Source organism: Lissotriton helveticus, chromosome 7 (genome assembly GCF_964261635.1).
Source record: "Lissotriton helveticus chromosome 7, aLisHel1.1, whole genome shotgun sequence".
Classification (NCBI taxonomy): Eukaryota; Metazoa; Chordata; class Amphibia; order Caudata; family Salamandridae; genus Lissotriton; species Lissotriton helveticus.
Window position 1 is genome coordinate 935,414,760 of NC_136068.1, and position 72,089 is coordinate 935,486,848.

A 72,089-nucleotide genomic window follows, 5' to 3' on the forward strand; every position below is an offset into this window, starting at 1 on the left:
GGTCCCGGGCCGACTTCTGCTTTTGGGTCTGCCGCCTCTAACCAGTGAGCCATTGAGAGATGTACCCCAGTCGGAACATGAAAACTGAGAAAACATGAAAACTGAGATTCTAATTTTTAGTAGGGTGTGGATTTTCACAATATCCATAGTACTGATTATCAAGCCTTAGAAAATCTGTTTTTTATTGCTGTGCATTCGTATGAAAATATTCAAGTTCTAATGCACTAACAGTGGACTTTTCCATCTGCAGAATATACTGAATGACCAGAGATGGCAGTGCTGCGGAAGAGAATTTGTCTGCATTGCTGAGACCAAAAAAAAAAACAAGAAGCCATTTCTCAGCACTTTGCCTTCCTTCATCAATTTAAATGGTAAGTCAAACTCGAGTTAGTGGGGTCTTGGCATGATTATCTTTGTCAAGACTCTACCAAAATGGATGACGTTACGGTGATCATCATATTTTATCAGACTTTGTCTCCGAAGCTGAGAAAGCCTGCGTTAGATACCTGTGCTAACAATGTGTCATCAGAGGACATTACTGTCTTTAAGGCTGGAAAGAGTTTCCTTAATTTGGAGCCATCGCCTTACTTTCTCAAGGAGTGAAGCTCATTTGACCTGTTTCCCTGCACTCTGTGTGTGGGTCTCTGATACTCCAGATGGATAGCTGTTAAGGATACTCGGCGGTCTTGCAACTCCATCCAATTTTCAAAAGGAGCCCAATGCTTTCCCAGTATACTGCCTAGCTGCCTTGCAGTCCTAATTACATATAGTTACCTAGTGCATAATTGCTGATGTCTCCTCCTCCTGTGTTTCCTCGTCACCGAGGGCGATTGGTCACGTGCTGTCCTGACATCATAAAGCTAGAGCAGGATGTCATCTGACATGAGGGACAATCAGTTGCCTAGCAAGCACTAAGATACATTTATCATGGTATTGAACTGGGTTGCAGGGTAAACAGGGCGCCCAGCTGAAGACCTAGATGGTGAGATGAATGAAACTGGCGCATTATTTGAGACTTGTGCATCTGTTTGAAGGTGCAGTTAATCACAATGTTCTCGACTTCTCTATAGCTTAACTGATAAGGATGTACTAAGATGAAGATGTTAAGATGTTGTTTATAGTTTTTATTATTCCCACTAACAGTAGCGTAAACCTTCCTCCCTCAACTTATCAGATCACTCAATTGCTATTGGCGTATCATAACCTATAAGAATTGCACTGAGAAGGGGATGCCATCACTTGGCTGGCAATCACATCTTTTTATCTAGGTCCTGATGCAGGTGCTAGTGTTGTGTAGAGAGTGGTAGCAAATGAGGCATAGGATTGATGTAATGTAATGTGTATACTTGTAAAGCACACTGTTGCCAGCTGGCGTCCTGGCGCTGTATACCGCTGGGGAACCAGTCCTGGCTTTCCCTGTGGGATGGTCCCTGCTGGGAATCCCCAAGGTGGAGCCAGGCATCCCCGGCGTTGAGGGGGCCGTTGTGGAGATTAGGCAAGCTAATGCCCAGAGTTGCAGAGTGGGACCCCTGGTTAGAGTAGGCACCCACGTGAGAATTATCGAGTCCGCTGACCCTGGTCCATGACCCTGCCGCGTCGGGAATCAAACCCTGGTCCCGGGCCGACTTCTGCTTTTGGGTCTGCCGCCTCTAACCAGTGAGCCATTGAGAGATGTACCCCAGTCGGAACATGAAAACTGAGAAAACATGAAAACTGAGATTCTAATTTTTAGTAGGGTGTGGATTTTCACAATATCCATAGTACTGATTATCAAGCCTTAGAAAATCTGTTTTTTATTGCTGTGCATTCGTTTGAAAATATTCAAGTTCTAATGCACTAACAGTGGACTTTTCCATCTGCAGAATATACTGAATGACCAGAGATGGCAGTGCTGCGGAAGAGAATTTGTCTGCATTGCTGAGACCAAAAAAAAAAAGAAGCCATTTCTCAGCACTCTGCCTTCCTTCATCAATTTAAATGGTAAGTCAAACTCGAGTTAGTGGGGTCTTGGCATGATTATCTTTGTCAAGACTCTACCAAAATGGATGACGTTACGGTGATCATCATATTTTATCAGACTTTGTCTCCGAAGCTGAGAAAGCCTGCGTTAGATACCTGTGCTAACAATGTGTCATCAGAGGACATTACTGTCTTTAAGGCTGGAAAGAGTTTCCTTAATTTGGAGCCATCGCCTTACTTTCTCAAGGAGTGAAGCTCATTTGACCTGTTTCCCTGCACTCTGTGTGTGGGTCTCTGATACTCCAGATGGATAGCTGTTAAGGATACTCGGCGGTCTTGCAACTCCATCCAATTTTCAAAAGGAGCCCAATGCTTTCCCAGTATACTGCCTAGCTGCCTTGCAGTCCTAATTACATATAGTTACCTAGTGCATAATTGCTGATGTCTCCTCCTCCTGTGTTTCCTCGTCACCGAGGGCGATTGGTCACGTGCTGTCCTGACATAAAGCTAGAGCAGGATGTCATCTGACATGAGGGACAATCAGTTGCCTAGCAAGCACTAAGATACATTTATCATGGTATTGAACTGGGTTGCAGGGTAAACAGGGCGCCCAGCTGAAGACCTAGATGGTGAGATGAATGAAACTGGCGCATTATTTGAGACTTGTGCATCTGTTTGAAGGTGCAGTTAATCACAATGTTCTCGACTTCTCTATAGCTTAACTGATAAGGATGTACTAAGATGAAGATGTTAAGATGTTGTTTATAGTTTTTATTATTCCCACTAACAGTAGCGTAAACCTTCCTCCCTCAACTTATCAGATCACTCAATTGCTATTGGCGTATCATAACCTATAAGAATTGCACTGAGAAGGGGATGCCATCACTTGGCTGGCAATCACATCTTTTTATCTAGGTCTTGATGTAGGTGGTAGTGTTGTTTAGAGAGTGGTAGCAAATGAGGCATAGGATTGATGTAATGTAATGTGTATACTTGTAAAGCGCACTGTTGCCAGCCGGCGTCCTGGCGCTGTATACCGCTGGGGAACCAGTCCTGGCTTTCCCTGTGGGATGGTCCCTGCTGGGAATCCCCAAGGTGGAGCCAGGCATCCCCGGCGTTGAGGGGGCTGTTGTGGAGATTAGGCAAGCTAACGCCCAGAGTTGCAGAGTGGGACCCCTGGTTAGAGTAGGCACTGACGTGAGAATTATCGAGACCGCTGACCCTGGTCCATGACCCTGCCGCGTCTGGAATCAAACCCTGGTCCCGGGCCGACTTCTGCTTTTCGGTCTGCCGCCTCTAACCAGTGAGCCATTGAGAGATGTACCCCAGTCGGAACATGAAAACTGAGAAAACATGAAAACTGAGATTCTAATTTTTAGTAGGGTGTGGATTTTCACAATATCCATAGTACTGATTATCAAGCCTTAGAAAATCTGTTTTTCATTGCTGTGCATTCGTTTGAAAATATTCAAGTTCTAATGCACTAACAGTGGACTTTTCCATCTGCAGAATATACTGAATGACCGGAGATGGCAGTGCTGCGGAAGAGAATTTGTCTGCATTGCTGAGACCAAAAAAAAAAAACAAGAAGCCATTTCTCAGCACTCTGCCTTCCTTCATCAATTTAAATGGTAAGTCAAACTCGAGTTAGTGGGGTCTTGGCATGATTATCTTTGTCAAGACTCTACCAAAATGGATGACGTTACGGTGATCATCATATTTTATCAGACTTTGTCTCCGAAGCTGAGAAAGCCTGCGTTAGATACCTGTGCTAACAATGTGTCATCAGAGGACATTACTGTCTTTAAGGCTGGAAAGAGTTTCCTTAATTTGGAGCGATGGCCTTACTTTCTCAAGGAGTGAAGCTCATTTGACCTGTTTCCCTGCACTCTATGTGTGGGTCTCTGATACTCCAGATGGATAGCTGTTTAGGATACTCTGCGGTCTTGCAACTCCATCCAATTTTCAAAAGGAGCCCAATGCTTTCCCAGTATACTGCCTAGCTGCCTTGCAGTCCTAATTACATATAGTTACCTAGTGCATAATTGCTGATTTCTCCTCCTCCTGTGTTTCCTCGTCACCCAGGGCGATTGGTCACGTGCTGTCCTGACATAAAGCTAGAGCAGGATGTCATCTGACATGAGGGACAATCAGTTGCCTAGCAAGCACTAAGATACATTTATCATGGTATTGAACTGGGTTGCAGGGTAAACAGGGCGCCCAGCTGAAGACCTAGATGGTGAGATGAATGAAACTGGCGCATTATTTGAGACTTGTGCATCTGTTTGAAGGTGCAGTTAATCACAATGTTCTCGACTTCTCTATAGCTTAACTGATAAGGATGTACTAAGATGAAGATGTTAAGATGTTGTTTATAGTTTTTATTATTCCCACTAACAGTAGCGTAAACCTTCCTCCCTCAACTTATCAGATCACTCAATAGCTATTGGCGTATCATAACCTATAAGAATTGCACTGAGAAGGGGATGCCATCACTTGGCTGGCAATCACATCTTTTTATCTAGGTCCTGATGTAGGTGCTAGTGTTGTGTAGAGAGTGGTAGCAAATGAGGCATAGGATTGATGTAATGTAATGTGTATACTTGTAAAGCGCACTGTTGCCTTCCGGCGTCCTGGCGCTGTATACCGCTGGGGAACCAGTCCTGGCTTTCCCTGTGGGATGGTCCCTGCTGGGAATCCCCAAGGTGGAGCCAGGCATCCCCGGCGTTGAGGGGGCCGTTGTGGAGATTAGGCAAGCTAATGCCCATAGTTGCAGAGTGGGACCCCTGGTTAGAGTAGGCACTGACGTGAGAATTATCAAGTCCGCTGACCCTGGTCCATGACCCTGCCGCGTCGGGAATTGAACCCTGGTCCTGGGCCGACTTCTGCTTTTGGGTCTGCCGCCTCTAACCAGTGAGCCATTGAGAGATGTACCCCAGGCTGAACATGAAAACTGAGAAAACATGAAAACTGAGATTCTAATTTTTAGTAGGGTGTGGATTTTCACAATATCCATAGTACTGATTATCAAGCCTTAGAAAATCTGTTTTTTATTGCTGTGCATTCGTTTGAAAATATTCAAGTTCTAATGCACTAACAGTGGACTTTTCCATCTGCAGAATATACTGAATGACCAGAGATGGCAGTGCTGCTGAAGAGAATTTGTCTGCATTGCTGAGACCAAAAAAAAAACCAAGAAGCCATTTCTCAGCACTCTGCCTTCCTTCATCAATTTAAATGGTAAGTCAAACTCGAGTTAGTGGGGTCTTGGCATGATTATCTTTGTCAAGACTCTACCAAAATGGATGACGTTACGGTGATCATCATATTTTATCAGACTTTGTCTCCGAAGCTGAGAAAGCCTGCGTTAGATACCTGTGCTAACAATGTGTCATCAGAGGACATTACTGTCTTTAAGGCTGGAAAGAGTTTCCTTAATTTGGAGCGATGGCCTTACTTTCTCAAGGAGTGAAGCTCATTTGACCTGTTTCCCTGCACTCTGTGTGTGGGTCTCTGATACTCCAGATGGATAGCTGTTTAGGATACTCTGCGGTCTTGCAACTCCATCCAATTTTCAAAAGGATCCCAATGCTTTCCCAGTATACTGCCTAGCTGCCTTGCAGTCCTAATTACATATAGTTACCTAGTGCATAATTGCTGATGTCTCCTCCTCCTGTGTTTCCTCGTCACCCAGGGCGATTGGTCACGTGCTGTCCTGACATCATAAAGCTAGAGCAGGATGTCATCTGACATGAGGGACAATCAGTTGCCTAGCAAGCACTAAGATACATTTATCATGGTATTGAACTGGGTTGCAGGGTAAACAGGGCGCCCAGCTGAAGACCTAGATGGTGAGATGAATGAAACTGGCGCATTATTTGAGACTTGTGCATCTGTTTGAAGGTGCAGTTAATCACAATGTTCTCGACTTCTCTATAGCTTAACTGATAAGGATGTACTAAGATGAAGATGTTAAGATGTTGTTTATAGTTTTTATTATTCCCACTAACAGTAGCGTAAACCTTTCTCCCTCAACTTATCAGATCACTCAATTGCTATTGGCGTATCATAACCTATAAGAATTGCACTGAGAAGGGGATGCCATCACTTGGCTGGCAATCACATCTTTTTATCTAGGTCCTGATGTAGGTGCTAGTGTTGTGTAGAGAGTGGTAGCAAATGAGGCATAGGATTGATGTAATGTAATGTGTATACTTGTAAAGCACACTGTTGCCAGCTGGCGTCCTGGCGCTGTATACCGCTGGGGAACCAGTCCTGGCTTTCCCTGTGGGATGGTCCCTGCTGGGAATCCCCAAGGTGGAGCCAGGCATCCCCGGCGTTGAGGGGGCCGTTGTGGAGATTAGGCAAGCTAATGCCCAGAGTTGCAGAGTGGGACCCCTGGTTAGAGTAGGCACCCACGTGAGAATTATCGAGTCCGCTGACCCTGGTCCATGACCCTGCCGCGTCGGGAATCAAACCCTGGTCCCGGGCCGACTTCTGCTTTTGGGTCTGCCGCCTCTAACCAGTGAGCCATTGAGAGATGTACCCCAGTCGGAACATGAAAACTGAGAAAACATGAAAACTGAGATTCTAATTTTTAGTAGGGTGTGGATTTTCACAATATCCATAGTACTGATTATCAAGCCTTAGAAAATCTGTTTTTCATTGCTGTGCATTCGTTTGAAAATATTCAAGTTCTAATGCACTAACAGTGGACTTTTCCATCTGCAGAATATACTGAATGACCGGAGATGGCAGTGCTGCGGAAGAGAATTTGTCTGCATTGCTGAGACCAAAAAAAAAAAACAAGAAGCCATTTCTCAGCACTCTGCCTTCCTTCATCAATTTAAATGGTAAGTCAAACTCGAGTTAGTGGGGTCTTGGCATGATTATCTTTGTCAAGACTCTACCAAAATGGATGACGTTACGGTGATCATCATATTTTATCAGACTTTGTCTCCGAAGCTGAGAAAGCCTGCGTTAGATACCTGTGCTAACAATGTGTCATCAGAGGACATTACTGTCTTTAAGGCTGGAAAGAGTTTCCTTAATTTGGAGCGATGGCCTTACTTTCTCAAGGAGTGAAGCTCATTTGACCTGTTTCCCTGCACTCTATGTGTGGGTCTCTGATACTCCAGATGGATAGCTGTTTAGGATACTCTGCGGTCTTGCAACTCCATCCAATTTTCAAAAGGAGCCCAATGCTTTCCCAGTATACTGCCTAGCTGCCTTGCAGTCCTAATTACATATAGTTACCTAGTGCATAATTGCTGATTTCTCCTCCTCCTGTGTTTCCTCGTCACCCAGGGCGATTGGTCACGTGCTGTCCTGACATAAAGCTAGAGCAGGATGTCATCTGACATGAGGGACAATCAGTTGCCTAGCAAGCACTAAGATACATTTATCATGGTATTGAACTGGGTTGCAGGGTAAACAGGGCGCCCAGCTGAAGACCTAGATGGTGAGATGAATGAAACTGGCGCATTATTTGAGACTTGTGCATCTGTTTGAAGGTGCAGTTAATCACAATGTTCTCGACTTCTCTATAGCTTAACTGATAAGGATGTACTAAGATGAAGATGTTAAGATGTTGTTTATAGTTTTTATTATTCCCACTAACAGTAGCGTAAACCTTCCTCCCTCAACTTATCAGATCACTCAATTGCTATTGGCGTATCATAACCTATAAGAATTGCACTGAGAAGGGGATGCCATCACTTGGCTGGCAATCACATCTTTTTATCTAGGTCCTGATGTAGGTGCTAGTGTTGTGTAGAGAGTGGTAGCAAATGAGGCATAGGATTGATGTAATGTAATGTGTATACTTGTAAAGCGCACTGTTGCCTTCCGGCGTCCTGGCGCTGTATACCGCTGGGGAACCAGTCCTGGCTTTCCCTGTGGGATGGTCCCTGCTGGGAATCCCCAAGGTGGAGCCAGGCATCCCCGGCGTTGAGGGGGCCGTTGTGGAGATTAGGCAAGCTAATGCCCATAGTTGCAGAGTGGGACCCCTGGTTAGAGTAGGCACTGACGTGAGAATTATCAAGTCCGCTGACCCTGGTCCATGACCCTGCCGCGTCGGGAATTGAACCCTGGTCCTGGGCCGACTTCTGCTTTTGGGTCTGCCGCCTCTAACCAGTGAGCCATTGAGAGATGTACCCCAGGCTGAACATGAAAACTGAGAAAACATGAAAACTGAGATTCTAATTTTTAGTAGGGTGTGGATTTTCACAATATCCATAGTACTGATTATCAAGCCTTAGAAAATCTGTTTTTTATTGCTGTGCATTCGTTTGAAAATATTCAAGTTCTAATGCACTAACAGTGGACTTTTCCATCTGCAGAATATACTGAATGACCAGAGATGGCAGTGCTGCTGAAGAGAATTTGTCTGCATTGCTGAGACCAAAAAAAAAACCAAGAAGCCATTTCTCAGCACTCTGCCTTCCTTCATCAATTTAAATGGTAAGTCAAACTCGAGTTAGTGGGGTCTTGGCATGATTATCTTTGTCAAGACTCTACCAAAATGGATGACGTTACGGTGATCATCATATTTTATCAGACTTTGTCTCCGAAGCTGAGAAAGCCTGCGTTAGATACCTGTGCTAACAATGTGTCATCAGAGGACATTACTGTCTTTAAGGCTGGAAAGAGTTTCCTTAATTTGGAGCGATGGCCTTACTTTCTCAAGGAGTGAAGCTCATTTGACCTGTTTCCCTGCACTCTGTGTGTGGGTCTCTGATACTCCAGATGGATAGCTGTTTAGGATACTCTGCGGTCTTGCAACTCCATCCAATTTTCAAAAGGATCCCAATGCTTTCCCAGTATACTGCCTAGCTGCCTTGCAGTCCTAATTACATATAGTTACCTAGTGCATAATTGCTGATGTCTCCTCCTCCTGTGTTTCCTCGTCACCCAGGGCGATTGGTCACGTGCTGTCCTGACATCATAAAGCTAGAGCAGGATGTCATCTGACATGAGGGACAATCAGTTGCCTAGCAAGCACTAAGATACATTTATCATGGTATTGAACTGGGTTGCAGGGTAAACAGGGCGCCCAGCTGAAGACCTAGATGGTGAGATGAATGAAACTGGCGCATTATTTGAGACTTGTGCATCTGTTTGAAGGTGCAGTTAATCACAATGTTCTCGACTTCTCTATAGCTTAACTGATAAGGATGTACTAAGATGAAGATGTTAAGATGTTGTTTATAGTTTTTATTATTCCCACTAACAGTAGCGTAAACCTTCCTCCCTCAACTTATCAGATCACTCAATTGCTATTGGCGTATCATAACCTATAAGAATTGCACTGAGAAGGGGATGCCATCACTTGGCTGGCAATCACATCTTTTTATCTAGGTCCTGATGTAGGTGCTAGTGTTGTGTAGAGAGTGGTAGCAAATGAGGCATAGGATTGATGTAATGTAATGTGTATACTTGTAAAGCACACTGTTGCCAGCTGGCGTCCTGGCGCTGTATACCGCTGGGGAACCAGTCCTGGCTTTCCCTGTGGGATGGTCCCTGCTGGGAATCCCCAAGGTGGAGCCAGGCATCCCCGGCGTTGAGGGGGCCGTTGTGGAGATTAGGCAAGCTAATGCCCAGAGTTGCAGAGTGGGACCCCTGGTTAGAGTAGGCACCCACGTGAGAATTATCGAGTCCGCTGACCCTGGTCCATGACCCTGCCGCGTCGGGAATCAAACCCTGGTCCCGGGCCGACTTCTGCTTTTGGGTCTGCCGCCTCTAACCAGTGAGCCATTGAGAGATGTACCCCAGTCGGAACATGAAAACTGAGAAAACATGAAAACTGAGATTCTAATTTTTAGTAGGGTGTGGATTTTCACAATATCCATAGTACTGATTATCAAGCCTTAGAAAATCTGTTTTTTATTGCTGTGCATTCGTTTGAAAATATTCAAGTTCTAATGCACTAACAGTGGACTTTTCCATCTGCAGAATATACTGAATGACCAGAGATGGCAGTGCTGCGGAAGAGAATTTGTCTGCATTGCTGAGACCAAAAAAAAAAAGAAGCCATTTCTCAGCACTCTGCCTTCCTTCATCAATTTAAATGGTAAGTCAAACTCGAGTTAGTGGGGTCTTGGCATGATTATCTTTGTCAAGACTCTACCAAAATGGATGACGTTACGGTGATCATCATATTTTATCAGACTTTGTCTCCGAAGCTGAGAAAGCCTGCGTTAGATACCTGTGCTAACAATGTGTCATCAGAGGACATTACTGTCTTTAAGGCTGGAAAGAGTTTCCTTAATTTGGAGCCATCGCCTTACTTTCTCAAGGAGTGAAGCTCATTTGACCTGTTTCCCTGCACTCTGTGTGTGGGTCTCTGATACTCCAGATGGATAGCTGTTAAGGATACTCGGCGGTCTTGCAACTCCATCCAATTTTCAAAAGGAGCCCAATGCTTTCCCAGTATACTGCCTAGCTGCCTTGCAGTCCTAATTACATATAGTTACCTAGTGCATAATTGCTGATGTCTCCTCCTCCTGTGTTTCCTCGTCACCCAGGGCGATTGGTCACGTGCTGTCCTGACATAAAGCTAGAGCAGGATGTCATCTGACATGAGGGACAATCAGTTGCCTAGCAAGCACTAAGATACATTTATCATGGTATTGAACTGGGTTGCAGGGTAAACAGGGCGCCCAGCTGAAGACCTAGATGGTGAGATGAATGAAACTGGCGCATTATTTGAGACTTGTGCATCTGTTTGAAGGTGCAGTTAATCACAATGTTCTCGACTTCTCTATAGCTTAACTGATAAGGATGTACTAAGATGAAGATGTTAAGATGTTGTTTATAGTTTTTATTATTCCCACTAACAGTAGCGTAAACCTTCCTCCCTCAACTTATCAGATCACTCAATTGCTATTGGCGTATCATAACCTATAAGAATTGCACTGAGAAGGGGATGCCATCACTTGGCTGGCAATCACATCTTTTTATCTAGGTCCTGATGTAGGTGCTAGTGTTGTGTAGAGAGTGGTAGCAAATGAGGCATAGGATTGATGTAATGTAATGTGTATACTTGTAAAGCGCACTGTTGCCTTCCGGCGTCCTGGCGCTGTATACCGCTGGGGAACCAGTCCTGGCTTTCCCTGTGGGATGGTCCCTGCTGGGAATCCCCAAGGTGGAGCCAGGCATCCCCGGCGTTGAGGGGGCCGTTGTGGAGATTAGGCAAGCTAATGCCCATAGTTGCAGAGTGGGACCCCTGGTTAGAGTAGGCACTGACGTGAGAATTATCAAGTCCGCTGACCCTGGTCCATGACCCTGCCGCGTCGGGAATTGAACCCTGGTCCTGGGCCGACTTCTGCTTTTGGGTCTGCCGCCTCTAACCAGTGAGCCATTGAGAGATGTACCCCAGGCTGAACATGAAAACTGAGAAAACATGAAAACTGAGATTCTAATTTTTAGTAGGGTGTGGATTTTCACAATATCCATAGTACTGATTATCAAGCCTTAGAAAATCTGTTTTTTATTGCTGTGCATTCGTTTGAAAATATTCAAGTTCTAATGCACTAACAGTGGACTTTTCCATCTGCAGAATATACTGAATGACCAGAGATGGCAGTGCTGCTGAAGAGAATTTGTCTGCATTGCTGAGACCAAAAAAAAAACCAAGAAGCCATTTCTCAGCACTCTGCCTTCCTTCATCAATTTAAATGGTAAGTCAAACTCGAGTTAGTGGGGTCTTGGCATGATTATCTTTGTCAAGACTCTACCAAAATGGATGACGTTACGGTGATCATCATATTTTATCAGACTTTGTCTCCGAAGCTGAGAAAGCCTGCGTTAGATACCTGTGCTAACAATGTGTCATCAGAGGACATTACTGTCTTTAAGGCTGGAAAGAGTTTCCTTAATTTGGAGCGATGGCCTTACTTTCTCAAGGAGTGAAGCTCATTTGACCTGTTTCCCTGCACTCTGTGTGTGGGTCTCTGATACTCCAGATGGATAGCTGTTTAGGATACTCTGCGGTCTTGCAACTCCATCCAATTTTCAAAAGGATCCCAATGCTTTCCCAGTATACTGCCTAGCTGCCTTGCAGTCCTAATTACATATAGTTACCTAGTGCATAATTGCTGATGTCTCCTCCTCCTGTGTTTCCTCGTCACCCAGGGCGATTGGTCACGTGCTGTCCTGACATCATAAAGCTAGAGCAGGATGTCATCTGACATGAGGGACAATCAGTTGCCTAGCAAGCACTAAGATACATTTATCATGGTATTGAACTGGGTTGCAGGGTAAACAGGGCGCCCAGCTGAAGACCTAGATGGTGAGATGAATGAAACTGGCGCATTATTTGAGACTTGTGCATCTGTTTGAAGGTGCAGTTAATCACAATGTTCTCGACTTCTCTATAGCTTAACTGATAAGGATGTACTAAGATGAAGATGTTAAGATGTTGTTTATAGTTTTTATTATTCCCACTAACAGTAGCGTAAACCTTCCTCCCTCAACTTATCAGATCACTCAATTGCTATTGGCGTATCATAACCTATAAGAATTGCACTGAGAAGGGGATGCCATCACTTGGCTGGCAATCACATCTTTTTATCTAGGTCCTGATGTAGGTGCTAGTGTTGTGTAGAGAGTGGTAGCAAATGAGGCATAGGATTGATGTAATGTAATGTGTATACTTGTAAAGCACACTGTTGCCAGCTGGCGTCCTGGCGCTGTATACCGCTGGGGAACCAGTCCTGGCTTTCCCTGTGGGATGGTCCCTGCTGGGAATCCCCAAGGTGGAGCCAGGCATCCCCGGCGTTGAGGGGGCCGTTGTGGAGATTAGGCAAGCTAATGCCCAGAGTTGCAGAGTGGGACCCCTGGTTAGAGTAGGCACCCACGTGAGAATTATCGAGTCCGCTGACCCTGGTCCATGACCCTGCCGCGTCGGGAATCAAACCCTGGTCCCGGGCCGACTTCTGCTTTTGGGTCTGCCGCCTCTAACCAGTGAGCCATTGAGAGATGTACCCCAGTCGGAACATGAAAACTGAGAAAACATGAAAACTGAGATTCTAATTTTTAGTAGGGTGTGGATTTTCACAATATCCATAGTACTGATTATCAAGCCTTAGAAAATCTGTTTTTTATTGCTGTGCATTCGTTTGAAAATATTCAAGTTCTAATGCACTAACAGTGGACTTTTCCATCTGCAGAATATACTGAATGACCAGAGATGGCAGTGCTGCGGAAGAGAATTTGTCTGCATTGCTGAGACCAAAAAAAAAAAGAAGCCATTTCTCAGCACTCTGCCTTCCTTCATCAATTTAAATGGTAAGTCAAACTCGAGTTAGTGGGGTCTTGGCATGATTATCTTTGTCAAGACTCTACCAAAATGGATGACGTTACGGTGATCATCATATTTTATCAGACTTTGTCTCCGAAGCTGAGAAAGCCTGCGTTAGATACCTGTGCTAACAATGTGTCATCAGAGGACATTACTGTCTTTAAGGCTGGAAAGAGTTTCCTTAATTTGGAGCCATCGCCTTACTTTCTCAAGGAGTGAAGCTCATTTGACCTGTTTCCCTGCACTCTGTGTGTGGGTCTCTGATACTCCAGATGGATAGCTGTTAAGGATACTCGGCGGTCTTGCAACTCCATCCAATTTTCAAAAGGAGCCCAATGCTTTCCCAGTATACTGCCTAGCTGCCTTGCAGTCCTAATTACATATAGTTACCTAGTGCATAATTGCTGATGTCTCCTCCTCCTGTGTTTCCTCGTCACCCAGGGCGATTGGTCACGTGCTGTCCTGACATAAAGCTAGAGCAGGATGTCATCTGACATGAGGGACAATCAGTTGCCTAGCAAGCACTAAGATACATTTATCATGGTATTGAACTGGGTTGCAGGGTAAACAGGGCGCCCAGCTGAAGACCTAGATGGTGAGATGAATGAAACTGGCGCATTATTTGAGACTTGTGCATCTGTTTGAAGGTGCAGTTAATCACAATGTTCTCGACTTCTCTATAGCTTAACTGATAAGGATGTACTAAGATGAAGATGTTAAGATGTTGTTTATAGTTTTTATTATTCCCACTAACAGTAGCGTAAACCTTCCTCCCTCAACTTATCAGATCACTCAATTGCTATTGGCGTATCATAACCTATAAGAATTGCACTGAGAAGGGGATGCCATCACTTGGCTGGCAATCACATCTTTTTATCTAGGTCCTGATGTAGGTGCTAGTGTTGTGTAGAGAGTGGTAGCAAATGAGGCATAGGATTGATGTAATGTAATGTGTATACTTGTAAAGCGCACTGTTGCCTTCCGGCGTCCTGGCGCTGTATACCGCTGGGGAACCAGTCCTGGCTTTCCCTGTGGGATGGTCCCTGCTGGGAATCCCCAAGGTGGAGCCAGGCATCCCCGGCGTTGAGGGGGCCGTTGTGGAGATTAGGCAAGCTAATGCCCATAGTTGCAGAGTGGGACCCCTGGTTAGAGTAGGCACTGACGTGAGAATTATCAAGTCCGCTGACCCTGGTCCATGACCCTGCCGCGTCGGGAATTGAACCCTGGTCCTGGGCCGACTTCTGCTTTTGGGTCTGCCGCCTCTAACCAGTGAGCCATTGAGAGATGTACCCCAGGCTGAACATGAAAACTGAGAAAACATGAAAACTGAGATTCTAATTTTTAGTAGGGTGTGGATTTTCACAATATCCATAGTACTGATTATCAAGCCTTAGAAAATCTGTTTTTTATTGCTGTGCATTCGTTTGAAAATATTCAAGTTCTAATGCACTAACAGTGGACTTTTCCATCTGCAGAATATACTGAATGACCAGAGATGGCAGTGCTGCTGAAGAGAATTTGTCTGCATTGCTGAGACCAAAAAAAAAACCAAGAAGCCATTTCTCAGCACTCTGCCTTCCTTCATCAATTTAAATGGTAAGTCAAACTCGAGTTAGTGGGGTCTTGGCATGATTATCTTTGTCAAGACTCTACCAAAATGGATGACGTTACGGTGATCATCATATTTTATCAGACTTTGTCTCCGAAGCTGAGAAAGCCTGCGTTAGATACCTGTGCTAACAATGTGTCATCAGAGGACATTACTGTCTTTAAGGCTGGAAAGAGTTTCCTTAATTTGGAGCGATGGCCTTACTTTCTCAAGGAGTGAAGCTCATTTGACCTGTTTCCCTGCACTCTGTGTGTGGGTCTCTGATACTCCAGATGGATAGCTGTTTAGGATACTCTGCGGTCTTGCAACTCCATCCAATTTTCAAAAGGATCCCAATGCTTTCCCAGTATACTGCCTAGCTGCCTTGCAGTCCTAATTACATATAGTTACCTAGTGCATAATTGCTGATGTCTCCTCCTCCTGTGTTTCCTCGTCACCCAGGGCGATTGGTCACGTGCTGTCCTGACATCATAAAGCTAGAGCAGGATGTCATCTGACATGAGGGACAATCAGTTGCCTAGCAAGCACTAAGATACATTTATCATGGTATTGAACTGGGTTGCAGGGTAAACAGGGCGCCCAGCTGAAGACCTAGATGGTGAGATGAATGAAACTGGCGCATTATTTGAGACTTGTGCATCTGTTTGAAGGTGCAGTTAATCACAATGTTCTCGACTTCTCTATAGCTTAACTGATAAGGATGTACTAAGATGAAGATGTTAAGATGTTGTTTATAGTTTTTATTATTCCCACTAACAGTAGCGTAAACCTTCCTCCCTCAACTTATCAGATCACTCAATTGCTATTGGCGTATCATAACCTATAAGAATTGCACTGAGAAGGGGATGCCATCACTTGGCTGGCAATCACATCTTTTTATCTAGGTCCTGATGTAGGTGCTAGTGTTGTGTAGAGAGTGGTAGCAAATGAGGCATAGGATTGATGTAATGTAATGTGTATACTTGTAAAGCACACTGTTGCCAGCTGGCGTCCTGGCGCTGTATACCGCTGGGGAACCAGTCCTGGCTTTCCCTGTGGGATGGTCCCTGCTGGGAATCCCCAAGGTGGAGCCAGGCATCCCCGGCGTTGAGGGGGCCGTTGTGGAGATTAGGCAAGCTAATGCCCAGAGTTGCAGAGTGGGACCCCTGGTTAGAGTAGGCACCCACGTGAGAATTATCGAGTCCGCTGACCCTGGTCCATGACCCTGCCGCGTCGGGAATCAAACCCTGGTCCCGGGCCGACTTCTGCTTTTGGGTCTGCCGCCTCTAACCAGTGAGCCATTGAGAGATGTACCCCAGTCGGAACATGAAAACTGAGAAAACATGAAAACTGAGATTCTAATTTTTAGTAGGGTGTGGATTTTCACAATATCCATAGTACTGATTATCAAGCCTTAGAAAATCTGTTTTTTATTGCTGTGCATTCGTTTGAAAATATTCAAGTTCTAATGCACTAACAGTGGACTTTTCCATCTGCAGAATATACTGAATGACCAGAGATGGCAGTGCTGCGGAAGAGAATTTGTCTGCATTGCTGAGACCAAAAAAAAAAAGAAGCCATTTCTCAGCACTCTGCCTTCCTTCATCAATTTAAATGGTAAGTCAAACTCGAGTTAGTGGGGTCTTGGCATGATTATCTTTGTCAAGACTCTACCAAAATGGATGACGTTACGGTGATCATCATATTTTATCAGACTTTGTCTCCGAAGCTGAGAAAGCCTGCGTTAGATACCTGTGCTAACAATGTGTCATCAGAGGACATTACTGTCTTTAAGGCTGGAAAGAGTTTCCTTAATTTGGAGCCATCGCCTTACTTTCTCAAGGAGTGAAGCTCATTTGACCTGTTTCCCTGCACTCTGTGTGTGGGTCTCTGATACTCCAGATGGATAGCTGTTTAGGATACTCTGCGGTCTTGCAACTTCATCCAATTTTCAAAAGGATCCCACTGCTTTCCCAGTATACTGCCTAGCTGCCTTGCAGTCCTAATTACATATAGTTACCTAGTGCATAATTGCTGATGTCTCCTCCTCCTGTGTTTCCTCGTCACCCAGGGCGATTGGTCACGTGCTGTCCTGACATCATAAAGCTAGAGCAGGATGTCATCTGACATGAGGGACAATCAGTTGCCTAGCAAGCACTAAGATACATTTATCATGGTATTGAACTGGGTTGCAGGGTAAACAGGGCGCCCAGCTGAAGACCTAGATGGTGAGATGAATGAAACTGGCGCATTATTTGAGACTTGTGCATCTGTTTGAAGGTGCAGTTAATCACAATGTTCTCGACTTCTCTATAGCTTAACTGATAAGGATGTACTAAGATGAAGATGTTAAGATGTTGTTTATAGTTTTTATTATTCCCACTAACAGTAGCGTAAACCTTCCTCCCTCAACTTATCAGATCACTCAATTGCTATTGGCGTATCATAACCTATAAGAATTGCACTGAGAAGGGGATGCCATCACTTGGCTGGCAATCACATCTTTTTATCTAGGTCCTGATGTAGGTGCTAGTGTTGTGTAGAGAGTGGTAGCAAATGAGGCATAGGATTGATGTAATGTAATGTGTATACTTGTAAAGCACACTGTTGCCAGCCGGCGTCCTGGCGCTGTATACCGCTGGGGAACCAGTCCTGGCTTTCCCTGTGGGATGGTCCCTGCTGGGAATCCCCAAGGTGGAGCCAGGCATCCCCGGCGTTGAGGGGGCCGTTGTGGAGATTAGGCAAGCTAATGCCCAGAGTTGCAGAGTGGGACCCCTGGTTAGAGTAGGCACCCACGTGAGAATTATCGAGTCCGCTGACCCTGGTCCATGACCCTGCCGCGTCGGGAATCAAACCCTGGTCCCGGGCCGACTTCTGCTTTTGGGTCTGCCGCCTCTAACCAGTGAGCCATTGAGAGATGTACCCCAGTCGGAACATGAAAACTGAGAAAACATGAAAACTGAGATTCTAATTTTTAGTAGGGTGTGGATTTTCACAATATCCATAGTACTGATTATCAAGCCTTAGAAAATCTGTTTTTTATTGCTGTGCATTCGTTTGAAAATATTCAAGTTCTAATGCACTAACAGTGGACTTTTCCATCTGCAGAATATACTGAATGACCAGAGATGGCAGTGCTGCGGAAGAGAATTTGTCTGCATTGCTGAGACCAAAAAAAAAACCAAGAAGCCATTCCTCAGCACTCTGCCTTCCTTCATCAATTTAAATGGTAAGTCAAACTCGAGTTAGTGGGGTCTTGGCATGATTATCTTTGTCAAGACTCTACCAAAATGGATGACGTTACGGTGATCATCATATTTTATCAGACTTTGTCTCCGAAGCTGAGAAAGCCTGCGTTAGATACCTGTGCTAACAATGTGTCATCAGAGGACATTACTGTCTTTAAGGCTGGAAAGAGTTTCCTTAATTTGGAGCGATGGCCTTACTTTCTCAAGGAGTGAAGCTCATTTGACCTGTTTCCCTGCACTCTGTGTGTGGGTCTCTGATACTCCAGATGGATAGCTGTTTAGGATACTCTGCGGTCTTGCAACTCCATCCAATTTTCAAAAGGATCCCAATGCTTTCCCAGTATACTGCCTAGCTGCCTTGCAGTCCTAATTACATATAGTTACCTAGTGCATAATTGCTGATGTCTCCTCCTCCTGTGTTTCCTCGTCACCCAGGGCGATTGGTCACGTGCTGTCCTGACATCATAAAGCTAGAGCAGGATGTCATCTGACATGAGGGACAATCAGTTGCCTAGCAAGCACTAAGATACATTTATCATGGTATTGAACTGGGTTGCAGGGTAAACAGGGCGCCCAGCTGAAGACCTAGATGGTGAGATGAATGAAACTGGCGCATTATTTGAGACTTGTGCATCTGTTTGAAGGTGCAGTTAATCACAATGTTCTCGACTTCTCTATAGCTTAACTGATAAGGATGTACTAAGATGAAGATGTTAAGATGTTGTTTATAGTTTTTATTATTCCCACTAACAGTAGCGTAAACCTTCCTCCCTCAACTTATCAGATCACTCAATTGCTATTGGCGTATCATAACCTATAAGAATTGCACTGAGAAGGGGATGCCATCACTTGGCTGGCAATCACATCTTTTTATCTAGGTCCTGATGTAGGTGCTAGTGTTGTGTAGAGAGTGGTAGCAAATGAGGCATAGGATTGATGTAATGTAATGTGTATACTTGTAAAGCACACTGTTGCCAGCTGGCGTCCTGGCGCTGTATACCGCTGGGGAACCAGTCCTGGCTTTCCCTGTGGGATGGTCCCTGCTGGGAATCCCCAAGGTGGAGCCAGGCATCCCCGGCGTTGAGGGGGCCGTTGTGGAGATTAGGCAAGCTAATGCCCAGAGTTGCAGAGTGGGACCCCTGGTTAGAGTAGGCACCCACGTGAGAATTATCGAGTCCGCTGACCCTGGTCCATGACCCTGCCGCGTCGGGAATCAAACCCTGGTCCCGGGCCGACTTCTGCTTTTGGGTCTGCCGCCTCTAACCAGTGAGCCATTGAGAGATGTACCCCAGTCGGAACATGAAAACTGAGAAAACATGAAAACTGAGATTCTAATTTTTAGTAGGGTGTGGATTTTCACAATATCCATAGTACTGATTATCAAGCCTTAGAAAATCTGTTTTTTATTGCTGTGCATTCGTTTGAAAATATTCAAGTTCTAATGCACTAACAGTGGACTTTTCCATCTGCAGAATATACTGAATGACCAGAGATGGCAGTGCTGCGGAAGAGAATTTGTCTGCATTGCTGAGACCAAAAAAAAAAAGAAGCCATTTCTCAGCACTCTGCCTTCCTTCATCAATTTAAATGGTAAGTCAAACTTGAGTTAGTGGGGTCTTGGCATGATTATCTTTGTCAAGACTCTACCAAAATGGATGACGTTACGGTGATCATCATATTTTATCAGACTTTGTCTCCGAAGCTGAGAAAGCCTGCGTTAGATACCTGTGCTAACAATGTGTCATCAGAGGACATTACTGTCTTTAAGGCTGGAAAGAGTTTCCTTAATTTGGAGCCATCGCCTTACTTTCTCAAGGAGTGAAGCTCATTTGACCTGTTTCCCTGCACTCTGTGTGTGGGTCTCTGATACTCCAGATGGATAGCTGTTAAGGATACTCGGCGGTCTTGCAACTCCATCCAATTTTCAAAAGGAGCCCAATGCTTTCCCAGTATACTGCCTAGCTGCCTTGCAGTCCTAATTACATATAGTTACCTAGTGCATAATTGCTGATGTCTCCTCCTCCTGTGTTTCCTCGTCACCGAGGGCGATTGGTCACGTGCTGTCCTGACATAAAGCTAGAGCAGGATGTCATCTGACATGAGGGACAATCAGTTGCCTAGCAAGCACTAAGATACATTTATCATGGTATTGAACTGGGTTGCAGGGTAAACAGGGCGCCCAGCTGAAGACCTAGATGGTGAGATGAATGAAACTGGCGCATTATTTGAGACTTGTGCATCTGTTTGAAGGTGCAGTTAATCACAATGTTCTCGACTTCTCTATAGCTTAACTGATAAGGATGTACTAAGATGAAGATGTTAAGATGTTGTTTATAGTTTTTATTATTCCCACTAACAGTAGCGTAAACCTTCCTCCCTCAACTTATCAGATCACTCAATTGCTATTGGCGTATCATAACCTATAAGAATTGCACTGAGAAGGGGATGCCATCACTTGGCTGGCAATCACATCTTTTTATCTAGGTCTTGATGTAGGTGGTAGTGTTGTTTAGAGAGTGGTAGCAAATGAGGCATAGGATTGATGTAATGTAATGTGTATACTTGTAAAGCGCACTGTTGCCAGCCGGCGTCCTGGCGCTGTATACCGCTGGGGAACCAGTCCTGGCTTTCCCTGTGGGATGGTCCCTGCTGGGAATCCCCAAGGTGGAGCCAGGCATCCCCGGCGTTGAGGGGGCTGTTGTGGAGATTAGGCAAGCTAACGCCCAGAGTTGCAGAGTGGGACCCCTGGTTAGAGTAGGCACTGACGTGAGAATTATCGAGTCCGCTGACCCTGGTCCATGACCCTGCCGCGTCGGGAATCAAACCCTGGTCCCGGGCCGACTTCTGCTTTTCGGTCTGCCGCCTCTAACCAGTGAGCCATTGAGAGATGTACCCCAGTCGGAACATGAAAACTGAGAAAACATGAAAACTGAGATTCTAATTTTTAGTAGGGTGTGGATTTTCACAATATCCATAGTACTGATTATCAAGCCTTAGAAAATCTGTTTTTCATTGCTGTGCATTCGTTTGAAAATATTCAAGTTCTAATGCACTAACAGTGGACTTTTCCATCTGCAGAATATACTGAATGACCGGAGATGGCAGTGCTGCGGAAGAGAATTTGTCTGCATTGCTGAGACCAAAAAAAAAAAACAAGAAGCCATTTCTCAGCACTCTGCCTTCCTTCATCAATTTAAATGGTAAGTCAAACTCGAGTTAGTGGGGTCTTGGCATGATTATCTTTGTCAAGACTCTACCAAAATGGATGACGTTACGGTGATCATCATATTTTATCAGACTTTGTCTCCGAAGCTGAGAAAGCCTGCGTTAGATACCTGTGCTAACAATGTGTCATCAGAGGACATTACTGTCTTTAAGGCTGGAAAGAGTTTCCTTAATTTGGAGCGATGGCCTTACTTTCTCAAGGAGTGAAGCTCATTTGACCTGTTTCCCTGCACTCTATGTGTGGGTCTCTGATACTCCAGATGGATAGCTGTTTAGGATACTCTGCGGTCTTGCAACTCCATCCAATTTTCAAAAGGAGCCCAATGCTTTCCCAGTATACTGCCTAGCTGCCTTGCAGTCCTAATTACATATAGTTACCTAGTGCATAATTGCTGATTTCTCCTCCTCCTGTGTTTCCTCGTCACCCAGGGCGATTGGTCACGTGCTGTCCTGACATAAAGCTAGAGCAGGATGTCATCTGACATGAGGGACAATCAGTTGCCTAGCAAGCACTAAGATACATTTATCATGGTATTGAACTGGGTTGCAGGGTAAACAGGGCGCCCAGCTGAAGACCTAGATGGTGAGATGAATGAAACTGGCGCATTATTTGAGACTTGTGCATCTGTTTGAAGGTGCAGTTAATCACAATGTTCTCGACTTCTCTATAGCTTAACTGATAAGGATGTACTAAGATGAAGATGTTAAGATGTTGTTTATAGTTTTTATTATTCCCACTAACAGTAGCGTAAACCTTCCTCCCTCAACTTATCAGATCACTCAATTGCTATTGGCGTATCATAACCTATAAGAATTGCACTGAGAAGGGGATGCCATCACTTGGCTGGCAATCACATCTTTTTATCTAGGTCCTGATGTAGGTGCTAGTGTTGTGTAGAGAGTGGTAGCAAATGAGGCATAGGATTGATGTAATGTAATGTGTATACTTGTAAAGCGCACTGTTGCCTTCCGGCGTCCTGGCGCTGTATACCGCTGGGGAACCAGTCCTGGCTTTCCCTGTGGGATGGTCCCTGCTGGGAATCCCCAAGGTGGAGCCAGGCATCCCCGGCGTTGAGGGGGCCGTTGTGGAGATTAGGCAAGCTAATGCCCATAGTTGCAGAGTGGGACCCCTGGTTAGAGTAGGCACTGACGTGAGAATTATCAAGTCCGCTGACCCTGGTCCATGACCCTGCCGCGTCGGGAATTGAACCCTGGTCCTGGGCCGACTTCTGCTTTTGGGTCTGCCGCCTCTAACCAGTGAGCCATTGAGAGATGTACCCCAGGCTGAACATGAAAACTGAGAAAACATGAAAACTGAGATTCTAATTTTTAGTAGGGTGTGGATTTTCACAATATCCATAGTACTGATTATCAAGCCTTAGAAAATCTGTTTTTTATTGCTGTGCATTCGTTTGAAAATATTCAAGTTCTAATGCACTAACAGTGGACTTTTCCATCTGCAGAATATACTGAATGACCAGAGATGGCAGTGCTGCTGAAGAGAATTTGTCTGCATTGCTGAGACCAAAAAAAAAACCAAGAAGCCATTTCTCAGCACTCTGCCTTCCTTCATCAATTTAAATGGTAAGTCAAACTCGAGTTAGTGGGGTCTTGGCATGATTATCTTTGTCAAGACTCTACCAAAATGGATGACGTTACGGTGATCATCATATTTTATCAGACTTTGTCTCCGAAGCTGAGAAAGCCTGCGTTAGATACCTGTGCTAACAATGTGTCATCAGAGGACATTACTGTCTTTAAGGCTGGAAAGAGTTTCCTTAATTTGGAGCGATGGCCTTACTTTCTCAAGGAGTGAAGCTCATTTGACCTGTTTCCCTGCACTCTGTGTGTGGGTCTCTGATACTCCAGATGGATAGCTGTTTAGGATACTCTGCGGTCTTGCAACTCCATCCAATTTTCAAAAGGATCCCAATGCTTTCCCAGTATACTGCCTAGCTGCCTTGCAGTCCTAATTACATATAGTTACCTAGTGCATAATTGCTGATGTCTCCTCCTCCTGTGTTTCCTCGTCACCCAGGGCGATTGGTCACGTGCTGTCCTGACATCATAAAGCTAGAGCAGGATGTCATCTGACATGAGGGACAATCAGTTGCCTAGCAAGCACTAAGATACATTTATCATGGTATTGAACTGGGTTGCAGGGTAAACAGGGCGCCCAGCTGAAGACCTAGATGGTGAGATGAATGAAACTGGCGCATTATTTGAGACTTGTGCATCTGTTTGAAGGTGCAGTTAATCACAATGTTCTCGACTTCTCTATAGCTTAACTGATAAGGATGTACTAAGATGAAGATGTTAAGATGTTGTTTATAGTTTTTATTATTCCCACTAACAGTAGCGTAAACCTTCCTCCCTCAACTTATCAGATCACTCAATTGCTATTGGCGTATCATAACCTATAAGAATTGCACTGAGAAGGGGATGCCATCACTTGGCTGGCAATCACATCTTTTTATCTAGGTCCTGATGTAGGTGCTAGTGTTGTGTAGAGAGTGGTAGCAAATGAGGCATAGGATTGATGTAATGTAATGTGTATACTTGTAAAGCACACTGTTGCCAGCTGGCGTCCTGGCGCTGTATACCGCTGGGGAACCAGTCCTGGCTTTCCCTGTGGGATGGTCCCTGCTGGGAATCCCCAAGGTGGAGCCAGGCATCCCCGGCGTTGAGGGGGCCGTTGTGGAGATTAGGCAAGCTAATGCCCAGAGTTGCAGAGTGGGACCCCTGGTTAGAGTAGGCACCCACGTGAGAATTATCGAGTCCGCTGACCCTGGTCCATGACCCTGCCGCGTCGGGAATCAAACCCTGGTCCCGGGCCGACTTCTGCTTTTGGGTCTGCCGCCTCTAACCAGTGAGCCATTGAGAGATGTACCCCAGTCGGAACATGAAAACTGAGAAAACATGAAAACTGAGATTCTAATTTTTAGTAGGGTGTGGATTTTCACAATATCCATAGTACTGATTATCAAGCCTTAGAAAATCTGTTTTTTATTGCTGTGCATTCGTTTGAAAATATTCAAGTTCTAATGCACTAACAGTGGACTTTTCCATCTGCAGAATATACTGAATGACCAGAGATGGCAGTGCTGCGGAAGAGAATTTGTCTGCATTGCTGAGACCAAAAAAAAAAAGAAGCCATTTCTCAGCACTCTGCCTTCCTTCATCAATTTAAATGGTAAGTCAAACTCGAGTTAGTGGGGTCTTGGCATGATTATCTTTGTCAAGACTCTACCAAAATGGATGACGTTACGGTGATCATCATATTTTATCAGACTTTGTCTCCGAAGCTGAGAAAGCCTGCGTTAGATACCTGTGCTAACAATGTGTCATCAGAGGACATTACTGTCTTTAAGGCTGGAAAGAGTTTCCTTAATTTGGAGCCATCGCCTTACTTTCTCAAGGAGTGAAGCTCATTTGACCTGTTTCCCTGCACTCTGTGTGTGGGTCTCTGATACTCCAGATGGATAGCTGTTTAGGATACTCTGCGGTCTTGCAACTTCATCCAATTTTCAAAAGGATCCCACTGCTTTCCCAGTATACTGCCTAGCTGCCTTGCAGTCCTAATTACATATAGTTACCTAGTGCATAATTGCTGATGTCTCCTCCTCCTGTGTTTCCTCGTCACCCAGGGCGATTGGTCACGTGCTGTCCTGACATCATAAAGCTAGAGCAGGATGTCATCTGACATGAGGGACAATCAGTTGCCTAGCAAGCACTAAGATACATTTATCATGGTATTGAACTGGGTTGCAGGGTAAACAGGGCGCCCAGCTGAAGACCTAGATGGTGAGATGAATGAAACTGGCGCATTATTTGAGACTTGTGCATCTGTTTGAAGGTGCAGTTAATCACAATGTTCTCGACTTCTCTATAGCTTAACTGATAAGGATGTACTAAGATGAAGATGTTAAGATGTTGTTTATAGTTTTTATTATTCCCACTAACAGTAGCGTAAACCTTCCTCCCTCAACTTATCAGATCACTCAATTGCTATTGGCGTATCATAACCTATAAGAATTGCACTGAGAAGGGGATGCCATCACTTGGCTGGCAATCACATCTTTTTATCTAGGTCCTGATGTAGGTGCTAGTGTTGTGTAGAGAGTGGTAGCAAATGAGGCATAGGATTGATGTAATGTAATGTGTATACTTGTAAAGCACACTGTTGCCAGCCGGCGTCCTGGCGCTGTATACCGCTGGGGAACCAGTCCTGGCTTTCCCTGTGGGATGGTCCCTGCTGGGAATCCCCAAGGTGGAGCCAGGCATCCCCGGCGTTGAGGGGGCCGTTGTGGAGATTAGGCAAGCTAATGCCCAGAGTTGCAGAGTGGGACCCCTGGTTAGAGTAGGCACCCACGTGAGAATTATCGAGTCCGCTGACCCTGGTCCATGACCCTGCCGCGTCGGGAATCAAACCCTGGTCCCGGGCCGACTTCTGCTTTTGGGTCTGCCGCCTCTAACCAGTGAGCCATTGAGAGATGTACCCCAGTCGGAACATGAAAACTGAGAAAACATGAAAACTGAGATTCTAATTTTTAGTAGGGTGTGGATTTTCACAATATCCATAGTACTGATTATCAAGCCTTAGAAAATCTGTTTTTTATTGCTGTGCATTCGTTTGAAAATATTCAAGTTCTAATGCACTAACAGTGGACTTTTCCATCTGCAGAATATACTGAATGACCAGAGATGGCAGTGCTGCGGAAGAGAATTTGTCTGCATTGCTGAGACCAAAAAAAAAACCAAGAAGCCATTCCTCAGCACTCTGCCTTCCTTCATCAATTTAAATGGTAAGTCAAACTCGAGTTAGTGGGGTCTTGGCATGATTATCTTTGTCAAGACTCTACCAAAATGGATGACGTTACGGTGATCATCATATTTTATCAGACTTTGTCTCCGAAGCTGAGAAAGCCTGCGTTAGATACCTGTGCTAACAATGTGTCATCAGAGGACATTACTGTCTTTAAGGCTGGAAAGAGTTTCCTTAATTTGGAGCGATGGCCTTACTTTCTCAAGGAGTGAAGCTCATTTGACCTGTTTCCCTGCACTCTGTGTGTGGGTCTCTGATACTCCAGATGGATAGCTGTTTAGGATACTCTGCGGTCTTGCAACTCCATCCAATTTTCAAAAGGATCCCAATGCTTTCCCAGTATACTGCCTAGCTGCCTTGCAGTCCTAATTACATATAGTTACCTAGTGCATAATTGCTGATATCTGAAAGAAACAGGTTAGTATTAGATTCCTTACCTTAGAATATCCCCAGGCGTCAGTCTGGATCCGGAAACTTTTGCGTAGCAGTACCCCTGCGCGTCGGTAGGCGTCGTCTGCAGGCGTCCCCTGCGGCTCCGCGTCGTCGGCGTCGTGCGCCGTGATGACGTCGCTGGAGTATATAGACGCCGCCTCCGCGCGCTGACGTCAGTTCTTCTTTTTTCCGCGCCAGTTAGCGCAGATCCGAAGAGCAGTACTCCGGTCTTTTGACCAAGTTTTTTGTTAACTGATTGATCCTTACGGTGCCGGTAGGATGCCCGGTTTCAAGAGTTGTGACGAGTGCGACCGCATGATGTCGGTCACCGACCACCATCGACTCTGCCTCCGGTGTCTGGGCGCGGACCACGACGTGGAGTCCTGCGTCGACTGTCGGGCCTTGACTGGAAAAGCTAGGCGGGAGCGGTCCCGCAAGCTTCTCGAACTCCGGTTGTCGGCCCCGCGTCGAGAGCGGTCCCGGTCCGGTCGGAGGTCGAGGGAGCGGTCGAGGGAGCGGTCGCGGAGCCGCCATGGGCGCTCCGGGAGTCGCCACCATTCCTCCGGCTCGTCAGGTAAGCACAAGAAGTCGGGGCGTCGCCATCGCACCCCCGACTCCCCCCGACGCCCGCGTGCTGCGGCCGGGGGCTCGGGTGACCCCACCCCCGCGGTCCCGCATGGGTCGCCGACGCCGTCTGCCCCACACCTGTCGGTCCCTGGGGAAGGCGCGTCGCGTGAGGAGATCGAGGCCTTCCTCATTGCTATGAGGGCGAGGTCTTCTCCGGCGGGGCCTTCGGCGCCTGCGGGCCCGTCGGTCCCGTCTGGGGGCCCGAGCGGTTCGGGTGCTCCTGCCCCGGCGCCGCCGGTGGCTCCGGCCCCGGCGCCGCTGGTTCCCTCTGGTTCGTCGCCGGCTGGTCTCCCGGCCTCTCCGGCGTCGGTTCCTGTGGGCCAGCCCATGGTACCGCCCCCGCGTGGTGCAGCGACTCCGCCGTCGGCTCCGGCCGGCGTCGGGTCCCCGGCACCGACGCCGCGCGGCGCCACCCCCCTTTCCTCCCCGACTCCGGACTCGGAGCCGGACCGGCGTCGGCCGACGCCGGACCCGACGCCGATGGGGCCTGTTGACCCCGATGTCTATATCGTCGACCCAGAATATGGGTATGACGAGGAGGAGTATGGAGAGGGTTGGGAGGGGTCTGAGGACCCTCTATCCCGTGCCTGCCAGTACGATGTGGACTGGGTAGGTGATCTGGGTGATGCCAGTGGCCTGGACGAGTCGCCCAACCCTGGGTTTGTCTCTCCGTCCCCTGTGGCGTCCGAGGCGGGTGCTGCCTATTCGGTGGTCCTGATGAGGGCTGCCAAGGCCTTACACCTTGAGCTCCCCGTTGCGAAGGTCAAACCGAATATCCTGACGGAAGTTTTTAAACCGCAGTCATGCCCCCAGGAGCCTCTGCTGCCGTTTAATGAGGCCCTGACGGATGTCCTTCTGGGCACCTGGTCCAGGCCCGCCTCTGGTGCGCCGGTTGACCGGAACGTTGCCAGGCGTCACCGTCCCTGCGCGGACGACCCTGCCTTCCTGTCCACCCATCCCTCCCCGGAGAGTCTGGTGATCCAGGCCTCCACTTCGCAGTCCGCATTTCCGTCGGCTCCGCCCGACCGGGAATCAAAGAGGTACGACCAATTCGGAAAGAAAGTGTTTTCCTCTTTGAGTGCTGGGCTGCGGTCTTGTAACACCGCGTGCCTCTTGGGCCGCTACACCCACTCCCTGTGGGATACGGTCGAGGAGTGTTTGCCGCAATGCCCCCAGGAAGTGCGGGACAAGCTCACCCGGGCCTTTGTTGAAGGCCGGGATGCGGCGCGGTACTCGATCCGTTGTGGTCTGGACACCACGGACTCACTGGGACGGGCCATGTCCACTACGGTGGCGATTCGTCGCCATGCCTGGCTGAGATCTGCCACCTTCTCACCAGACGTCCAAAATACGCTTATGGACATGCCATTTGATGGCAGTCGCCTATTTGGTGACAAAGCGGACCACGCGCTGGAGCGCTTCAAGGACTCCAGGGTCACGGCCAAGTCCTTGGGTCTCTCGACCCAGACCCAGCGCCAGCAGACGGGTTCGTTTCGGCCCTTTCGTGGCCAAGGGAGAGGAGGTCCCACACGTGCTGCCAGCCACGCGGCGCAGAGCGCTCCCCAGCGCGGTGGCGCCCGTGGTTTCCGCCGTGGTGGCGGTAGAGGCCAGCGTCGTGGTCAGTCCACGCCTCCCTCCGCTGCGGCATCCAAGCCTTCCTAGTCCGAGCTTTCGGGCTCACGTGACGCCAGTGGGTGGCAGGGTTCGCCATCACCACTCCCGCTGGCGCGCGATAACATCGGACAGGTGGGTGCTGCAGCTTGTCCGAAGGGGCTATGCCCTCCCCTTCGAGTCCACTCCTCCAGCCATGCCACCGCAGAACCACCGTGTGTCGGGGGACCACTTGACTCTTCTGCAGGAGGAAGTTACGGCCCTCTTGGCCAAGGGGGCCATCGAGCGCGTTCCTGGGCCAGAAGTAGGGTGTGGTTGCTACTCCCACTACTTTCTGGTACCCAAGAAGGACAAGGGAGGCCTGCGTCCTATCTTGGATCTACGGAACGTCAACGGCTTCCTCCGGAAGGAGAAGTTCAAGATGTTGACTTTGGCTCAGGTCTTGGCTGCTCTAGACCCACAAGACTGGATGGTAGCGTTGGACTTGCAGGATGCGTACTTTCACATCCCCGTCCTGCCGGCCCACCGGCGTTACCTGCGGTTCACGGTAGGCCACGAGCATTTTCAGTTTATCGTGCTCCCATTCGGCCTTACCAGCGCCCCACGGGTGTTCACGAAAGTGATGGCGGTGGTCGCAGCTCATCTGCGCCGGTTAGGGGTTTCAGTCTTCCCCTACCTCGACGACTGGCTGTTGAAGGCGGGCTCGCCCCAGACAGTCGTCCACCACCTTCAGATGGCGGCAGACCTCCTGCACGAGTTGGGGTTTTCCATCAATGTGCCGAAATCACACCTGTGTCCCTCTCAAAAGCTCCTTTTCATCGGAGCGGTTCTCGACTCGGCGCAGTTTCGGGTTTATCCCCCGGAACGGCGGGTCCGGGATATTCAGGCTCTGATTCCCATCTTTCAGCCGTTATCCCGGGTTTCGGTCAGGTTGACGCTGCGGCTTCTGGGGCTGATGGCCTCCTGCATCCTTCTGGTGCATCACGCCAGATGGCGGATGCGGGCTCTGCAGTGGGACCTGAAGTTTCAGTGGGCCCAGCATCAGGGCAACCTATCCGACCATGTCCTGATCTCGGAGGGCACTGCGAGACAGTTGCAGTGGTGGCTTACAGACCGCGATTGGGTCAGGGGCAGATCCCTCTCCCTTCCCCAGCCGGAGCACGTGGTTGTGACGGACGCGTCCCTCCAAGGCTGGGGTGGCCACTTGGGAGAGGCGGAGATCAGAGGCCTCTGGTCTCCGGCGGAGTCCCGGCTCCATATCAACATGTTGGAGCTGCGGGCGATTCGCCTGGCACTGAAGGCATTCCTCCCCTTTGTCAACGGGAGTGTAGTGCAGGTGTTCACGGACAACACCACCGCCATGTGGTACTGCAACAAACAGGGCGGTGTGGGGTCGTGGACCCTTTGCCAAGAGGCTCTGCGCCTCTGGCAATGGCTGGAACGTCAGGGCGTGACTCTGACGGTTCAACACCTGGCAGGTTCTCTGAACGCCAGGGCGGACGAACTCAGCCGTCGGTGCTCGGTGGATCACGAATGGCGTCTGAACTCGGATGTGGCGAGAGGCCTCTTTCAGCAATGGGGAGAGCCTTGGTTAGATCTATTCGCCACAGAAGAGAACGCGCAATGTCATCAGTTCTGCGCGTTGGAGTTTCCAAGACGGCACTCGCTCGGCGACGCTTTTCGGCGCGAGTGGAGTTGCGGTCTGTTGTACGCCTTTCCGCCTATACCACTTCTGCCCAGAGTGCTGAAGAAGATCAGGCGCGACCGGGCCCATGTTATCCTTGTGGCTCCGGACTGGGCTCGAAGGTACTGGTATCCCGAGCTACTCAGCATGACAGTCGGTCCCTCGATCCGCCTGCCCCTTCAGGAGGACCTTCTGTCGCAGCAGCAGGGGACGGTCCTCCACCCGAACCTGTCCAGTCTCCACCTCCATGCGTGGAGATTGAGCGGCGACAGTTGAGGCCATTTGACTTGCCTCCTGAAGTCTGTGATGTCATTCTGGCAGCCAGGCGTCCCTCCACAAAGTCGGTATACGCCTGCCGGTGGAACAGATTTGTGGCATGGTGCACAGCAAAGGCTGTGGATCCCCTTTCTGCCCCTCTATCTGAGGTTCTCCTCTTCCTCCTTTCCCTTGCCCAGCAGGGCTCTGCTCTGGGCACTATCAAGGGCTATCTTTCTGCCCTTTCCGCCTTCTTGAGGCTACCTGATCAGCCATCTTTGTTCAAGTCCCCTATTGTGTTAAGATTCTTAAAGGGCATCACGCACATGTATCCTCCAGCTCCGTTCGTGATGCCTCAGTGGGACTTGAACCTGGTTTTGACTTTCCTGATGTGCGCTCCCTTTGAGCCCCTTCATTCCTGTCCTCTCCGTCTTCTCACCTTAAAGACGGCCTTCCTGGTAGCCATCACCTCTGCCAGGAGAGTGAGTGAGCTCCAGGCTCTTTCTGTTCAACCTCCTTTCTTGTCTGTTCATCCTGATAAGGTGGTTCTTCGGACCAGACCTTCTTTCCTGCCCAAGGTAGTCTCTGCTTTTCACATTGGGCAGTCCATCACCTTGCCCTCCTTCTTCCCGCCTCCGCATCCTTCAAAGGATGAAGAGCGGCTCCATCGTCTGGACCCAAAACGTGCGCTTTCGTTCTATATGGATCGCACACGCCAGTTCCGGGTGGATGACCAACTGTTTGTTGGCTACGTGGGTGAGAAGAAGGGAAGGGCGGTACAGAAACGGACCATCTCTCGGTGGGTCGTCCTGTGCATCAAAGCATGCTACTCTTTGGCTCGGAAGGAGCCTCCTGTTGGGCTGAGGGCCCATTCCACTCGGGCCACGGCGGCTACTACTGCCCTGGGCCGGGGAGTCCCTTTGCAGGACATTTGCCAGGCGGCCACGTGGGCCTCGCTGCACACCTTTGCGAGGCACTACTGCCTGGACAGTCAAGTCCGGAGGGATGGCTTCTTTGGCCGTTCGGTCCTCCAGGACTTTCTGGTGTAGGTTGTATTGGTTCGCAGACCCACCACCGGGGTTGGTATTGCTGGGGTATCTATTCTAAGGTAAGGAATCTAATACTAACCTGTTTCTTTCAGATGAACAAGTTACTTACCTTCGGTAACGATATATCTGTAAGAAACAGTAGTTAGTATTAGATTCCTTACCGCCCCGCCCATCCTCCCCGTTCTGCGAACTGATGCCTAGGGTTAGGGACATCCCTTTCAGGGCCCTAGTTTCAAATGGCACCAGTGTTGGTTCTCACATGGCTCTGCGTGTTCTGGCGCGGAAAAGCTGTGTGCGAAGAACTGACGTCAGCGCGCGGAGGCGGCGTCTATATACTCCAGCGACGTCATCACGGCGCACGACGCCGACGACGCGGAGCCGCAGGGGACGCCTGCAGACGACGCCTACCGACGCGCAGGGGTACTGCTACGCAAAAGTTTCCGGATCCAGACTGACGCCTGGGGATATTCTAAGGTAAGGAATCTAATACTAACTACTGTTTCTTACAGATATATCGTTACCGAAGGTAAGTAACTTGTTCGTCTCCTCCTCCTGTGTTTCCTCGTCACCCAGGGCGATTGGTCACGTGCTGTCCTGACATCATAAAGCTAGAGCAGGATGTCATCTGACATGAGGGACAATCAGTTGCCTAGCAAGCACTAAGATACATTTATCATGGTATTGAACTGGGTTGCAGGGTAAACAGGGCGCCCAGCTGAAGACCTAGATGGTGAGATGAATGAAACTGGCGCATTATTTGAGACTTGTGCATCTGTTTGAAGGTGCAGTTAATCACAATGTTCTCGACTTCTCTATAGCTTAACTGATAAGGATGTACTAAGATGAAGATGTTAAGATGTTGTTTATAGTTTTTATTATTCCCACTAACAGTAGCGTAAACCTTCCTCCCTCAACTTATCAGATCACTCAATTGCTATTGGCGTATCATAACCTATAAGAATTGCACTGAGAAGGGGATGCCATCACTTGGCTGGCAATCACATCTTTTTATCTAGGTCCTGATGTAGGTGCTAGTGTTGTGTAGAGAGTGGTAGCAAATGAGGCATAGGATTGATGTAATGTAATGTGTATACTTGTAAAGCACACTGTTGCCAGCTGGCGTCCTGGCGCTGTATACCGCTGGGGAACCAGTCCTGGCTTTCCCTGTGGGATGGTCCCTGCTGGGAATCCCCAAGGTGGAGCCAGGCATCCCCGGCGTTGAGGGGGCCGTTGTGGAGATTAGGCAAGCTAATGCCCAGAGTTGCAGAGTGGGACCCCTGGTTAGAGTAGGCACCCACGTGAGAATTATCGAGTCCGCTGACCCTGGTCCATGACCCTGCCGCGTCGGGAATCAAACCCTGGTCCCGGGCCGACTTCTGCTTTTGGGTCTGCCGCCTCTAACCAGTGAGCCATTGAGAGATGTACCCCAGTCGGAACATGAAAACTGAGAAAACATGAAAACTGAGATTCTAATTTTTAGTAGGGTGTGGATTTTCACAATATCCATAGTACTGATTATCAAGCCTTAGAAAATCTGTTTTTTATTGCTGTGCATTCGTTTGAAAATATTCAAGTTCTAATGCACTAACAGTGGACTTTTCCATCTGCAGAATATACTGAATGACCAGAGATGGCAGTGCTGCGGAAGAGAATTTGTCTGCATTGCTGAGACCAAAAAAAAAAAGAAGCCATTTCTCAGCACTCTGCCTTCCTTCATCAATTTAAATGGTAAGTCAAACTTGAGTTAGTGGGGTCTTGGCATGATTATCTTTGTCAAGACTCTACCAAAATGGATGACGTTACGGTGATCATCATATTTTATCAGACTTTGTCTCCGAAGCTGAGAAAGCCTGCGTTAGATACCTGTGCTAACAATGTGTCATCAGAGGACATTACTGTCTTTAAGGCTGGAAAGAGTTTCCTTAATTTGGAGCCATCGCCTTACTTTCTCAAGGAGTGAAGCTCATTTGACCTGTTTCCCTGCACTCTGTGTGTGGGTCTCTGATACTCCAGATGGATAGCTGTTAAGGATACTCGGCGGTCTTGCAACTCCATCCAATTTTCAAAAGGAGCCCAATGCTTTCCCAGTATACTGCCTAGCTGCCTTGCAGTCCTAATTACATATAGTTACCTAGTGCATAATTGCTGATGTCTCCTCCTCCTGTGTTTCCTCGTCACCGAGGGCGATTGGTCACGTGCTGTCCTGACATAAAGCTAGAGCAGGATGTCATCTGACATGAGGGACAATCAGTTGCCTAGCAAGCACTAAGATACATTTATCATGGTATTGAACTGGGTTGCAGGGTAAACAGGGCGCCCAGCTGAAGACCTAGATGGTGAGATGAATGAAACTGGCGCATTATTTGAGACTTGTGCATCTGTTTGAAGGTGCAGTTAATCACAATGTTCTCGACTTCTCTATAGCTTAACTGATAAGGATGTACTAAGATGAAGATGTTAAGATGTTGTTTATAGTTTTTATTATTCCCACTAACAGTAGCGTAAACCTTCCTCCCTCAACTTATCAGATCACTCAATTGCTATTGGCGTATCATAACCTATAAGAATTGCACTGAGAAGGGGATGCCATCACTTGGCTGGCAATCACATCTTTTTATCTAGGTCTTGATGTAGGTGGTAGTGTTGTTTAGAGAGTGGTAGCAAATGAGGCATAGGATTGATGTAATGTAATGTGTATACTTGTAAAGCGCACTGTTGCCAGCCGGCGTCCTGGCGCTGTATACCGCTGGGGAACCAGTCCTGGCTTTCCCTGTGGGATGGTCCCTGCTGGGAATCCCCAAGGTGGAGCCAGGCATCCCCGGCGTTGAGGGGGCTGTTGTGGAGATTAGGCAAGCTAACGCCCAGAGTTGCAGAGTGGGACCCCTGGTTAGAGTAGGCACTGACGTGAGAATTATCGAGTCCGCTGACCCTGGTCCATGACCCTGCCGCGTCGGGAATCAAACCCTGGTCCCGGGCCGACTTCTGCTTTTCGGTCTGCCGCCTCTAACCAGTGAGCCATTGAGAGATGTACCCCAGTCGGAACATGAAAACTGAGAAAACATGAAAACTGAGATTCTAATTTTTAGTAGGGTGTGGATTTTCACAATATCCATAGTACTGATTATCAAGCCTTAGAAAATCTGTTTTTCATTGCTGTGCATTCGTTTGAAAATATTCAAGTTCTAATGCACTAACAGTGGACTTTTCCATCTGCAGAATATACTGAATGACCGGAGATGGCAGTGCTGCGGAAGAGAATTTGTCTGCATTGCTGAGACCAAAAAAAAAAAACAAGAAGCCATTTCTCAGCACTCTGCCTTCCTTCATCAATTTAAATGGTAAGTCAAACTCGAGTTAGTGGGGTCTTGGCATGATTATCTTTGTCAAGACTCTACCAAAATGGATGACGTTACGGTGATCATCATATTTTATCAGACTTTGTCTCCGAAGCTGAGAAAGCCTGCGTTAGATACCTGTGCTAACAATGTGTCATCAGAGGACATTACTGTCTTTAAGGCTGGAAAGAGTTTCCTTAATTTGGAGCGATGGCCTTACTTTCTCAAGGAGTGAAGCTCATTTGACCTGTTTCCCTGCACTCTATGTGTGGGTCTCTGATACTCCAGATGGATAGCTGTTTAGGATACTCTGCGGTCTTGCAACTCCATCCAATTTTCAAAAGGAGCCCAATGCTTTCCCAGTATACTGCCTAGCTGCCTTGCAGTCCTAATTACATATAGTTACCTAGTGCATAATTGCTGATTTCTCCTCCTCCTGTGTTTCCTCGTCACCCAGGGCGATTGGTCACGTGCTGTCCTGACATAAAGCTAGAGCAGGATGTCATCTGACATGAGGGACAATCAGTTGCCTAGCAAGCACTAAGATACATTTATCATGGTATTGAACTGGGTTGCAGGGTAAACAGGGCGCCCAGCTGAAGACCTAGATGGTGAGATGAATGAAACTGGCGCATTATTTGAGACTTGTGCATCTGTTTGAAGGTGCAGTTAATCACAATGTTCTCGACTTCTCTATAGCTTAACTGATAAGGATGTACTAAGATGAAGATGTTAAGATGTTGTTTATAGTTTTTATTATTCCCACTAACAGTAGCGTAAACCTTCCTCCCTCAACTTATCAGATCACTCAATTGCTATTGGCGTATCATAACCTATAAGAATTGCACTGAGAAGGGGATGCCATCACTTGGCTGGCAATCACATCTTTTTATCTAGGTCCTGATGTAGGTGCTAGTGTTGTGTAGAGAGTGGTAGCAAATGAGGCATAGGATTGATGTAATGTAATGTGTATACTTGTAAAGCGCACTGTTGCCTTCCGGCGTCCTGGCGCTGTATACCGCTGGGGAACCAGTCCTGGCTTTCCCTGTGGGATGGTCCCTGCTGGGAATCCCCAAGGTGGAGCCAGGCATCCCCGGCGTTGAGGGGGCCGTTGTGGAGATTAGGCAAGCTAATGCCCATAGTTGCAGAGTGGGACCCCTGGTTAGAGTAGGCACTGACGTGAGAATTATCAAGTCCGCTGACCCTGGTCCATGACCCTGCCGCGTCGGGAATTGAACCCTGGTCCTGGGCCGACTTCTGCTTTTGGGTCTGCCGCCTCTAACCAGTGAGCCATTGAGAGATGTACCCCAGGCTGAACATGAAAACTGAGAAAACATGAAAACTGAGATTCTAATTTTTAGTAGGGTGTGGATTTTCACAATATCCATAGTACTGATTATCAAGCCTTAGAAAATCTGTTTTTTATTGCTGTGCATTCGTTTGAAAATATTCAAGTTCTAATGCACTAACAGTGGACTTTTCCATCTGCAGAATATACTGAATGACCAGAGATGGCAGTGCTGCTGAAGAGAATTTGTCTGCATTGCTGAGACCAAAAAAAAAACCAAGAAGCCATTTCTCAGCACTCTGCCTTCCTTCATCAATTTAAATGGTAAGTCAAACTCGAGTTAGTGGGGTCTTGGCATGATTATCTTTGTCAAGACTCTACCAAAATGGATGACGTTACGGTGATCATCATATTTTATCAGACTTTGTCTCCGAAGCTGAGAAAGCCTGCGTTAGATACCTGTGCTAACAATGTGTCATCAGAGGACATTACTGTCTTTAAGGCTGGAAAGAGTTTCCTTAATTTGGAGCGATGGCCTTACTTTCTCAAGGAGTGAAGCTCATTTGACCTGTTTCCCTGCACTCTGTGTGTGGGTCTCTGATACTCCAGATGGATAGCTGTTTAGGATACTCTGCGGTCTTGCAACTCCATCCAATTTTCAAAAGGATCCCACTGCTTTCCCAGTATACTGCCTAGCTGCCTTGCAGTCCTAATTACATATAGTTACCTAGTGCATAATTGCTGATGTCTCCTCCTCCTGTGTTTCCTCGTCACCCAGGGCGATTGGTCACGTGCTGTCCTGACATCATAAAGCTAGAGCAGGATGTCATCTGACATGAGGGACAATCAGTTGCCTAGCAAGCACTAAGATACATTTATCATGGTATTGAACTGGGTTGCAGGGTAAACAGGGCGCCCAGCTGAAGACCTAGATGGTGAGATGAATGAAACTGGCGCATTATTTGAGACTTGTGCATCTGTTTGAAGGTGCAGTTAATCACAATGTTCTCGACTTCTCTATAGCTTAACTGATAAGGATGTACTAAGATGAAGATGTTAAGATGTTGTTTATAGTTTTTATTATTCCCACTAACAGTAGCGTAAACCTTCCTCCCTCAACTTATCAGATCACTCAATTGCTATTGGCGTATCATAACCTATAAGAATTGCACTGAGAAGGGGATGCCATCACTTGGCTGGCAATCACATCTTTTTATCTAGGTCCTGATGTAGGTGCTAGTGTTGTGTAGAGAGTGGTAGCAAATGAGGCATAGGATTGATGTAATGTAATGTGTATACTTGTAAAGCACACTGTTGCCAGCCGGCGTCCTGGCGCTGTATACCGCTGGGGAACCAGTCCTGGCTTTCCCTGTGGGATGGTCCCTGCTGGGAATCCCCAAGGTGGAGCCAGGCATCCCCGGCGTTGAGGGGGCCGTTGTGGAGATTAGGCAAGCTAATGCCCAGAGTTGCAGAGTGGGACCCCTGGTTAGAGTAGGCACCCACGTGAGAATTATCGAGTCCGCTGACCCTGGTCCATGACCCTGCCGCGTCGGGAATCAAACCCTGGTCCCGGGCCGACTTCTGCTTTTGGGTCTGCCGCCTCTAACCAGTGAGCCATTGAGAGATGTACCCCAGTCGGAACATGAAAACTGAGAAAACATGAAAACTGAGATTCTAATTTTTAGTAGGGTGTGGATTTTCACAATATCCATAGTACTGATTATCAAGCCTTAGAAAATCTGTTTTTTATTGCTGTGCATTCGTTTGAAAATATTCAAGTTCTAATGCACTAACAGTGGACTTTTCCATCTGCAGAATATACTGAATGACCAGAGATGGCAGTGCTGCGGAAGAGAATTTGTCTGCATTGCTGAGACCAAAAAAAAGAAAGAAGCCATTTCTCAGCACTCTGCCTTCCTTCATCAATTTAAATGGTAAGTCAAACTCGAGTTAGTGGGGTCTTGGCATGATTATCTTTGTCAAGACTCTACCAAAATGGATGACGTTACGGTGATCATCATATTTTATCAGACTTTGTCTCCGAAGCTGAGAAAGCCTGCGTTAGATACCTGTGCTAACAATGTGTCATCAGAGGACATTACTGTCTTTAAGGCTGGAAAGAGTTTCCTTAATTTGGAGCCATCGCCTTACTTTCTCAAGGAGTGAAGCTCATTTGACCTGTTTCCCTGCACTCTATGTGTGGGTCTCTGATACTCCAGATGGATAGCTGTTTAGGATACTCTGCGGTCTTGCAACTCCATCCAATTTTCAAAAGGAGCCCAATGCTTTCCCAGTATACTGCCTAGCTGCCTTGCAGTCCTAATTACATATAGTTACCTAGTGCATAATTGCTGATGTCTCCTCCTCCTGTGTTTCCTCGTCACCCAGGGCGATTGGTCACGTGCTGTCCTGACATAAAGCTAGAGCAGGATGTCATCTGACATGAGGGACAATCAGTTGCCTAGCAAGCACTAAGATACATTTATCATGGTATTGAACTGGGTTGCAGGGTAAACAGGGCGCCCAGCTGAAGACCTAGATGGTGAGATGAATGAAACTGGCGCATTATTTGAGACTTGTGCATCTGTTTGAAGGTGCAGTTAATCACAATGTTCTCGACTTCTCTATAGCTTAACTGATAAGGATGTACTAAGATGAAGATGTTAAGATGTTGTTTATAGTTTTTATTATTCCCACTAACAGTAGCGTAAACCTTCCTCCCTCAACTTATCAGATCACTCAATTGCTATTGGCGTATCATAACCTATAAGAATTGCACTGAGAAGGGGATGCCATCACTTGGCTGGCAATCACATCTTTTTATCTAGGTCCTGATGTAGGTGCTAGTGTTGTGTAGAGAGTGGTAGCAAATGAGGCATAGGATTGATGTAATGTAATGTGTATACTTGTAAAGCGCACTGTTGCCTTCCGGCGTCCTGGCGCTGTATACCGCTGGGGAACCAGTCCTGGCTTTCCCTGTGGGATGGTCCCTGCTGGGAATCCCCAAGGTGGAGCCAGGCATCCCCGGCGTTGAGGGGGCCGTTGTGGAGATTAGGCAAGCTAATGCCCATAGTTGCAGAGTGGGACCCCTGGTTAGAGTAGGCACTGACGTGAGAATTATCAAGTCCGCTGACCCTGGTCCATGACCCTGCCGCGTCGGGAATTGAACCCTGGTCCTGGGCCGACTTCTGCTTTTGGGTCTGCCGCCTCTAACCAGTGAGCCATTGAGAGATGTACCTCAGGCTGAACATGAAAACTGAGAAAACATGAAAACTGAGATTCTAATTTTTAGTAGGGTGTGGATTTTCACAATATCCATAGTACTGATTATCAAGCCTTAGAAAATCTGTTTTTTATTGCTGTGCATTCGTTTGAAAATATTCAAGTTCTAATGCACTAACAGTGGACTTTTCCATCTGCAGAATATACTGAATGACCAGAGATGGCAGTGCTGCTGAAGAGAATTTGTCTGCATTGCTGAGACCAAAAAAAAAACCAAGAAGCCATTTCTCAGCACTCTGCCTTCCTTCATCAATTTAAATGGTAAGTCAAACTCGAGTTAGTGGGGTCTTGGCATGATTATCTTTGTCAAGACTCTACCAAAATGGATGACGTTACGGTGATCATCATATTTTATCAGACTTTGTCTCCGAAGCTGAGAAAGCCTGCGTTAGATACCTGTGCTAACAATGTGTCATCAGAGGACATTACTGTCTTTAAGGCTGGAAAGAGTTTCCTTAATTTGGAGCCATGGCCTTACTTTCTCAAGGAGTGAAGCTCATTTGACCTGTTTCCCTGCACTCTGTGTGTGGGTCTCTGATACTCCAGATGGATAGCTGTTTAGGATACTCTGCGGTCTTGCAACTCCATCCAATTTTCAAAAGGATCCCACTGCTTTCCCAGTATACTGCCTAGCTGCCTTGCAGTCCTAATTACATATAGTTACCTAGTGCATAATTGCTGATGTCTCCTCCTCCTGTGTTTCCTCGTCACCCAGGGCGATTGGTCACGTGCTGTCCTGACATCATAAAGCTAGAGCAGGATGTCATCTGACATGAGGGACAATCAGTTGCCTAGCAAGCACTAAGATACATTTATCATGGTATTGAACTGGGTTGCAGGGTAAACAGGGCGCCCAGCTGAAGACCTAGATGGTGAGATGAATGAAACTGGCGCATTATTTGAGACTTGTGCATCTGTTTGAAGGTGCAGTTAATCACAATGTTCTCGACTTCTCTATAGCTTAACTGATAAGGATGTACTAAGATGAAGATGTTAAGATGTTGTTTATAGTTTTTATTATTCCCACTAACAGTAGCGTAAACCTTCCTCCCTCAACTTATCAGATCACTCAATTGCTATTGGCGTATCATAACCTATAAGAATTGCACTGAGAAGGGGATGCCATCACTTGGCTGGCAATCACATCTTTTTATCTAGGTCCTGATGTAGGTGCTAGTGTTGTGTAGAGAGTGGTAGCAAATGAGGCATAGGATTGATGTAATGTAATGTGTATACTTGTAAAGCACACTGTTGCCAGCCGGCGTCCTGGCGCTGTATACCGCTGGGGAACCAGTCCTGGCTTTCCCTGTGGGATGGTCCCTGCTGGGAATCCCCAAGGTGGAGCCAGGCATCCCCGGCGTTGAGGGGGCCGTTGTGGAGATTAGGCAAGCTAATGCCCAGAGTTGCAGAGTGGGACCCCTGGTTAGAGTAGGCACCCACGTGAGAATTATCGAGTCCGCTGACCCTGGTCCATGACCCTGCCGCGTCGGGAATCAAACCCTGGTCCCGGGCCGACTTCTGCTTTTGGGTCTGCCGCCTCTAACCAGTGAGCCATTGAGAGATGTACCCCAGTCGGAACATGAAAACTGAGAAAACATGAAAACTGAGATTCTAATTTTTAGTAGGGTGTGGATTTTCACAATATCCATAGTACTGATTATCAAGCCTTAGAAAATCTGTTTTTTATTGCTGTGCATTCGTTTGAAAATATTCAAGTTCTAATGCACTAACAGTGGACTTTTCCATCTGCAGAATATACTGAATGACCAGAGATGGCAGTGCTGCGGAAGAGAATTTGTCTGCATTGCTGAGACCAAAAAAAAAACCAAGAAGCCATTCCTCAGCACTCTGCCTTCCTTCATCAATTTAAATGGTAAGTCAAACTCGAGTTAGTGGGGTCTTGGCATGATTATCTTTGTCAAGACTCTACCAAAATGGATGACGTTACGGTGATCATCATATTTTATCAGACTTTGTCTCCGAAGCTGAGAAAGCCTGCGTTAGATACCTGTGCTAACAATGTGTCATCAGAGGACATTACTGTCTTTAAGGCTGGAAAGAGTTTCCTTAATTTGGAGCGATGGCCTTACTTTCTCAAGGAGTGAAGCTCATTTGACCTGTTTCCCTGCACTCTGTGTGTGGGTCTCTGATACTCCAGATGGATAGCTGTTTAGGATACTCTGCGGTCTTGCAACTCCATCCAATTTTCAAAAGGATCCCAATGCTTTCCCAGTATACTGCCTAGCTGCCTTGCAGTCCTAATTACATATAGTTACCTAGTGCATAATTGCTGATGTCTCCTCCTCCTGTGTTTCCTCGTCACCCAGGGCGATTGGTCACGTGCTGTCCTGACATCATAAAGCTAGAGCAGGATGTCATCTGACATGAGGGACAATCAGTTGCCTAGCAAGCACTAAGATACATTTATCATGGTATTGAACTGGGTTGCAGGGTAAACAGGGCGCCCAGCTGAAGACCTAGATGGTGAGATGAATGAAACTGGCGCATTATTTGAGACTTGTGCATCTGTTTGAAGGTGCAGTTAATCACAATGTTCTCGACTTCTCTATAGCTTAACTGATAAGGATGTACTAAGATGAAGATGTTAAGATGTTGTTTATAGTTTTTATTATTCCCACTAACAGTAGCGTAAACCTTCCTCCCTCAACTTATCAGATCACTCAATTGCTATTGGCGTATCATAACCTATAAGAATTGCACTGAGAAGGGGATGCCATCACTTGGCTGGCAATCACATCTTTTTATCTAGGTCCTGATGTAGGTGCTAGTGTTGTGTAGAGAGTGGTAGCAAATGAGGCATAGGATTGATGTAATGTAATGTGTATACTTGTAAAGCACACTGTTGCCAGCTGGCGTCCTGGCGCTGTATACCGCTGGGGAACCAGTCCTGGCTTTCCCTGTGGGATGGTCCCTGCTGGGAATCCCCAAGGTGGAGCCAGGCATCCCCGGCGTTGAGGGGGCCGTTGTGGAGATTAGGCAAGCTAATGCCCAGAGTTGCAGAGTGGGACCCCTGGTTAGAGTAGGCACCCACGTGAGAATTATCGAGTCCGCTGACCCTGGTCCATGACCCTGCCGCGTCGGGAATCAAACCCTGGTCCCGGGCCGACTTCTGCTTTTGGGTCTGCCGCCTCTAACCAGTGAGCCATTGAGAGATGTACCCCAGTCGGAACATGAAAACTGAGAAAACATGAAAACTGAGATTCTAATTTTTAGTAGGGTGTGGATTTTCACAATATCCATAGTACTGATTATCAAGCCTTAGAAAATCTGTTTTTTATTGCTGTGCATTCGTTTGAAAATATTCAAGTTCTAATGCACTAACAGTGGACTTTTCCATCTGCAGAATATACTGAATGACCAGAGATGGCAGTGCTGCGGAAGAGAATTTGTCTGCATTGCTGAGACCAAAAAAAAAAAGAAGCCATTTCTCAGCACTCTGCCTTCCTTCATCAATTTAAATGGTAAGTCAAACTTGAGTTAGTGGGGTCTTGGCATGATTATCTTTGTCAAGACTCTACCAAAATGGATGACGTTACGGTGATCATCATATTTTATCAGACTTTGTCTCCGAAGCTGAGAAAGCCTGCGTTAGATACCTGTGCTAACAATGTGTCATCAGAGGACATTACTGTCTTTAAGGCTGGAAAGAGTTTCCTTAATTTGGAGCCATCGCCTTACTTTCTCAAGGAGTGAAGCTCATTTGACCTGTTTCCCTGCACTCTGTGTGTGGGTCTCTGATACTCCAGATGGATAGCTGTTAAGGATACTCGGCGGTCTTGCAACTCCATCCAATTTTCAAAAGGAGCCCAATGCTTTCCCAGTATACTGCCTAGCTGCCTTGCAGTCCTAATTACATATAGTTACCTAGTGCATAATTGCTGATGTCTCCTCCTCCTGTGTTTCCTCGTCACCGAGGGCGATTGGTCACGTGCTGTCCTGACATAAAGCTAGAGCAGGATGTCATCTGACATGAGGGACAATCAGTTGCCTAGCAAGCACTAAGATACATTTATCATGGTATTGAACTGGGTTGCAGGGTAAACAGGGCGCCCAGCTGAAGACCTAGATGGTGAGATGAATGAAACTGGCGCATTATTTGAGACTTGTGCATCTGTTTGAAGGTGCAGTTAATCACAATGTTCTCGACTTCTCTATAGCTTAACTGATAAGGATGTACTAAGATGAAGATGTTAAGATGTTGTTTATAGTTTTTATTATTCCCACTAACAGTAGCGTAAACCTTCCTCCCTCAACTTATCAGATCACTCAATTGCTATTGGCGTATCATAACCTATAAGAATTGCACTGAGAAGGGGATGCCATCACTTGGCTGGCAATCACATCTTTTTATCTAGGTCTTGATGTAGGTGGTAGTGTTGTTTAGAGAGTGGTAGCAAATGAGGCATAGGATTGATGTAATGTAATGTGTATACTTGTAAAGCGCACTGTTGCCAGCCGGCGTCCTGGCGCTGTATACCGCTGGGGAACCAGTCCTGGCTTTCCCTGTGGGATGGTCCCTGCTGGGAATCCCCAAGGTGGAGCCAGGCATCCCCGGCGTTGAGGGGGCTGTTGTGGAGATTAGGCAAGCTAACGCCCAGAGTTGCAGAGTGGGACCCCTGGTTAGAGTAGGCACTGACGTGAGAATTATCGAGTCCGCTGACCCTGGTCCATGACCCTGCCGCGTCGGGAATCAAACCCTGGTCCCGGGCCGACTTCTGCTTTTCGGTCTGCCGCCTCTAACCAGTGAGCCATTGAGAGATGTACCCCAGTCGGAACATGAAAACTGAGAAAACATGAAAACTGAGATTCTAATTTTTAGTAGGGTGTGGATTTTCACAATATCCATAGTACTGATTATCAAGCCTTAGAAAATCTGTTTTTCATTGCTGTGCATTCGTTTGAAAATATTCAAGTTCTAATGCACTAACAGTGGACTTTTCCATCTGCAGAATATACTGAATGACCGGAGATGGCAGTGCTGCGGAAGAGAATTTGTCTGCATTGCTGAGACCAAAAAAAAAAAACAAGAAGCCATTTCTCAGCACTCTGCCTTCCTTCATCAATTTAAATGGTAAGTCAAACTCGAGTTAGTGGGGTCTTGGCATGATTATCTTTGTCAAGACTCTACCAAAATGGATGACGTTACGGTGATCATCATATTTTATCAGACTTTGTCTCCGAAGCTGAGAAAGCCTGCGTTAGATACCTGTGCTAACAATGTGTCATCAGAGGACATTACTGTCTTTAAGGCTGGAAAGAGTTTCCTTAATTTGGAGCGATGGCCTTACTTTCTCAAGGAGTGAAGCTCATTTGACCTGTTTCCCTGCACTCTATGTGTGGGTCTCTGATACTCCAGATGGATAGCTGTTTAGGATACTCTGCGGTCTTGCAACTCCATCCAATTTTCAAAAGGAGCCCAATGCTTTCCCAGTATACTGCCTAGCTGCCTTGCAGTCCTAATTACATATAGTTACCTAGTGCATAATTGCTGATTTCTCCTCCTCCTGTGTTTCCTCGTCACCCAGGGCGATTGGTCACGTGCTGTCCTGACATAAAGCTAGAGCAGGATGTCATCTGACATGAGGGACAATCAGTTGCCTAGCAAGCACTAAGATACATTTATCATGGTATTGAACTGGGTTGCAGGGTAAACAGGGCGCCCAGCTGAAGACCTAGATGGTGAGATGAATGAAACTGGCGCATTATTTGAGACTTGTGCATCTGTTTGAAGGTGCAGTTAATCACAATGTTCTCGACTTCTCTATAGCTTAACTGATAAGGATGTACTAAGATGAAGATGTTAAGATGTTGTTTATAGTTTTTATTATTCCCACTAACAGTAGCGTAAACCTTCCTCCCTCAACTTATCAGATCACTCAATTGCTATTGGCGTATCATAACCTATAAGAATTGCACTGAGAAGGGGATGCCATCACTTGGCTGGCAATCACATCTTTTTATCTAGGTCCTGATGTAGGTGCTAGTGTTGTGTAGAGAGTGGTAGCAAATGAGGCATAGGATTGATGTAATGTAATGTGTATACTTGTAAAGCGCACTGTTGCCTTCCGGCGTCCTGGCGCTGTATACCGCTGGGGAACCAGTCCTGGCTTTCCCTGTGGGATGGTCCCTGCTGGGAATCCCCAAGGTGGAGCCAGGCATCCCCGGCGTTGAGGGGGCCGTTGTGGAGATTAGGCAAGCTAATGCCCATAGTTGCAGAGTGGGACCCCTGGTTAGAGTAGGCACTGACGTGAGAATTATCAAGTCCGCTGACCCTGGTCCATGACCCTGCCGCGTCGGGAATTGAACCCTGGTCCTGGGCCGACTTCTGCTTTTGGGTCTGCCGCCTCTAACCAGTGAGCCATTGAGAGATGTACCCCAGGCTGAACATGAAAACTGAGAAAACATGAAAACTGAGATTCTAATTTTTAGTAGGGTGTGGATTTTCACAATATCCATAGTACTGATTATCAAGCCTTAGAAAATCTGTTTTTTATTGCTGTGCATTCGTTTGAAAATATTCAAGTTCTAATGCACTAACAGTGGACTTTTCCATCTGCAGAATATACTGAATGACCAGAGATGGCAGTGCTGCTGAAGAGAATTTGTCTGCATTGCTGAGACCAAAAAAAAAACCAAGAAGCCATTTCTCAGCACTCTGCCTTCCTTCATCAATTTAAATGGTAAGTCAAACTCGAGTTAGTGGGGTCTTGGCATGATTATCTTTGTCAAGACTCTACCAAAATGGATGACGTTACGGTGATCATCATATTTTATCAGACTTTGTCTCCGAAGCTGAGAAAGCCTGCGTTAGATACCTGTGCTAACAATGTGTCATCAGAGGACATTACTGTCTTTAAGGCTGGAAAGAGTTTCCTTAATTTGGAGCGATGGCCTTACTTTCTCAAGGAGTGAAGCTCATTTGACCTGTTTCCCTGCACTCTGTGTGTGGGTCTCTGATACTCCAGATGGATAGCTGTTTAGGATACTCTGCGGTCTTGCAACTCCATCCAATTTTCAAAAGGATCCCACTGCTTTCCCAGTATACTGCCTAGCTGCCTTGCAGTCCTAATTACATATAGTTACCTAGTGCATAATTGCTGATGTCTCCTCCTCCTGTGTTTCCTCGTCACCCAGGGCGATTGGTCACGTGCTGTCCTGACATCATAAAGCTAGAGCAGGATGTCATCTGACATGAGGGACAATCAGTTGCCTAGCAAGCACTAAGATACATTTATCATGGTATTGAACTGGGTTGCAGGGTAAACAGGGCGCCCAGCTGAAGACCTAGATGGTGAGATGAATGAAACTGGCGCATTATTTGAGACTTGTGCATCTGTTTGAAGGTGCAGTTAATCACAATGTTCTCGACTTCTCTATAGCTTAACTGATAAGGATGTACTAAGATGAAGATGTTAAGATGTTGTTTATAGTTTTTATTATTCCCACTAACAGTAGCGTAAACCTTCCTCCCTCAACTTATCAGATCACTCAATTGCTATTGGCGTATCATAACCTATAAGAATTGCACTGAGAAGGGGATGCCATCACTTGGCTGGCAATCACATCTTTTTATCTAGGTCCTGATGTAGGTGCTAGTGTTGTGTAGAGAGTGGTAGCAAATGAGGCATAGGATTGATGTAATGTAATGTGTATACTTGTAAAGCACACTGTTGCCAGCCGGCGTCCTGGCGCTGTATACCGCTGGGGAACCAGTCCTGGCTTTCCCTGTGGGATGGTCCCTGCTGGGAATCCCCAAGGTGGAGCCAGGCATCCCCGGCGTTGAGGGGGCCGTTGTGGAGATTAGGCAAGCTAATGCCCAGAGTTGCAGAGTGGGACCCCTGGTTAGAGTAGGCACCCACGTGAGAATTATCGAGTCCGCTGACCCTGGTCCATGACCCTGCCGCGTCGGGAATCAAACCCTGGTCCCGGGCCGACTTCTGCTTTTGGGTCTGCCGCCTCTAACCAGTGAGCCATTGAGAGATGTACCCCAGTCGGAACATGAAAACTGAGAAAACATGAAAACTGAGATTCTAATTTTTAGTAGGGTGTGGATTTTCACAATATCCATAGTACTGATTATCAAGCCTTAGAAAATCTGTTTTTTATTGCTGTGCATTCGTTTGAAAATATTCAAGTTCTAATGCACTAACAGTGGACTTTTCCATCTGCAGAATATACTGAATGACCAGAGATGGCAGTGCTGCGGAAGAGAATTTGTCTGCATTGCTGAGACCAAAAAAAAGAAAGAAGCCATTTCTCAGCACTCTGCCTTCCTTCATCAATTTAAATGGTAAGTCAAACTCGAGTTAGTGGGGTCTTGGCATGATTATCTTTGTCAAGACTCTACCAAAATGGATGACGTTACGGTGATCATCATATTTTATCAGACTTTGTCTCCGAAGCTGAGAAAGCCTGCGTTAGATACCTGTGCTAACAATGTGTCATCAGAGGACATTACTGTCTTTAAGGCTGGAAAGAGTTTCCTTAATTTGGAGCCATCGCCTTACTTTCTCAAGGAGTGAAGCTCATTTGACCTGTTTCCCTGCACTCTATGTGTGGGTCTCTGATACTCCAGATGGATAGCTGTTTAGGATACTCTGCGGTCTTGCAACTCCATCCAATTTTCAAAAGGAGCCCAATGCTTTCCCAGTATACTGCCTAGCTGCCTTGCAGTCCTAATTACATATAGTTACCTAGTGCATAATTGCTGATGTCTCCTCCTCCTGTGTTTCCTCGTCACCCAGGGCGATTGGTCACGTGCTGTCCTGACATAAAGCTAGAGCAGGATGTCATCTGACATGAGGGACAATCAGTTGCCTAGCAAGCACTAAGATACATTTATCATGGTATTGAACTGGGTTGCAGGGTAAACAGGGCGCCCAGCTGAAGACCTAGATGGTGAGATGAATGAAACTGGCGCATTATTTGAGACTTGTGCATCTGTTTGAAGGTGCAGTTAATCACAATGTTCTCGACTTCTCTATAGCTTAACTGATAAGGATGTACTAAGATGAAGATGTTAAGATGTTGTTTATAGTTTTTATTATTCCCACTAACAGTAGCGTAAACCTTCCTCCCTCAACTTATCAGATCACTCAATTGCTATTGGCGTATCATAACCTATAAGAATTGCACTGAGAAGGGGATGCCATCACTTGGCTGGCAATCACATCTTTTTATCTAGGTCCTGATGTAGGTGCTAGTGTTGTGTAGAGAGTGGTAGCAAATGAGGCATAGGATTGATGTAATGTAATGTGTATACTTGTAAAGCGCACTGTTGCCTTCCGGCGTCCTGGCGCTGTATACCGCTGGGGAACCAGTCCTGGCTTTCCCTGTGGGATGGTCCCTGCTGGGAATCCCCAAGGTGGAGCCAGGCATCCCCGGCGTTGAGGGGGCCGTTGTGGAGATTAGGCAAGCTAATGCCCATAGTTGCAGAGTGGGACCCCTGGTTAGAGTAGGCACTGACGTGAGAATTATCAAGTCCGCTGACCCTGGTCCATGACCCTGCCGCGTCGGGAATTGAACCCTGGTCCTGGGCCGACTTCTGCTTTTGGGTCTGCCGCCTCTAACCAGTGAGCCATTGAGAGATGTACCTCAGGCTGAACATGAAAACTGAGAAAACATGAAAACTGAGATTCTAATTTTTAGTAGGGTGTGGATTTTCACAATATCCATAGTACTGATTATCAAGCCTTAGAAAATCTGTTTTTTATTGCTGTGCATTCGTTTGAAAATATTCAAGTTCTAATGCACTAACAGTGGACTTTTCCATCTGCAGAATATACTGAATGACCAGAGATGGCAGTGCTGCTGAAGAGAATTTGTCTGCATTGCTGAGACCAAAAAAAAAACCAAGAAGCCATTTCTCAGCACTCTGCCTTCCTTCATCAATTTAAATGGTAAGTCAAACTCGAGTTAGTGGGGTCTTGGCATGATTATCTTTGTCAAGACTCTACCAAAATGGATGACGTTACGGTGATCATCATATTTTATCAGACTTTGTCTCCGAAGCTGAGAAAGCCTGCGTTAGATACCTGTGCTAACAATGTGTCATCAGAGGACATTACTGTCTTTAAGGCTGGAAAGAGTTTCCTTAATTTGGAGCCATGGCCTTACTTTCTCAAGGAGTGAAGCTCATTTGACCTGTTTCCCTGCACTCTGTGTGTGGGTCTCTGATACTCCAGATGGATAGCTGTTTAGGATACTCTGCGGTCTTGCAACTCCATCCAATTTTCAAAAGGATCCCACTGCTTTCCCAGTATACTGCCTAGCTGCCTTGCAGTCCTAATTACATATAGTTACCTAGTGCATAATTGCTGATGTCTCCTCCTCCTGTGTTTCCTCGTCACCCAGGGCGATTGGTCACGTGCTGTCCTGACATCATAAAGCTAGAGCAGGATGTCATCTGACATGAGGGACAATCAGTTGCCTAGCAAGCACTAAGATACATTTATCATGGTATTGAACTGGGTTGCAGGGTAAACAGGGCGCCCAGCTGAAGACCTAGATGGTGAGATGAATGAAACTGGCGCATTATTTGAGACTTGTGCATCTGTTTGAAGGTGCAGTTAATCACAATGTTCTCGACTTCTCTATAGCTTAACTGATAAGGATGTACTAAGATGAAGATGTTAAGATGTTGTTTATAGTTTTTATTATTCCCACTAACAGTAGCGTAAACCTTCCTCCCTCAACTTATCAGATCACTCAATTGCTATTGGCGTATCATAACCTATAAGAATTGCACTGAGAAGGGGATGCCATCACTTGGCTGGCAATCACATCTTTTTATCTAGGTCCTGATGTAGGTGCTAGTGTTGTGTAGAGAGTGGTAGCAAATGAGGCATAGGATTGATGTAATGTAATGTGTATACTTGTAAAGCACACTGTTGCCAGCCGGCGTCCTGGCGCTGTATACCGCTGGGGAACCAGTCCTGGCTTTCCCTGTGGGATGGTCCCTGCTGGGAATCCCCAAGGTGGAGCCAGGCATCCCCGGCGTTGAGGGGGCCGTTGTGGAGATTAGGCAAGCTAATGCCCAGAGTTGCAGAGTGGGACCCCTGGTTAGAGTAGGCACCCACGTGAGAATTATCGAGTCCGCTGACCCTGGTCCATGACCCTGCCGCGTCGGGAATCAAACCCTGGTCCCGGGCCGACTTCTGCTTTTGGGTCTGCCGCCTCTAACCAGTGAGCCATTGAGAGATGTACCCCAGTCGGAACATGAAAACTGAGAAAACATGAAAACTGAGATTCTAATTTTTAGTAGGGTGTGGATTTTCACAATATCCATAGTACTGATTATCAAGCCTTAGAAAATCTGTTTTTTATTGCTGTGCATTCGTTTGAAAATATTCAAGTTCTAATGCACTAACAGTGGACTTTTCCATCTGCAGAATATACTGAATGACCAGAGATGGCAGTGCTGCGGAAGAGAATTTGTCTGCATTGCTGAGACCAAAAAAAAAACCAAGAAGCCATTCCTCAGCACTCTGCCTTCCTTCATCAATTTAAATGGTAAGTCAAACTCGAGTTAGTGGGGTCTTGGCATGATTATCTTTGTCAAGACTCTACCAAAATGGATGACGTTACGGTGATCATCATATTTTATCAGACTTTGTCTCCGAAGCTGAGAAAGCCTGCGTTAGATACCTGTGCTAACAATGTGTCATCAGAGGACATTACTGTCTTTAAGGCTGGAAAGAGTTTCCTTAATTTGGAGCCATCGCCTTACTTTCTCAAGGAGTGAAGCTCATTTGACCTGTTTCCCTGCACTCTGTGTGTGGGTCTCTGATACTCCAGATGGATAGCTGTTAAGGATACTCGGCGGTCTTGCAACTCCATCCAATTTTCAAAAGGAGCCCAATGCTTTCCCAGTATACTGCCTAGCTGCCTTGCAGTCCTAATTACATATAGTTACCTAGTGCATAATTGCTGATGTCTCCTCCTCCTGTGTTTCCTCGTCACCGAGGGCGATTGGTCACGTGCTGTCCTGACATAAAGCTAGAGCAGGATGTCATCTGACATGAGGGACAATCAGTTGCCTAGCAAGCACTAAGATACATTTATCATGGTATTGAACTGGGTTGCAGGGTAAACAGGGCGCCCAGCTGAAGACCTAGATGGTGAGATGAATGAAACTGGCGCATTATTTGAGACTTGTGCATCTGTTTGAAGGTGCAGTTAATCACAATGTTCTCGACTTCTCTATAGCTTAACTGATAAGGATGTACTAAGATGAAGATGTTAAGATGTTGTTTATAGTTTTTATTATTCCCACTAACAGTAGCGTAAACCTTCCTCCCTCAACTTATCAGATCACTCAATTGCTATTGGCGTATCATAACCTATAAGAATTGCACTGAGAAGGGGATGCCATCACTTGGCTGGCAATCGCATCTTTTTATCTAGGTCTTGATGTAGGTGGTAGTGTTGTTTAGAGAGTGGTAGCAAATGAGGCATAGGATTGATGTAATGTAATGTGTATACTTGTAAAGCGCACTGTTGCCAGCCGGCGTCCTGGCGCTGTATACCGCTGGGGAACCAGTCCTGGCTTTCCCTGTGGGATGGTCCCTGCTGGGAATCCCCAAGGTGGAGCCAGGCATCCCCGGCGTTGAGGGGGCTGTTGTGGAGATTAGGCAAGCTAACGCCCAGAGTTGCAGAGTGGGACCCCTGGTTAGAGTAGGCACTGACGTGAGAATTATCGAGTCCGCTGACCCTGGTCCATGACCCTGCCGCGTCGGGAATCAAACCCTGGTCCCGGGCCGACTTCTGCTTTTCGGTCTGCCGCCTCTAACCAGTGAGCCATTGAGAGATGTACCCCAGTCGGAACATGAAAACTGAGAAAACATGAAAACTGAGATTCTAATTTTTAGTAGGGTGTGGATTTTCACAATATCCATAGTACTGATTATCAAGCCTTAGAAAATCTGTTTTTCATTGCTGTGCATTCGTTTGAAAATATTCAAGTTCTAATGCACTAACAGTGGACTTTTCCATCTGCAGAATATACTGAATGACCGGAGATGGCAGTGCTGCGGAAGAGAATTTGTCTGCATTGCTGAGACCAAAAAAAAAAAACAAGAAGCCATTTCTCAGCACTCTGCCTTCCTTCATCAATTTAAATGGTAAGTCAAACTCGAGTTAGTGGGGTCTTGGCATGATTATCTTTGTCAAGACTCTACCAAAATGGATGACGTTACGGTGATCATCATATTTTATCAGACTTTGTCTCCGAAGCTGAGAAAGCCTGCGTTAGATACCTGTGCTAACAATGTGTCATCAGAGGACATTACTGTCTTTAAGGCTGGAAAGAGTTTCCTTAATTTGGAGCGATGGCCTTACTTTCTCAAGGAGTGAAGCTCATTTGACCTGTTTCCCTGCACTCTATGTGTGGGTCTCTGATACTCCAGATGGATAGCTGTTTAGGATACTCTGCGGTCTTGCAACTCCATCCAATTTTCAAAAGGAGCCCAATGCTTTCCCAGTATACTGCCTAGCTGCCTTGCAGTCCTAATTACATATAGTTACCTAGTGCATAATTGCTGATTTCTCCTCCTCCTGTGTTTCCTCGTCACCCAGGGCGATTGGTCACGTGCTGTCCTGACATAAAGCTAGAGCAGGATGTCATCTGACATGAGGGACAATCAGTTGCCTAGCAAGCACTAAGATACATTTATCATGGTATTGAACTGGGTTGCAGGGTAAACAGGGCGCCCAGCTGAAGACCTAGATGGTGAGATGAATGAAACTGGCGCATTATTTGAGACTTGTGCATCTGTTTGAAGGTGCAGTTAATCACAATGTTCTCGACTTCTCTATAGCTTAACTGATAAGGATGTACTAAGATGAAGATGTTAAGATGTTGTTTATAGTTTTTATTATTCCCACTAACAGTAGCGTAAACCTTCCTCCCTCAACTTATCAGATCACTCAATTGCTATTGGCGTATCATAACCTATAAGAATTGCACTGAGAAGGGGATGCCATCACTTGGCTGGCAATCACATCTTTTTATCTAGGTCCTGATGTAGGTGCTAGTGTTGTGTAGAGAGTGGTAGCAAATGAGGCATAGGATTGATGTAATGTAATGTGTATACTTGTAAAGCGCACTGTTGCCTTCCGGCGTCCTGGCGCTGTATACCACTGGGGAACCAGTCCTGGCTTTCCCTGTGGGATGGTCCCTGCTGGGAATCCCCAAGGTGGAGCCAGGCATCCCCGGCGTTGAGGGGGCCGTTGTGGAGATTAGGCAAGCTAATGCCCATAGTTGCAGAGTGGGACCCCTGGTTAGAGTAGGCACTGACGTGAGAATTATCAAGTCCGCTGACCCTGGTCCATGACCCTGCCGCGTCGGGAATTGAACCCTGGTCCTGGGCCAAATTCTGCTTTTGGGTCTGCCGCCTCTAACCAGTGAGCCATTGAGAGATGTACCCCAGTCGGAACATGAAAACTGAGAAAACATGAAAACTGAGATTCTAATTTTTAGTAGGGTGTGGATTTTCACAATATCCATAGTACTGATTATCAAGCCTTAGAAAATCTGTTTTTTATTGCTGTGCATTCGTTTGAAAATATTCAAGTTCTAATGCACTAACAGTGGACTTTTCCATCTGCAGAATATACTGAATGACCAGAGATGGCAGTGCTGCGGAAGAGAATTTGTCTGCATTGCTGAGACCAAAAAAAAAAACAAGAAGCCATTTCTCAGCACTCTGCCTTCCTTCATCAATTTAAATAGTAAGTCAAACTCGAGTTAGTGGGGTCTTGGCATGATTATCTTTGTCAAGACTCTACCAAAATGGATGACGTTCCGGTGATCATCATATTTTATCAGACTTTGTCTCCGAAGCTGAGAAAGCCTGCGTTAGATACCTGTGCTAACAATGTGTCATCAGAGGACATTACTGTCTTTAAGGCTGGAAAGAGTTTCCTTAATTTGGAGCGATGGCCTTACTTTCTCAAGGAGTGAAGCTCATTTGACCTGTTTCCCTGCACTCTGTGTTTGGGTCTCTGATACTCCAGATGGATAGCTGTTTAGGATACTCTGCGGTCTTGCAACTCCATCCAATTTTCAAAAGGATCCCAATGCTTTCCCAGTATACTGCCTAGCTGCCTTGCAGTCCTAATTACATATAGTTACCTAGTGCATAATTGCTGATGTCTCCTCCTCCTGTGTTTCCTCGTCACCCAGGGCGATTGGTCACGTGCTGTCCTGACATCATAAAGCTAGAGCAGGATGTCATCTGACATGAGGGACAATCAGTTGCCTAGCAAGCACTAAGATACATTTATCATGGTATTGAACTGGGTTGCAGGGTAAACAGGGCGCCCAGCTGAAGACCTAGATGGTGAGATGAATGAAACTGGCGCATTATTTGAGACTTGTGCATCTGTTTGAAGGTGCAGTTAATCACAATGTTCTCGACTTCTCTATAGCTTAACTGATAAGGATGTACTAAGATGAAGATGTTAAGATGTTGTTTATAGTTTTTATTATTCCCACTAACAGTAGCGTAAACCTTCCTCCCTCAACTTATCAGATCACTCAATTGCTATTGGCGTATCATAACCTATAAGAATTGCACTGAGAAGGGGATGCCATCACTTGGCTGGCAATCACATCTTTTTATCTAGGTCCTGATGTAGGTGCTAGTGTTGTGTAGAGAGTGGTAGCAAATGAGGCATAGGATTGATGTAATGTAATGTGTATACTTGTAAAGCACACTGTTGCCAGCTGGCGTCCTGGCGCTGTATACCGCTGGGGAACCAGTCCTGGCTTTCCCTGTGGGATGGTCCCTGCTGGGAATCCCCAAGGTGGAGCCAGGCATCCCCGGCGTTGAGGGGGCCGTTGTGGAGATTAGGCAAGCTAATGCCCAGAGTTGCAGAGTGGGACCCCTGGTTAGAGTAGGCACCCACGTGAGAATTATCGAGTCCGCTGACCCTGGTCCATGACCCTGCCGCGTCGGGAATCAAACCCTGGTCCCGGGCCGACTTCTGCTTTTGGGTCTGCCGCCTCTAACCAGTGAGCCATTGAGAGATGTACCCCAGTCGGAACATGAAAACTGAGAAAACATGAAAACTGAGATTCTAATTTTTAGTAGGGTGTGGATTTTCACAATATCCATAGTACTGATTATCAAGCCTTAGAAAATCTGTTTTTTATTGCTGTGCATTCGTTTGAAAATATTCAAGTTCTAATGCACTAACAGTGGACTTTTCCATCTGCAGAATATACTGAATGACCAGAGATGGCAGTGCTGCGGAAGAGAATTTGTCTGCATTGCTGAGACCAAAAAAAAAACCAAGAAGCCATTTCTCAGCACTCTGCCTTCCTTCATCAATTTAAATGGTAAGTCAAACTCGAGTTAGTGGGGTCTTGGCATGATTATCTTTGTCAAGACTCTACCAAAATGGATGACGTTACGGTGATCATCATATTTTATCAGACTTTGTCTCCGAAGCTGAGAAAGCCTGCGTTAGATACCTGTGCTAACAATGTGTCATCAGAGGACATTACTGTCTTTAAGGCTGGAAAGAGTTTCCTTAATTTGGAGCGATGGCCTTACTTTCTCAAGGAGTGAAGCTCATTTGACCTTTTTCCCTGCACTCTGTGTGTGGGTCTCTGATACTCCAGATGGATAGCTGTTTAGGATACTCTGCGGTCTTGCAACTCCATCCAATTTTCAAAAGGATCCCAATGCTTTCCCAGTATACTGCCTAGCTGCCTTGCAGTCCTAATTACATATAGTTACCTAGTGCATAATTGCTGATGTCTCCTCCTCCTGTGTTTCCTCGTCACCCAGGGCGATTGGTCACGTGCTGTCCTGACATCATAAAGCTAGAGCAGGATGTCATCTGACATGAGGGACAATCAGTTGCCTAGCAAGCACTAAGATACATTTATCATGGTATTGAACTGGGTTGCAGGGTAAACAGGGCGCCCAGCTGAAGACCTAGATGGTGAGATGAATGAAACTGGCGCATTATTTGAGACTTGTGCATCTGTTTGAAGGTGCAGTTAATCACAATGTTCTCGACTTCTCTATAGCTTAACTGATAAGGATGTACTAAGATGAAGATGTTAAGATGTTGTTTATAGTTTTTATTATTCCCACTAACAGTAGCGTAAACCTTCCTCCCTCAACTTATCAGATCACTCAATTGCTATTGGCGTATCATAACCTATAAGAATTGCACTGAGAAGGGGATGCCATCACTTGGCTGGCAATCACATCTTTTTATCTAGGTCCTGATGTAGGTGCTAGTGTTGTGTAGAGAGTGGTAGCAAATGAGGCATAGGATTGATGTAATGTAATGTGTATACTTGTAAAGCACACTGTTGCCAGCTGGCGTCCTGGCGCTGTATACCGCTGGGGAACCAGTCCTGGCTTTCCCTGTGGGATGGTCCCTGCTGGGAATCCCCAAGGTGGAGCCAGGCATCCCCGGCGTTGAGGGGGCCGTTGTGGAGATTAGGCAAGCTAATGCCCAGAGTTGCAGAGTGGGACCCCTGGTTAGAGTAGGCACCCACGTGAGAATTATCGAGTCCGCTGACCCTGGTCCATGACCCTGCCGCGTCGGGAATCAAACCCTGGTCCCGGGCCGACTTCTGCTTTTCGGTCTGCCGCCTCTAACCAGTGAGCCATTGAGAGATGTACCCCAGTCGGAACATGAAAACTGAGAAAACATGAAAACTGAGATTCTAATTTTTAGTAGGGTGTGGATTTTCACAATATCCATAGTACTGATTATCAAGCCTTAGAAAATCTGTTTTTCATTGCTGTGCATTCGTTTGAAAATATTCAAGTTCTAATGCACTAACAGTGGACTTTTCCATCTGCAGAATATACTGAATGACCGGAGATGGCAGTGCTGCGGAAGAGAATTTGTCTGCATTGCTGAGACCAAAAAAAAAAAACAAGAAGCCATTTCTCAGCACTCTGCCTTCCTTCATCAATTTAAATGGTAAGTCAAACTCGAGTTAGTGGGGTCTTGGCATGATTATCTTTGTCAAGACTCTACCAAAATGGATGACGTTACGGTGATCATCATATTTTATCAGACTTTGTCTCCGAAGCTGAGAAAGCCTGCGTTAGATACCTGTGCTAACAATGTGTCATCAGAGGACATTACTGTCTTTAAGGCTGGAAAGAGTTTCCTTAATTTGGAGCGATGGCCTTACTTTCTCAAGGAGTGAAGCTCATTTGACCTGTTTCCCTGCACTCTATGTGTGGGTCTCTGATACTCCAGATGGATAGCTGTTTAGGATACTCTGCGGTCTTGCAACTCCATCCAATTTTCAAAAGGAGCCCAATGCTTTCCCAGTATACTGCCTAGCTGCCTTGCAGTCCTAATTACATATAGTTACCTAGTGCATAATTGCTGATTTCTCCTCCTCCTGTGTTTCCTCGTCACCCAGGGCGATTGGTCACGTGCTGTCCTGACATAAAGCTAGAGCAGGATGTCATCTGACATGAGGGACAATCAGTTGCCTAGCAAGCACTAAGATACATTTATCATGGTATTGAACTGGGTTGCAGGGTAAACAGGGCGCCCAGCTGAAGACCTAGATGGTGAGATGAATGAAACTGGCGCATTATTTGAGACTTGTGCATCTGTTTGAAGGTGCAGTTAATCACAATGTTCTCGACTTCTCTATAGCTTAACTGATAAGGATGTACTAAGATGAAGATGTTAAGATGTTGTTTATAGTTTTTATTATTCCCACTAACAGTAGCGTAAACCTTCCTCCCTCAACTTATCAGATCACTCAATTGCTATTGGCGTATCATAACCTATAAGAATTGCACTGAGAAGGGGATGCCATCACTTGGCTGGCAATCACATCTTTTTATCTAGGTCCTGATGTAGGTGCTAGTGTTGTGTAGAGAGTGGTAGCAAATGAGGCATAGGATTGATGTAATGTAATGTGTATACTTGTAAAGCGCACTGTTGCCTTCCGGCGTCCTGGCGCTGTATACCGCTGGGGAACCAGTCCTGGCTTTCCCTGTGGGATGGTCCCTGCTGGGAATCCCCAAGGTGGAGCCAGGCATCCCCGGCGTTGAGGGGGCCGTTGTGGAGATTAGGCAAGCTAATGCCCATAGTTGCAGAGTGGGACCCCTGGTTAGAGTAGGCACTGACGTGAGAATTATCAAGTCCGCTGACCCTGGTCCATGACCCTGCCGCGTCGGGAATTGAACCCTGGTCCTGGGCCGACTTCTGCTTTTGGGTCTGCCGCCTCTAACCAGTGAGCCATTGAGAGATGTACCCCAGGCTGAACATGAAAACTGAGAAAACATGAAAACTGAGATTCTAATTTTTAGTAGGGTGTGGATTTTCACAATATCCATAGTACTGATTATCAAGCCTTAGAAAATCTGTTTTTTATTGCTGTGCATTCGTTTGAAAATATTCAAGTTCTAATGCACTAACAGTGGACTTTTCCATCTGCAGAATATACTGAATGACCAGAGATGGCAGTGCTGCTGAAGAGAATTTGTCTGCATTGCTGAGACCAAAAAAAAAACCAAGAAGCCATTTCTCAGCACTCTGCCTTCCTTCATCAATTTAAATGGTAAGTCAAACTCGAGTTAGTGGGGTCTTGGCATGATTATCTTTGTCAAGACTCTACCAAAATGGATGACGTTACGGTGATCATCATATTTTATCAGACTTTGTCTCCGAAGCTGAGAAAGCCTGCGTTAGATACCTGTGCTAACAATGTGTCATCAGAGGACATTACTGTCTTTAAGGCTGGAAAGAGTTTCCTTAATTTGGAGCGATGGCCTTACTTTCTCAAGGAGTGAAGCTCATTTGACCTGTTTCCCTGCACTCTGTGTGTGGGTCTCTGATACTCCAGATGGATAGCTGTTTAGGATACTCTGCGGTCTTGCAACTCCATCCAATTTTCAAAAGGATCCCACTGCTTTCCCAGTATACTGCCTAGCTGCCTTGCAGTCCTAATTACATATAGTTACCTAGTGCATAATTGCTGATGTCTCCTCCTCCTGTGTTTCCTCGTCACCCAGGGCGATTGGTCACGTGCTGTCCTGACATCATAAAGCTAGAGCAGGATGTCATCTGACATGAGGGACAATCAGTTGCCTAGCAAGCACTAAGATACATTTATCATGGTATTGAACTGGGTTGCAGGGTAAACAGGGCGCCCAGCTGAAGACCTAGATGGTGAGATGAATGAAACTGGCGCATTATTTGAGACTTGTGCATCTGTTTGAAGGTGCAGTTAATCACAATGTTCTCGACTTCTCTATAGCTTAACTGATAAGGATGTACTAAGATGAAGATGTTAAGATGTTGTTTATAGTTTTTATTATTCCCACTAACAGTAGCGTAAACCTTCCTCCCTCAACTTATCAGATCACTCAATTGCTATTGGCGTATCATAACCTATAAGAATTGCACTGAGAAGGGGATGCCATCACTTGGCTGGCAATCACATCTTTTTATCTAGGTCCTGATGTAGGTGCTAGTGTTGTGTAGAGAGTGGTAGCAAATGAGGCATAGGATTGATGTAATGTAATGTGTATACTTGTAAAGCACACTGTTGCCAGCCGGCGTCCTGGCACTGTATACCGCTGGGGAACCAGTCCTGGCTTTCCCTGTGGGATGGTCCCTGCTGGGAATCCCCAAGGTGGAGCCAGGCATCCCCGGCGTTGAGGGGGCCGTTGTGGAGATTAGGCAAGCTAATGCCCAGAGTTGCAGAGTGGGACCCCTGGTTAGAGTAGGCACCCACGTGAGAATTATCGAGTCCGCTGACCCTGGTCCATGACCCTGCCGCGTCGGGAATCAAACCCTGGTCCCGGGCCGACTTCTGCTTTTGGGTCTGCCGCCTCTAACCAGTGAGCCATTGAGAGATGTACCCCAGTCGGAACATGAAAACTGAGAAAACATGAAAACTGAGATTCTAATTTTTAGTAGGGTGTGGATTTTCACAATATCCATAGTACTGATTATCAAGCCTTAGAAAATCTGTTTTTTATTGCTGTGCATTCGTTTGAAAATATTCAAGTTCTAATGCACTAACAGTGGACTTTTCCATCTGCAGAATATACTGAATGACCAGAGATGGCAGTGCTGCGGAAGAGAATTTGTCTGCATTGCTGAGACCAAAAAAAAAAAGAAGCCATTTCTCAGCACTCTGCCTTCCTTCATCAATTTAAATGGTAAGTCAAACTCGAGTTAGTGGGGTCTTGGCATGATTATCTTTGTCAAGACTCTACCAAAATGGATGACGTTACGGTGATCATCATATTTTATCAGACTTTGTCTCCGAAGCTGAGAAAGCCTGCGTTAGATACCTGTGCTAACAATGTGTCATCAGAGGACATTACTGTCTTTAAGGCTGGAAAGAGTTTCCTTAATTTGGAGCCATCGCCTTACTTTCTCAAGGAGTGAAGCTCATTTGACCTGTTTCCCTGCACTCTGTGTGTGGGTCTCTGATACTCCAGATGGATAGCTGTTAAGGATACTCGGCGGTCTTGCAACTCCATCCAATTTTCAAAAGGAGCCCAATGCTTTCCCAGTATACTGCCTAGCTGCCTTGCAGTCCTAATTACATATAGTTACCTAGTGCATAATTGCTGATGTCTCCTCCTCCTGTGTTTCCTCGTCACCGAGGGCGATTGGTCACGTGCTGTCCTGACATAAAGCTAGAGCAGGATGTCATCTGACATGAGGGACAATCAGTTGCCTAGCAAGCACTAAGATACATTTATCATGGTATTGAACTGGGTTGCAGGGTAAACAGGGCGCCCAGCTGAAGACCTAGATGGTGAGATGAATGAAACTGGCGCATTATTTGAGACTTGTGCATCTGTTTGAAGGTGCAGTTAATCACAATGTTCTCGACTTCTCTATAGCTTAACTGATAAGGATGTACTAAGATGAAGATGTTAAGATGTTGTTTATAGTTTTTATTATTCCCACTAACAGTAGCGTAAACCTTCCTCCCTCAACTTATCAGATCACTCAATTGCTATTGGCGTATCATAACCTATAAGAATTGCACTGAGAAGGGGATGCCATCACTTGGCTGGCAATCACATCTTTTTATCTAGGTCTTGATGTAGGTGGTAGTGTTGTTTAGAGAGTGGTAGCAAATGAGGCATAGGATTGATGTAATGTAATGTGTATACTTGTAAAGCGCACTGTTGCCAGCCGGCGTCCTGGCGCTGTATACCGCTGGGGAACCAGTCCTGGCTTTCCCTGTGGGATGGTCCCTGCTGGGAATCCCCAAGGTGGAGCCAGGCATCCCCGGCGTTGAGGGGGCTGTTGTGGAGATTAGGCAAGCTAACGCCCAGAGTTGCAGAGTGGGACCCCTGGTTAGAGTAGGCACTGACGTGAGAATTATCGAGTCCGCTGACCCTAGTCCATGACCCTGCCGCGTCGGGAATCAAACCCTGGTCCCGGGCCGACTTCTGCTTTTGGGTCTGCCGCCTCTAACCAGTGAGCCATTGAGAGATGTACCCCAGTCGGAACATGAAAACTGAGAAAACATGAAAACTGAGATTCTAATTTTTAGTAGGGTGTGGATTTTCACAATATCCATAGTACTGATTATCAAGCCTTAGAAAATCTGTTTTTTATTGCTGTGCATTCGTTTGAAAATATTCAAGTTCTAATGCAATAACAGTGGACTTTTCCATCTGCAGAATATACTGAATGACCAGAGATGGCAGTGCTGCGGAAGAGAATTTGTCTGCATTGCTGAGACCAAAAAAAAAAACAAGAAGCCATTTCTCAGCACTCTGCCTTCCTTCATCAATTTAAATGGTAAGTCAAACTCGAGTTAGTGGGGTCTTGGCATGATTATCTTTGTCAAGACTCTACCAAAATGGATGACGTTCCGGTGATCATCATATTTTATCAGACTTTGTCTCCGAAGCTGAGAAAGCCTGCGTTAGATACCTGTGCTAACAATGTGTCATCAGAGGACATTACTGTCTTTAAGGCTGGAAAGAGTTTCCTTAATTTGGAGCGATGGCCTTACTTTCTCAAGGAGTGAAGCTCATTTGACCTGTTTCCCTGCACTCTGTGTTTGGGTCTCTGATACTCCAGATGGATAGCTGTTTAGGATACTCTGCGGTCTTGCAACTCCATCCAATTTTCAAAAGGATCCCAATGCTTTCCCAGTATACTGCCTAGCTGCCTTGCAGTCCTAATTACATATAGTTACCTAGTGCATAATTGCTGATGTCTCCTCCTCCTGTGTTTCCTCGTCACCCAGGGCGATTGGTCACGTGCTGTCCTGACATCATAAAGCTAGAGCAGGATGTCATCTGACATGAGGGACAATCAGTTGCCTAGCAAGCACTAAGATACATTTATCATGGTATTGAACTGGGTTGCAGGGTAAACAGGGCGCCCAGCTGAAGACCTAGATGGTGAGATGAATGAAACTGGCGCATTATTTGAGACTTGTGCATCTGTTTGAAGGTGCAGTTAATCACAATGTTCTCGACTTCTCTATAGCTTAACTGATAAGGATGTACTAAGATGAAGATGTTAAGATGTTGTTTATAGTTTTTATTATTCCCACTAACAGTAGCGTAAACCTTCCTCCCTCAACTTATCAGATCACTCAATTGCTATTGGCGTATCATAACCTATAAGAATTGCACTGAGAAGGGGATGCCATCACTTGGCTGGCAATCACATCTTTTTATCTAGGTCCTGATGTAGGTGCTAGTGTTGTGTAGAGAGTGGTAGCAAATGAGGCATAGGATTGATGTAATGTAATGTGTATACTTGTAAAGCACACTGTTGCCAGCTGGCGTCCTGGCGCTGTATACCGCTGGGGAACCAGTCCTGGCTTTCCCTGTGGGATGGTCCCTGCTGGGAATCCCCAAGGTGGAGCCAGGCATCCCCGGCGTTGAGGGGGCCGTTGTGGAGATTAGGCAAGCTAATGCCCAGAGTTGCAGAGTGGGACCCCTGGTTAGAGTAGGCACCCACGTGAGAATTATCGAGTCCGCTGACCCTGGTCCATGACCCTGCCGCGTCGGGAATCAAACCCTGGTCCCGGGCCGACTTCTGCTTTTGGGTCTGCCGCCTCTAACCAGTGAGCCATTGAGAGATGTACCCCAGTCGGAACATGAAAACTGAGAAAACATGAAAACTGAGATTCTAATTTTTAGTAGGGTGTGGATTTTCACAATATCCATAGTACTGATTATCAAGCCTTAGAAAATCTGTTTTTTATTGCTGTGCATTCGTTTGAAAATATTCAAGTTCTAATGCACTAACAGTGGACTTTTCCATCTGCAGAATATACTGAATGACCAGAGATGGCAGTGCTGCGGAAGAGAATTTGTCTGCATTGCTGAGACCAAAAAAAAAAAACAAGAAGCCATTTCTCAGCACTCTGCCTTCCTTCATCAATTTAAATGGTAAGTCAAACTCGAGTTAGTGGGGTCTTGGCATGATTATCTTTGTCAAGACTCTACCAAAATGGATGACGTTACGGTGATCATCATATTTTATCAGACTTTGTCTCCGAAGCTGAGAAAGCCTGCGTTAGATACCTGTGCTAACAATGTGTCATCAGAGGACATTACTGTCTTTAAGGCTGGAAAGAGTTTCCTTAATTTGGAGCCATCGCCTTACTTTCTCAAGGAGTGAAGCTCATTTGACCTGTTTCCCTGCACTCTGTGTGTGGGTCTCTGATACTCCAGATGGATAGCTGTTTAGGATACTCTGCGGTCTTGCAACTCCATCCAATTTTCAAAAGGAGCCCAATGCTTTCCCAGTATACTGCCTAGCTGCCTTGCAGTCCTAATTACATATAGTTACCTAGTGCATAATTGCTGATGTCTCCTCCTCCTGTGTTTCCTCGTCACCCAGGGCGATTGGTCACGTGCTGTCCTGACATCATAAAGCTAGAGCAGGATGTCATCTGACATGAGGGACAATCAGTTGCCTAGCAAGCACTAAGATACATTTATCATGGTATTGAACTGGGTTGCAGGGTAAACAGGGCGCCCAGCTGAAGACCTAGATGGTGAGATTAATGAAACTGTCGCATTATTTGAGACTTGTGCATCTGTTTGAAGGTGCAGTTAATCACAATGTTCTCGACTTCTCTATAGCTTAACTGATAAGGATGTACTAAGATGAAGATGTTAAGATGTTGTTTATAGTTTTTATTATTCCCACTAACAGTAGCGTAAACCTTCCTCCCTCAACTTATCAGATCACTCAATTGCTATTGGCGTATCATAACCTATAAGAATTGCACTGAGAAGGGAATGCCATCACTTGGCTGGCAATCACATCTTTTTATCTAGGTCCTGATGTAGGTGCTAGTGTTGTGTAGAGAGTGGTAGCAAATGAGGCATAGGATTGATGTAATGTAATGTGTATACTTGTAAAGCGCACTGTTGCCAGCCGGCGTCCTGGCGCTGTATACCGCTGGGGAACCAGTCCTGGCTTTCCCTGTGGGATGGTCCCTGCTGGGAATCCCCAAGGTGGAGCCAGGCATCCCCGGCGTTGAGGGGGCCGTTGTGGAGATTAGGCAAGCTAATGCCCAGAGTTGCAGAGTGGGACCCCTGGTTAGAGTAGGCACCCACGTGAGAATTATCGAGTCCGCTGACCCTGGTCCATGACCCTGCCGCGTCGGGAATCGAACCCTGGTCCCGGGCCGACTTCTGCTTTTGGGTCTGCTGCCTCTAACCAGTGAGCCATTGAGAGATGTACCCCAGGCTGAACATGAAAACTGAGAAAACATGAAAACTGAGATTCTAATTTTTAGTAGGGTGTGGATTTTCACAATATCCATAGTACTGATTATCAAGCCTTAGAAAATCTGTTTTTATTGCTGTGCATGCGTTTGAAAATATTCAAGTTCTAATGCACTAACAGTGGACTTTTCCATCTGCAGAATATACTGAATGACCAGAGATGGCAGTGCTGCGGAAGAGAATTTGTCTGCATTGCTGAGACCAAAAAAAAAAAAACAAGAAGCCATTTCTCAGCACTCTGCCTTCCTTCATCAATTTAAATGGTAAGCCAAACTCGAGTTAGTGGGGTCTTGGCATGATTATCTTTGTCAAGACTCTACCAAAATGGATGACGTTACGGTGATCATCATATTTTATCAGACTTTGTCTCCGAAGCTGAGAAAGCCTGCGTTAGATACCTGTGCTAACAATGTGTCATCAGAGGACATTACTGTCTTTAAGGCTGGAAAGAGTTTCCTTAATTTGGAGCCATGGCCTTACTTTCTCAAGGAGTGAAGCTCATTTGACCTGTTTCCCTGCACTCTGTGTGTGGGTCTCTGATACTCCAGATGGATAGCTGTTTAGGATACTCGGCGGTCTTGCAACTCCATCCAATTTTCAAAAGGAGCCCAATGCTTTCCCAGTATACTGCCTAGCTGCCTTGCAGTCCTAATTACATATAGTTACCTAGTGCATAATTGCTGATGTCTCCTCCTCCTGTGTTTCCTCGTCACCGAGGGCGATTGGTCACGTGCTGTCCTGACATCATAAAGCTAGAGCAGGATGTCATCTGACATGAGGGACAATCAGTTGCCTAGCAAGCACTAAGATACATTTATCATGGTATTGAACTGGGTTGCAGGGTAAACAGGGCGCCCAGCTGAAGACCTAGATGGTGAGATGAATGAAACTGTCGCATTATTTGAGACTTGTGCATCTGTTTGAAGGTGCAGTTAATCACAATGTTCTCGACTTCTCTATAGCTTAACTGATAAGGATGTACTAAGATGAAGATGTTAAGATGTTGTTTATAGTTTTTATTATTCCCACTAACAGTAGCGTAAACCTTCCTCCCTCAACTTATCAGATCACTCAATTGCTATTGGCGTATCATAACCTATAAGAATTGCACTGAGAAGGGGATGCCATCACTTGGCTGGCAATCACATCTTTTTATCTAGGTCCTGATGTAGGTGCTAGTGTTGTGTAGAGAGTGGTAGCAAATGAGGCATAGGATTGATGTAATGTAATGTGTATACTTGTAAAGCGCACTGTTGCCAGCCGGCGTCCTGGCCCTGTATACCGCTGGGGAACCAGTCCTGGCTTTCCCTGTGGGATGGTCCCTGCTGGGAATCCCCAAGGTGGAGCCAGGCATCCCCGGCGTTGAGGGGGCCGTTGTGGAGATTAGGCAAGCTAATGCCCAGAGTTGCAGAGTGGGACCCCTGGTTAGAGTAGGCACCCACGTGAGAATTATCGAGTCCGCTGACCCTGGTCCATGACCCTGCCGCGTCGGGAATCAAACCCTGGTCCCGGGCCGACTTCTGCTTTTGGGTCTGCTGCCTCTAACCAGTGAGCCATTGAGAGATGTACCCCAGGCTGAACATGAAAACTGAGAAAACATGAAAACTGAGATTCTAATTTTTAGTAGGGTGTGGATTTTCACAATATCCATAGTACTGATTATCAAGCCTTAGAAAATCTGTTTTTTATTGCTGTGCATTCGTTTGAGAATATTCAAGTTCTAATGCACTAACAGTGGACTTTTCCATCTGCAGAATATACTGAATGACCAGAGATGGCAGTGCTGCGGAAGAGAATTTGTCTGCATTGCTGAGACCAAAAAAAAAAACAAGAAGCCATTTCTCAGCACTCTGCCTTCCTTCATCAATTTAAATGGTAAGTCAAACTCGAGCTAGTGGGGTCTTGGCATGATTATCTTTGTCAAGACTCTACCAAAATGGATGACGTTACGGTGATCATCATATTTTATCAGACTTTGTCTCCGAAGCTGAGAAAGCCTGCGTTAGATACCTGTGCTAACAATGTGTCATCAGAGGACATTACTGTCTTTAAGGCTGGAAAGAGTTTCCTTAATTTGGAGCCATGGCCTTACTTTCTCAAGAAGTGAAGCTCATTTGACCTGTTTCCCTGCACTCTGTGTGTGGGTCTCTGATACTCCAGATGGATAGCTGTTTAGGATACTCGGCGGTCTTGCAACTCCATCCAATTTTCAAAAGGAGCCCAATGCTTTCCCAGTATACTGCCTAGCTGCCTTGCAGTCCTAATTACATATAGTTACCTAGTGCATAATTGCTGATGTCTCCTCCTCCTGTGTTTCCTCGTCACCGAGGGCGATTGGTCACGTGCTGTCCTGACATCATAAAGCTAGAGCATGATGTCATCTGACATGAGGGACAATCAGTTGACTAGCAAGCACTAAGATACATTTATCATGGTATTGAACTGGGTTGCAGGGTAAACAGGGCGCCCAGCTGAAGACCTAGATGGTGAGATGAATGAAACTGGCGCATTATTTGAGACTTGTGCATCTGTTTGAAGGTGCAGTTAATCACAATGTTCTCGACTTCTCTATAGCTTAACTGATAAGGATGTACTAAGATGAAGATGTTAAGATGTTTATAGTTTTTATTATTCCCACTAACAGTAGCGTAAACCTTCCTCCCTCAACTTATCAGATCACTCAATTGCTATTGGCGTATCATAACCTATAAGAATTGCACTGAGAAGGGGATGCCATCACTTGGCTGGCAATCACATCTTTTTATCTAGGTCCTGATGTAGGTGCTAGTGTTGTGTAGGGAGTGGTAGAAATGAGGCATAGGATTGATGTAATGCAATGTGTATACTTGTAAAGCGCACTGTTGCCAGCCAGCGTCCTGGCGCTGTATACCGCTGGGGAACCAGTCCTGGCTTTCCCTGTGGGATGGTCCCTGCTGGGAATCCCCAAGGTGGAGCCAGGCATCCCCGGCGTTGAGGGGGCCGTTGTGGAGATTAGGCAAGCTAATGCCCAGAGTTGCAGAGTGGGACCCCTGGTTAGAGTAGGCACCCACGTGAGAATTATCGAGTCCGCTGACCCTGGTCCATGACCCTGCCGCGTCGGGAATCGAACCCTGGTCCCGGGCCGACTTCTGCTTTTGGGTCTGCTGCCTCTAACCAGTGAGCCATTGAGAGATGTACCCCAGGCTGAACATGAAAAATGAGAAAACATGAAAACTGAGATTCTAATTTTTAGTAGGGTGTGGATTTTCACAATATCCATAGTACTGATTATCAAGCCTTAGAAAATCTGTTTTTTATTGCTGTGCATTCGTTTGAAAATATTCAAGTTCTAATGCACTAACAGTGGACTTTTCCATCTGCAGAATATACTGAATGACCAGAGATGGCAGTGCTGCGGAAGAGAATTTGTCTGCATTGCTGAGACCAAAAAAAAAACCATGAAGCCATTTCTCAGCACTCTGCCTTCCTTCATCAATTTAAATGGTAAGTCAAACTCGAGTTAGTGGGGTCTTGGCATGATTATCTTTGTCAAGACTCTCCCAAAATGGATGATGTTACGGTGATCATCATATTTTATCAGACTTTGTCTCCGAAGCTGAGAAAGCCTGCGTTAGATACCTGTGCTAACAATGTGCCATCAGAGGACATTACTGTCTTTAAGGCTGGAAAGAGTTTCCTTAATTTGGAGCCATGGCCTTACTTTCTCAAGAAGTGAAGCTCATTTGACCTGTTTCCCTGCACTCTGTGTGTGGGTCTCTGATACTCCAGATGGATAGCTGTTTAGGATACTCGGCGGTCTTGCAACTCCATCCAATTTTCAAAAGGATCCCAATGCTTTCCCAGTATACTGCCTAGCTGCCTTGCAGTCCTAATTACATATAGTTACCTAGTGCATAATTGCTGATGTCTCCTCCTCCTGTGTTTCCTCGTCACCCAGGGCGATTGGTCACGTGCTGTCCTGACATCATAAAGCTAGAGCAGGATGTCATCTGACATGAGGGACAATCAGTTGCCTAGCAAGCACTAAGATACATTTATCATGGTATTGAACTGGGTTGCAGGGTAAACAGGGCGCCCAGCTGAAGACCTAGATGGTGAGATGAATGAAACTGGCGCATTATTTGAGACTTGTGCATCTGTTTGAAGGTGCAGTTAATCACAATGTTCTCGACTTCTCTATAGCTTAACTGATAAGGATGTACTAAGATGAAGATGTTAAGATGTTGTTTATAGTTTTTATTATTCCCACTAACAGTAGCGTAAACCTTCCTCCCTCAACTTATCAGATCACTCAATTGCTATTGGCGTATCATAACCTATAAGAATTGCACTGAGAAGGGGATGCCATCACTTGGCTGGCAATCACATCTTTTTATCTAGGTCCTGATGTAGGTGCTAGTGTTGTGTAGAGAGTGGTAGCAAATGAGGCATAGGATTGATGTAATGTAATGTGTATACTTGTAAAGCACACTGTTGCCAGCTGGGGTCCTGGCGCTGTATACCGCTGGGGAACCAGTCCTGGCTTTCCCTGTGGGATGGTCCCTGCTGGGAATCCCCAAGGTGGAGCCAGGCATCCCCGGCGTTGAGGGGGCCGTTGTGGAGATTAGGCAAGCTAATGCCCAGAGTTGCAGAGTGGGACCCCTGGTTAGAGTAGGCACCCACGTGAGAATTATCGAGTCCGCTGACCCTGGTCCATGACCCTGCCGCGTCGGGAATCAAACCCTGGTCCCGGGCCGACTTCTGCTTTTGGGTCTGCCGCCTCTAACCAGTGAGCCATTGAGAGATGTACCCCAGTCGGAACATGAAAACTGAGAAAACATGAAAACTGAGATTCTAATTTTTAGTAGGGTGTGGATTTTCACAATATCCATAGTACTGATTATCAAGCCTTAGAAAATCTGTTTTTTATTGCTGTGCATTCGTTTGAAAATATTCAAGTTCTAATGCACTAACAGTGGACTTTTCCATCTGCAGAATATACTGAATGACCAGAGATGGCAGTGCTGCGGAAGAGAATTTGTCTGCATTGCTGAGACCAAAAAAAAAAAGAAGCCATTTCTCAGCACTCTGCCTTCCTTCATCAATTTAAATGGTAAGTCAAACTCGAGTTAGTGGGGTCTTGGCATGATTATCTTTGTCAAGACTCTACCAAAATGGATGACGTTACGGTGATCATCATATTTTATCAGACTTTGTCTCCGAAGCTGAGAAAGCCTGCGTTAGATACCTGTGCTAACAATGTGTCATCAGAGGACATTACTGTCTTTAAGGCTGGAAAGAGTTTCCTTAATTTGGAGCCATGGCCTTACTTTCTCAAGGAGTGAAGCTCATTTGACCTGTTTCCCTGCACTCTGTGTGTGGGTCTCTGATACTCCAGATGGATAGCTGTTTAGGATACTCGGCGGTCTTGCAACTCCATCCAATTTTCAAAAGGATCCCAATGCTTTCCCAGTATACTGCCTAGCTGCCTTGCAGTCCTAATTACATATAGTTACCTAGTGCATAATTGCTGATGTCTCCTCCTCCTGTGTTTCCTCGTCACCCAGGGCGATTGGTCACGTGCTGTCCTGACATCATAAAGCTAGAGCAGGATGTCATCTGACATGAGGGACAATCAGTTGCCTAGCAAGCACTAAGATACATTTATCATGGTATTGAACTGGGTTGCAGGGTAAACAGGGCGCCCAGCTGAAGACCTAGATGGTGAGATTAATGAAACTGTCGCATTATTTGAGACTTGTGCATCTGTTTGAAGGTGCAGTTAATCACAATGTTCTCGACTTCTCTATAGCTTAACTGATAAGGATGTACTAAGATGAAGATGTTAAGATGTTGTTTATAGTTTTTATTATTCCCACTAACAGTAGCGTAAACCTTCCTCCCTCAACTTATCAGATCACTCAATTGCTATTGGCGTATCATAACCTATAAGAATTGCACTGAGAAGGGGATGCCATCACTTGGCTGGCAATCACATCTTTTTATCTAGGTCCTGATGTAGGTGCTAGTGTTGTGTAGAGAGTGGTAGCAAATGAGGCATAGGATTGATGTAATGTAATGTGTATACTTGTAAAGCGCACTGTTGCCAGCCGGCGTCCTGGCGCTGTATACCGCTGGGGAACCAGTCCTGGCTTTCCCTGTGGGATGGTCCCTGCTGGGAATCCCCAAGGTGGAGCCAGGCATCCCCGGCGTTGAGGGGGCCGTTGTGGAGATTAGGCAAGCTAATGCCCAGAGTTGCAGAGTGGGACCCCTGGTTAGAGTAGGCACCCACGTGAGAATTATCGAGTCCGCTGACCCTGGTCCATGACCCTGCCGCGTCGGGAATCGAACCCTGGTCCCGGGCCGACTTCTGCTTTTGGGTCTGCTGCCTCTAACCAGTGAGCCATTGAGAGATGTACCCCAGGCTGAACATGAAAACTGAGAAAACATGAAAACTGAGATTCTAATTTTTAGTAGGGTGTGGATTTTCACAATATCCATAGTACTGATTATCAAGCCTTAGAAAATCTGTTTTTATTGCTGTGCATTCGTTTGAAAATATTCAAGTTCTAATGCACTAACAGTGGACTTTTCCATCTGCAGAATATACTGAATGACCAGAGATGGCAGTGCT